Here is a 72,089-nt window from a genome sequence, read left to right on the forward strand (position 1 = left end):
CATATTCAAGGGAATGCACACATTTCAGATTTGCCACACTTTTTGATTACAATCATCATCAGCAAGTCACATGTGTTACATGACGTCAGAGAGATCACAACTCGACTAATATCAAGATACGAAATCTATCTTGTGTATATTATCAGTTCAATATCTGTATTTCTTGATTAACAATACCTCATCTTAAGTCACGTGATACATAACGATGGTGGTTCTTTATAATTACAGTTGGACGTACGGATTAAAATTTTACAAGACGAGTTAGAAGAATTATTGCAAGTCGACGTCGCAACACCGGACATTAACGACGAGTCTGATTCTGACATTGATGGACAAATTCGGACTTTACGTGAGAGTTCGTCGTCAGAATTACTGATCAATTTACCAGAAACGAACATCAATAATTACTACGAAATTGAACATCAATCAAACGAAAGTGAAGATCAATCAAACGAAAATGACATCGAAAAAGACGAATTGCAACCACTTTGCCTTAATTTTGAAGTTAGTGATGATGCCGTTGTGTCGCAGCCGGATGTTTATAAAATATCCCCAGCAGTATTTTCACCTATTCGTGTCAGAAAGGTAACATTTCATGATAGTGACGTCACCACACCACAATCGCCTAGACCAACCTCGCACTCATCGCGTGTACGTCACAGGGAACTGAAGAAAAATTGTGTAAAGAAACCAGCGACGTTGATATCGCATGAAGAACATGAACGGGAAATGAAGAGATTGCGAAACGAAATAATCCGATTGCAGGCACAGTTGTCTGAATTGGACTCACATAGAATGGTTTATTACGTATGAAGATCTCGTCACGTGACTCGTCACATGACTCGATTACCTGTATTTCATATTCATTAGACTTGTAGAACTGTAGAGATTTACATATAGGAACGACAATCATTAGGATTAAGATCACGTCACATGAGAAATGGCAATACAGTGTTACGTGTAAAAGACATCTCCCAGCACTTCCATGCATCAATGTGTCAATGTATGTGTTGAACATACATGCATACATAGATACATACATAGATACATACATACATACATACATACATACATAGGTACATAGATACATACATATATACATAGATACATAGATACATAGATACATACATACACACACACGTACGTACGTACGTACATACATACATACATACATACATACATACATACATACATACATACATACATACATATATGTATGTATGATATAACTTAAATAGCATTGATGTATGAATGAATATATATATATATATATATATATATATATATATATATGTGTGTGTGTGTGTGTGTGTGTGTGTGTGTGTGTATCTCCACGGATATATTACACCATTGGATAAGAAGCGGAGATGTACACTTGAAAACAGTGGAGAAATAGTCGAGTGATCAAGACCATGTGCTATACTATAATATTAAAACACAATTACTATACATACAGTACTTCATACATATGATGGTACATGAGTACAGATACGAGTGCCGTCCATTTTCGACAAGGTCGAAAAAGTTATCAAAAAAATGTTGGTGTTATCAAAACGACATATGGAACCCGTAATATTTCAAGATCTTACACAGCAATGTAGTCTCCGTAATAAATTGTGAATGTAAAAATACGCATCGCCTCATGCATATGTATGTCCGGTTCGTTCTCAGTCCCGCACCACAAGAGGGCGGAATCACACATGGTACATCTAGGAAGTGGAAAGGTAGATTTTACGAGCCTAAAAGTTTGTGTCATTAGGGAGTGTCCATTTTAAGTGGAGGGCAGAGGAATTATTAAGGGAGTTATGAATTTTCCTCAAGACGAAAGGGGCTCCCAAAAATGTTCATGTTTTATGAGAGGCATGGAAAACCCCTTCAACTTTCATGAAGCTAGGCTTCACTATTCCCATCACTAGATGTTCTATATTTCAGTATTCACTCTTAGCTGATCAAGTAAATAAGTGAGGTGGCGGTGCATTCGTGCTGTCTAAATTATAAAGGTAAACATGAAATACTGTCTGGGTTTACAAATTTGTTTAACAGATTAACGAAGTGTCCGTGAGCATAATGAAAATTGACACAAGTGTTGTAGCAAATACGATTGTATGACATGAAATACTTGATAAGAATTTGTCGTTTCTTACCCCATGACATCAGCTTAGAATATGGTTTAGTAATTGCATAAAAATGGTTTCAGAAGACAACTTTCTTTGTAATTTCATGTATCATACAGTTGGAGGGGAACGCTCCTCCCATACCCCCACAGTTGCTAGGCAGCTGCCACTGTCGCATACATGATCCGACTGATTATACATTTTTCCAGCTCTCACACACTTCTCTATCACTGATGGAAATCAACACGAAAATTGAAATAAACCCAACATCAACCAACCGACCGACCGACCGACCGACCGATCGATCGATCGATCGATCGATCGATCGATCGATCGATCAATCAATCAATCAATCAATCAATCAATCAATCAATCAATCAATCAATCAATCAATCAATCAATCAATCAATCAATCAATCAATCAATCAATCAATCAATCAATCAATCAATCAATCAATCAATCAATCAACCAACCAACCAACCAACCAACCAACCAACCAACCAACCAACCAACCAACCAACCAACCAACCAACCAACCAACCAACCAACCAACCAACCAATCAATCAACCAATCAATAGTCATTTGACGATATCGTCAACCTTGTTTACACGTAAACACGTTATCGTTTTAATGTGCAAACACCGGCAAAGGTATTTTTGGAATATTTGTAAATACCCAATAACACCATTATTTTGTATTATGATCATCCTTGAATAGCTAGAATATGAACTCACACGTGAGTAATAATTAGTTCTTATATCAAGACCAAGACCAAGGGTTCTTATTACTTACGAGTAACTTTTCGCCTGTTCGGGTCGACAGGCTTTGTCAAACAGTCCGTTGCTGGCTTTACCGCCAGGCCGCGGTATCAACTGTGAAGGAGAATCCTCCTCCTCTCCACGAAGTTAAAAAATCACTCTAGATCATGAGATGACTAAGCTAGTACGTAATATATAAATCGCCAAATCATGCCTCCCAAATACAGGCACGTGTACGTCCATGCGATGCTGTGACTTCCAATACGACCTAAAAAAAAGGCGACCTGCACAGTTTGCCTAAGTACTTACAGTTGATACATCAAATCATCACGTGCGATCGTCAAGTTATCTGTATAATCTGTGTAGGTTCTGTAAAGGTGACGCATGAAGTAGGCCAAGTACGTACGTAATTATACACATGTTACGACTACGTCACGTGAGATTCCAATGCGTAGACATGTCATCAAAGCTGAAGTACTGCAGTTGAGACTGACACAACAATAAATCTACAGTGAGGTATGTAGAAGTTGACGTGCACATGAATTTAAGTTGCACGGAGAAAATGAATTATGAAGAGCAATCGAAATGTTACCTCCAAACAAAGCAGCCATACTGCCGGGAAATGTTGACTAATTAAAATCAACGAAAGAATGAATTTCACAGAACACCTTGTTCATTAATAAATGGAAGCAGAGTGAACCCTTGAGTAGTTTAAGAAACGAAGATTTACTGAATCCTTCATCTTTTACCTGTCTAGTTCAGTTATTGTCGGGAAATGACTATTGACTCAGTTATTGTTTTTTTCGAAGGCCTTAGGGTATGAAATAGTTTTCTCCCAGGTATCAATAACTCGTGTTCAGAAACAATAACAACGTCGCGTGCTTGTTGTTGACAGCTAGACATATGTATCATATTAAACAAACAATAGTGTGGGTAAAGTTACAGATGTAAACATTGCACACGACATGGCTTGAAGAACTTTGTTTTGTCCAAATGTGAGGAAAGGATGATAGTGTACGAACTGACGGATGAATCTGAAGAAAAGTACTCAGTCACAAACATGAATAATCCACCAAAGCTTGCTAGATGTCCAAAATACAAAGGATCTCCGGCCAGAGTGCTTAAAACGGCCATCTTTAAGTTTTGATGGGATAATAGTATATCACGTGACACTGTCAGACGATCTGGTAATACCAATGATAGGTGTGACCTTAACAAAACAATTAAGGAGGTGTTATTTTTGACCACGTGGGTTGAATTTTGTCCTCAGTCTTGTACAGGCCGACTATATCCTGACTAATTTGGAAAAGAAGTCACGAGTTTGGTAATTTTACGAGAACACGAAATTTTTCGAAATACACTGTCTGGGGTACCACAAAACCTATCAAAATATTAACGCGTTCATGTTGTGCTTAATTCATCTCAAGGGTGTCAATATTTAAGACATTTAGTTTATTTATTTATTTATTTATTTATTTATTTATTTATTTATTTATTTATTTATTTGTTTAATCATTTATTCATTCATTCATTTTATTTACTTACATACTAACGGACTGACGTTATTACAGGGACATTCCTACAACGGTTTCTGGGATGTACGTTATACGAGATCTCTCGTGTACAAGAAACTTTCAACTTCATGTTTTCAATTGAATATGTTAGAACAATATATGACTTTGCGTTAAATTACAGAAGCACAACCTGGACTCTTCCAGCTCAGATCAATATCAGATCAAGGGTTGTCGGTGGCCGAGCGGTTAGCTCGTGCGCCTCTTACCCCTGCAGCCTGGGTTCGAACCCGCCTGGTATCGGCTAACATATTAAATTTACCACGCTGTAAGTAAGAAGAGTGTCGTTCAGTTTGACTCTACCGAACAACGTAGGTTTTCCCCGGGTACTCCAGTTTCCTCCTGCATTAACACTGAACTTTCCTCCTGTTATTGGGCAATGCCTGTTGGATGGTTAATAAATAAATAAATAAATAAATAAATAAAAAAAATAAAAAAATAAATATAGTGCTGTGAGGACGCTTCCAGTAGTGCGAGGACTTAGATCTTTGAAAGGTTATTTCCGGAACGCAAACAATTTTCAACTTTATTGGACCGGGACGTTCATCTGAACTAGTTCTTAGTATAATGTGACTGTCTAAGTTCATAAATTTAAGGTCATTTTGAACCAAGAAATAATTGTAGCTCGCCAAAGCTTTCGCCAGGTATCCACCATTACATGGCTTTGTCAGTGTTTTATGAAGTCATGGCGTATGTTAATTCCGATGCTCTGAAATCATTTGAGTTCTGTCAATGGTTAAGTATACTTTACAACAGACATCTCTTAATATACATAACAATAAGCCCAAAACTCAGCTCGGCCTCAATAATCTCACTTTTAAAATATTTAAACAAAACCCCTAAGGCCTTCACATTGAACTGACACATGCGTTAGTTGTCTTCCCAAGAAGTGCGAGAAGCGTTGACTTTGGTACCTGGCCGTTAGTTGACGTCATAATCATTAATAGGTGTCGATAGCAGAATGCAACGTCATGGTCATGCTGTTAACTAACACAGCATCGTGACATTACATCATCGTTGCTACAGTATATTATTTGTGGAACGTAGCTACATTTTGAAAACTCCTGATAAATGAATCGAAGGTTAACATTTCCTATATATTGATGGTTAATATAGGCAATAATCAAGGATAAAACATTCAGTTCTAAACCTAACCAACCATTCAAGGCATGCGACCTTTTATCTTCAATTACTCAGTTTTTGAAGATATGGTGTCGGGAAATTGATACGTAAGCGCAAACAGGTCCACAGATTGCACGTGAGATAGCCGGGGGAGATTATGACCAAATCTTACCTTGTATCATGTGGGTGATCGTGTTACGTAGCTTGGCCTATAATAGTTGACCCAAATGTTCTGAAGGTACAGTTTGACAGAGACCACGGTATAGTTCACATACAGTAAATCTGTTGACGAGACATATAGTTACATAGATGATGGCTTCGTTATCAAGCCGTACGCTTTCATCCATTCTGAATCGTCTCCCTCAGACCACTTGCTACGTTGTTCAGGTGCAACACTGTCATAGTCATAGTCATGGCCATGGCCAACAGCAACAAGGTGTTGGACGTCCTAGCGACAAGCACGCGTCAAAGTTTTCTACAGTGTTCGACAGAAGAGTACCTTCTTTACCACCAACAGTACACAAAGGAGTGACCGGACAACACATCCACACGAAAGGCCCAAAACTTAACCAACACCAAGACTTACTGTCAGCTTGGGAAATGGGTAAATGGAAAAGTAATTTCAGTGCTGCAGCATTGGTAAATTCAGCTCCCGCCCAGATACAACCTTACCTGAAACTTATGCGTGTTGACAAGCCAATTGGTAGGTAGAATTAAGATACCCTTGGTTTCATATATTCCTATAATAAATTGATTCATTGCAATTAATGACTTATCCCACTTCACATAATTTGTGAAAATTGTGATCTACAGTCGAAGAGGAAAGATTACTAGCTCATCATCACAGAACAAATAATTGTTACGAAAAGAAAAGATTGATAAGGAAAATCCATCAACGTGGGAATTTCCTTTTCTTGTGAAAATCTGGTCACTCGCAGATAAAACTATCGATTAGATTACTTTTATATAGATGATAAAACTTGCAATTGTACAAAAACACCCTAAGGTTGAAAAATGGTGTTAGAAATCATACTCAGAAGTCTTGACATTTTATCTATGTTTCCCAGGTACTTGGTTGTATTACTGGCCATTTGCATGGAGTATTGGGCTCGCAGGAGCTTCAGGTACAACACCAGATTTGTACCTGCTTGGTGTTTTTGGCGCCGCTGCTGTCATTATTCGAGGAGCTGGTTGTTGTATTAACGACATGTTGGACAGAGACTTCGATAAAAACGTAAGTGACTGGACGATGTTCCGCCAATTTGCCATTTTCATATTTGTTGGCTAGAGAATGTGTGGTGCGTATTCATCATCGAATGAGAGAGAGAGAGAGAGAGAGAGAGAGAGAGAGAGAGAGAGAGAGAGAGAGAGAGAGAGAGAGAGAGAGAGAGAGAGAGAGAGAGAGAGAGAGAGAGAGAGAGAGAGAGGGGGGGAGAGAGAGAGAGAGAGAGAGAGAGAGAGAGAGAGAGGGGGGGGAGGAGGGAGAGACAGACAGTCAGACAGACAGACAGACAGACAGACAGACAGACAGACAGACATACAGAGACAGAGACAGAGAGAGAGAACTTGTAAAGATAAAATGTCTTTGAAGCATTTCGCGTGAATATTTCCCAAGAAATAAGCTAAATCCCGTTGCTCACCACTGTTGCACTATTTCGCCAGGTTGAACGTTGTCGCACCCGTCCACTGGCAGCAGGGCATGTCAACATGATTCAGGCTGGTGCCTTCCTTGGTGTACAGACAGCTGCTGCCGCCGCCATATTAAGTAGTTTGAATGGTCTGAGGTAAGTAGCCATTACCATTTCTTCTTTTCTGTGACTCCGAGTTGTTAGCCTCCATGGCGGACTGGATGCGTTCTTGCGCTTGAGAGGTCGAATCCATACTACAGAGGCTTCACCAAATTGTAAATTCAATGTGTTACTGAATTTTAAGTACAGTATTTGAAGATACAGTCAAGTTAAAATTCGTATTTTGACAACTTTTCATTTTCTCAAATTTAGAGCAAGCCCAAGATATGTATATTTATCTCCATTTTTCCCCTTCTCAGTTTAGGGTTAGGAGCTGTCCATATGTTCTTCATTGCTACGTATCCATTAATGAAGAGGATAACTTATTGGCCACAGCTATATCTCGGTAAGACTAAATTATGATATGATTACCACGAAATTTGGATGATCTTTAATCTACGATTCTAGAATAATCGTATGCTTCATCACCTGTAAACTCTTTCAATACTCTTTAAAACATACTAATGTTCCAAACTTCACACATAATGTTAATAACGTATATACATGTACTCTTTATTTTACTCAGTATTTCTGAGTTTTCTAAATGTTGTTCTGTTGTTTTCTTTCTTTGATATTTCAAATCGTTTTTGATAACTCGACATCGTTAGCTAAGGTAATATCTCAAAGCTTACAGCCGGCAGTCGTCCGAATTACGCCCCACACACCTCGGGTCCCACGCTAGCCAGTAGCTAGGGACGCTTCCCAAAACGCCATCTCTGAGTTTTATGGAAATGTCCCCCCACCCCAAGAGAACGCGGACGTCAAGCAAACATGAGAAATTCAAAGCTACGGATAGAACTTGGGATAATGTATTTGTCAGCATGCATATATGACTTCACCCAGACATGTGTATCATACAATTTTTTCCACTTTACATTTTAATGGTTTTCTCTGACGAATTTATCCCATCTCTTTGTGTAGGTATGACATTTAATTGGGGAGCATTGATGGGATGGGCCGCTGTCCAGGGATCGATAGACTGGAGCGTTGTAATACCATTATATGCCTCTGGCATTGCATGGACTTTACTGTACGATACAATCTACGCACATCAGGTACGATTATCATTTTTTAAAATTATAAATTCAAACATATGTAAAATGTAGAAAATGTAACTTAAACGAGAACATAAAGGGTACTGGGGATGGAAATAGAGGATTGTACTTGGACACTTGTCTCCATGGCAATAGCGATTTATTCCTGTACATTTGATCTAGTTGCTTGATATTTCAGTTTTACTCCAGTCATTTGCATGTTGTTCTATTGCCCGTTAAAGCCTGTCCATGGTTTAGGAAGTGTCATGGGCTTTGATTATGGTCGATCGATATGAATAAAAAAAGGGAACAAATTGCAAATCTACGTCTTAGTGTTTGCCTTGAAGACAATCTTCGTAGAAAACGAAGCTGAAATGCAATCTTTACTTTCCTAGAAAATGGCATTTTCACTCATTGATAAGTCCTTGCGTGTAGAACTCCGAAATTCCACTGGATCTGGCAAACTCAGTTCTATAATTTTAACTTATGATGAGAACGTTCTACTGCATCTTGAACAATGAGGAGAAAGTATCCTACAATGATATTATACTATTTTTGGGAAGTCATAGAAACTGAAATTTGTGTAATACTGGAGTGTTTTGTTGTTGCCTTTGCAGGATAAGAAGGATGACATTAAGATCGGCATCAAATCAACGGCTCTTAGGCTCGCCGACAACACCAAACTTGCACTGAGTGGTTTTTCTGGAGCGATGGTGGCAGGTCTGGTCGTGTCTGGAATAGCTAATGAACAAACATGGCCTTACTACCTCACCGTTGCCGCAACAACGGCACATCTTGCAAGACAGGTGAGCAAGCCGATAACCCTCGGCGCCATCATAAAATTTAGGGAAGGCTTTGGCATATTCAGCATAGTGTGTGAACTCAACTTAGTGAATACTGGACAAAAACTTTAGTGTAATTTCTACTGTCATTATTGCAGGTTTTGCTACCATTACTTCAGCACGTCGTAGCAAATTATTCATACTACGGCTACACCGACTTGGCCAATCAGAGGCCTTGATTTCAGTTGGTTATATGGAGCCATAACCCGCTCTTTCTTAGGGGTGTGACCTGTATTACGCTCAGCACTCAATTTGCATGCAACAAATTACACAAAATTTTGAAAAAGATCCGTTTGAGCCAATCACGCTGTAGTATAAGTAAGATAGACAACTCGTTCGGTAGGGTTATGTGCCAAAAACTCGGGGGCTATGTCCCCTCGTTTATTGGCTCATAACCCTCCCGAATTTGTTGACTAAGCTTATCTATTTACATAACAACGTCTGCTTTTTGGCACATTGGATTAAAATGTAGCAATTGTGCTTCCATTTTAGTCATACCAGATGATAATATGTAGCAATATGAGCACCTTTTTGTCGAGCCAGACGATAAATTGTAACAATGTTACAATATACAATAAAATATAACAATGTTGCAGCTAGGTATTTGTAGCGCCAGACAACGATTTTTTTTCTACTTAAGTGGCTCGTATTGCATTATTAAATTAAACCCGAAACGAAATAAAAAGGTTACCGCATGACATTATATTAACTCGACTTTTTTTCCTTTCAGATTTACACAGTAGACTTGGATAACCCAAAAGACTGTTGGGATAAATTCGACTCCAATAAATATCTCGGCTTACTTATATTCCTGGGCATTGTGGCCGGAACTTACTTCAAGAGTCCCAAAGACGACAAGACAAAAGACAACCATTGAACATTTACAAATGTAATTTCTGGACAGAGAACCAATTATTTGGTCAAGTGATAGGCGATAAAAGACTGAACACGCCTCGTAGTGTTATCAGTCGCCCATCACGTGTACATCTATCTTAGAACTGAGTGGGAGGATGTATGGGTTAGTTAAGCTTATCGATCCTTATCCGGTTACTCATAGTCAATAACACTCTAATCATGGAGGTATAATCACCTATTATACTGCCATGCTCTTATCAAGACACTAAGATAAGCGATTATGATTATGAATTTATGCAACCTGACAAATGTATATATAAAGAGTTTGCTATCTCATCGTTACGATTGAAACTTCACCCCGAGCTTCAATAGTCCAGTGCATGACTGGGGTTCGTGAGCGTATGTTGAGGTTCAATACAGAGGCGAAATAAGGTGTTCAGTCCACTAGACAATCTGGTTCAAATTAAGGAACTTCTTTTTCATTTACCACATATGTTTAGAGTCGTGTTTTTTTTGTAAATCTGTAAATAGTTATATTAAGTCTAGAGCTCAAACTGCTTCATATATAAACCTACTTATTAACATTCACTTAACATCATTGATATGTGTACGACTGAATCGTTAATATGATAATAATGACACAAGGGATTACAATAAATATGGTGCTAACCTACGTTGGAACACTTAAATAGTCATAGCTTTGAATTTATAATAAAATGTGTAACCATTGCGTTGCAAATACATCTATCTGTCTGAATAAATACATGTGAATGAGTGTGTGTGTATGTGTGTATGTGTGTATGTATGTATGTATGTATGTATGTATGTATGTATGTATGTCTGTCTGTCTGTCTGTCTGTCTGTCTGTCTGTCTGTCTGTCTGTCTGTCTGTCTGTCTGCCTGCCTGCCTGCCTGCCTGCCTGCCTGCCTGCCTGCATGCATGCATGCATGCATGCATGCATGCATGCATGCATGTATGTATGTATGTATGTATGTATGTATGTATGTATGTGCGTACGTATGGGTGTGTACATGTATGTATGCATACATGTATGTTAAAATAAGCTGATCATGAGAACCATGGGAGGTGGCATCGCTTAGAGATCTGCAGCACGTGGGATAGGTGTCTGGTTGATAGTGCAATACATGTACAGTTAACCAAAGTGGTACCAGGTTTGTCAAAACCTTTTTCCGACCATTAGCAATATATATCATGACTTGTGAGGTACTCGTCAGGATTGTACATGTACTGATAGAATAGGACTTGGCAGAAATAGCATCAATCAATCGCATTTGGACAAAATATGGATAAAATACAACAAATAAATTTTATTGTGTGAAAAATACTTCATTTAATGATTTAAAAGGAAATTCCGTTCTCAAAGCAGTTCAGAATAGTTATATCTGTCTGTTTAAGAAACTTTTAACAGTAATATAAGATGTAATATATGTGGAATATACTTAGTATATGGAATTGTCAATAACGAAATAATCGCTTTCTGAGTTAAATATTCAACCACGTTTCTTTATTTTACATCACGCTCTGAGACGAAACAGAACTTCGGGGTTTTCGTTTCTATTTTTCCTTGACCCAAATCTGATATACAATCTAAACCAGTTAATTACATGAGACCGGAAGTCGTCTGACACGACAAAAAATCTTCATAACGTTGTTACATTTTATAGTCTGGCTCAACAAAATGTTAGAAGCACTGCTAAAATTTCACCATCCAACGAACAGAACATTTTACAAAACATTGCTACATTTTTTGTTTGTGTGAGCTAACTTTATGTGCCCCACATGTGGAAACTATGATACATTCTTTTGTTGAGCCAGACGATAAAATGTAGCAATGTTAGGGAATGTTTTGTGACGCCAGACGATAAAATGTAGCAATGTTAGTGAATGTTTTGTGACGCCACTGAGACGATAAAATATAGCAATGTTAGTGAATGTTTTGTGACGCCAGACGATAAAATGTAGCAATGTTAGTGAATGTTTTGTGACGCCAGACGATAAAATGTAGCAGTGTTATTGAATGTTTTGTGACGCCAGTTCTGTTGCAGGTCTATTGGTTTCGCTACACTGTGGACACACAGAAGTTTCAAGTGAAGAAATCTCTCAACTTTGACCCCGAAGACTTCTCTTCTCTCCAAATGTCAGACATATACGTCATAAAATATAGAAAAACATTATTTGCACAAAATATATTAAACTTGTAAAAATTACAAAAAATACCAGTTTCGCGTCTGCTTGCAGCTGAACAATTCAATACTGAAATCTAAAAATAGTATGGTTTAAATAACTTCTCAAAATAGTCTCAAGGATCGCTTTATTCAAGAACTTGCAGAGTATTCGTCTCTTTTTATTTCATTTAAAATAATTGAATTTGTATGGCTTGAAATGTGAACGGTTATCGTCTTTTCAGAAAGGCTCAGTAAAATGGAACTGCAAATTGCTGATACAGCATTCTGATCATAATGTTACATTGGCGGCGGTGGTAGGACCTGATGATGGTGGTGTTGGTGGTGGTAGGCAGCTGTCTCACTGGATTGTATTTCAGCAAACATCGCTATTTTCAAATCAGCATATGAAACAAGGACGTTCTGTTCATCTCGTGACATCAAACAGACTTTTTTTCTGGAATGACAGGATCCAGCTGTAACGATGTAAATTATATTATTTGTATTTGTCTCTTATTGTATTTACGTACAGAACTCTGGACAGCGTCTGTTGTTCCAGGAAGGGTTAGCCTCTGCTTAGGGGTGGATGCTCGACCTGGCGAACGTTTTTTCCATAGAGACTGAAAACTCGGTAATTTCAAATTCATCATTTTTTGCCATGCTTCATTATTAGCATCCGTTAGGGAAATCGAAGAAAAATTACCATATCACGTGTTTACGTTCGCGGTTATTCGTAACAAGGACACATGTCTGAATATGCTTAACTGGGCGATATTTGGTTATCTTAATCAACATAATATAGACATCATGTCACTTAATTAATCAACCATGATTTTCTTGAAAAATACTAAGTTGAATTATCGAGTTGACGACAATGCTTCAAAGGTCGGCCATCCAATCTATTAAACGGAAGCTATGAAAATACTTCACATGGAAAACGACTAACAGCATATTTTTTTTTTACAAATAGAATTTTGGTGAGAGAAGGGTGGGAATCGTGTGATAACTAACATTTAGGGACGTAGCCAGAACAATTGCTAAATCTCACCTTATTCATACACCAGGCAGTGTAAACCATGTCAATCCAAACAGATCCAGTTGTAGATAGTTGATGAAGTAATTAAATAATGCTCACCAGTCTGCATCCACACCAGACCAATCCTAAAACTGTAGAGTAGAGTGTAAATTAGAAATACAAAAGTATCATATATAAAAAACACAACCTTAATGCGGAACAGTCGTCTGCTTGACTCAGAGTTGCACGCTACAAATGCTCTAAAGTACAATCATACAAAATTATGTTTCTCAGCAGAAAGTTAAACAATTTATGAATATCTTTTCCCCAAGTGACCTCTGGCACCAGATAAATAAGCCAAATTGAACACAATGTTCAGAATCGGGTAAGGTCAAGAGTAAAGTGAAAATACACTTCATCGGACATTACTGAACTATGAAAAGGGACCAGTGCATCATTGGCTCTTAAATGGCGTACGCTTGCAACCCAAACAACTGTATGATGTATCGCATGCACAAACATAGGTGTATTTAGAGTTACTGTACATTCTGGTGCATCAATAACGAAGTGTATTCATCAAATTCGATGGATTTACTTTGAAATGCTGAAAATCTGTATGCACACGTCAAGAAATGAATCGGTGGTGTAATATATCTAAATGTTTCATTTCGTTTCGTTTTGTAAACGCTATACCTTAAAACCATAGCAACGTTTCCTGAATACCATATAAACTGTACATTCACCACAACCTTGTGAGCATGTGCAGATCTTCACACGTAATAAACCATTCTATGTGAGTCCAATTCAGACAACTGTGCCTGCAATCGGATTATTTCGTTTCGCAATCTCTTCATTTCCCGTTCATGTTCTTCATACGATATCAACGTCGCTGGTTTCTTCACACAGTTTTTCTTCAGTTCCCTGTGACGTACGTGCGATGAGTGCGAGGCTGGTTTAGGTGATTGTGGTGTGGTGACGTCACTGTCATGAAAACTTGCGCTTCTGACTCGAAATACAGATGGCGATATTTTGTAAATATCCGGTTGCGATGTAACGGCACCATCACTGATTTCAAAATCCAGGCAAAGTGGTTGCATTTCACCCATTCTAATTTCGTTTGATCGATTTTCAATTTGGTTTGACTGATCTTCATTTTCGTTTGATTGATGTTCAATTTCATAGTAATTATTGATGTTCGTTTCTGGTAAATTGATCAGTAATTCTGACGACGAACTCTCACGTAAAGTCCGAATTTGTACATCAATGTCAGAATCAGACTCGTCGTTAGTGTCCGGTGTTGCGACATCGACTTGCAATAATTCTTCTAACTCGTCTTGTAAAATTTTAATCCGTACGTCCAACTGTATATGAAAAAACCCACTATTACCACAATTTACTTGATATAGAGATAGTCAGCACACAATACTGTAAAATAAACGCATTTTACAAAGTAATAACATGTTGAAATCAAAATGTATATTTCAAACAACAGGTGTGCAAAAAGTGTTGCGTACAATGGTTTTGCTACTTGTATCATCCATAGAAGTTTGGATGGAGTTGAAAAATGCACACACAGCCTGCAAACTCAGTAAATTCAATTTAGTTTATCATTAATTTTAATTTTTTCATTATCTACAACCAACATTAAAAATCAGACTAAAATTAGCATATAATTATATATTATATAATTATATATTGACATTCCATGATATTTGTACGAAGGTCACATTTCCGTCACATCTAGGTAATTTGACAAAATCAGCATAGTATAGGCATCACGTGACTGAGTGAACCAATCAGCTTCTACACATAGTATTCATGAAATATATCACTTGCTAGGTGAGTTATCCAGCCTGCTACGGTGGCTATGCTAATTGGATATATGACTGCAAATACCAGAGATTTTTACTTTTGTCATTTTCCATACTCAGAAGTTTCAATTACCTGCGATAATTCTTTCTTAAATGCCCTATTATGTACTTCCGCTCTGAATAATTTTTCTTTGAAATCTTGGTGTTCGCTGACAAGAAATCGACAGGTGCGATCTCTGACCTCTAACCCGGCTGCCGAAGTTGTGATGAGGTCACCAGCAGTTGTTCCACTTTTCCTTATTGCATAGATCTTCAAAATGATAAACATGGAGAAAATGTGGATTACTTTCCTGTATTTGAGTAATTGACTTATACATATTCCTTAATTGTGGATATATCTACAGTATTTTGATACATTCAATACGCCGACAATCACCTAAATTCTTTTGGAACTCATCTGAAAAGATAACCATGATATTAGGGTTAGGGGTTTTGGGGTGAAGTGTTAGGTAAGTGACAGTATAGCAGTTTGTTATCATTTGGAAGGGTTCACCATATATCATTTCTCATGCGGTTTGCTGCAAACAAGAATGTGTGTGTAAAACATCTGCCAAATCTCTTAGTCTAATTGCAGTGATATCGTCTAGTTGTATTAACGTTTTCCACAGAATATCTCTGCCTGATGATTAAATTACCAACTATATAGTTGCAGTAGCGTTCATATAACCAAAAGTAATCGTACCTTTGGTAAAAATAACAGGCATAACGTATTTGTCGTAGTTATCAAGATAAAAGACGACACAATCAGGAATGTTTTTGTTTCATGTTGACCAGTACCAATAACGTTAGATACGATGACAGTGATTATACTAAGGACCATGACGTTATATACACTCATGCCGATGTATTGAGAGTCGTTTAAGGCTTCAATCTTCACTTTTCTTGTCTCCCAAGCCAGAAATACTCCGAATAACAGCAGTAGGCCTTTATACGCATACAGTATACCAAGCCATACTTCTAAACGTTCACAGGTACATTGTTCTATTGTGGGTATGTATACAGTGTCTTCTTCGTCTATCAACTGTGAAAAAAATACACGAAAAAACAAACATTAGATGAAATCTGGAAATTGCAAAAAAAAAAATTGTAGTTCGCAAACTCGTTTATATAGTCGAGTACTTGGTACATTCTGGACAGGACACAATTAAGTATTTAAAATTTATACCTAAACAGGTAAAATATTGAATTAATTCACACTTGGACTTGATCTTGCAACTGTTGACTGACAATTTCTCTTGTGGAAATCATGTTGTCTCTGCGAATCTTACTTTCTACTATCACAACAAAGTGAATACTGAAAGTTAAAAGTTAAAATGTCCACATTACATGTATATTATATTGACATTATAAACTTTGCTCTTGGAAACTTGATCTATAACAGTTTCAACATCTATTCATCATACTTTCAACTCCATCGAAATGAGACCTTCGTATCTTCTGTGAACTTTGAGATTAAACTCACTCTTTGTGGTAGAATTCGGTGCTGTAAATGTAATGGATCAACACATATCCAGATAATGATGAGAATGACGTCTATCGTAAATAAGGATAACACCATGAGGAATAAACGTGATTCCTGTAACATCTGTGTAAAAAGATGAAGATTATGATTCGTTTAGAAGATATTACGTCACAACAATTACTGAGTCAACGTACACCTGGATAGTAGAATAGTGCAAAGACTCATGCAGAGTTTCGCAAATGTTCAATAACAGTACAATTTCACCACTGCTTAACATGGTGTAAGTAAAAAGCGTGTCTCGTTACCATAACTTGCCCTAAAATATAATTTTATATATTGTGTCATGACAAACAACATCTGACATTGTAAAGACCTTAACTACCCTTTTGAATGAACTTGCGTGGAGGAAGGGTTTCAGATCTTAAAAGGGGTTGCATTTACAACCAGAATTACTGAATGGTTAATTAGAAAACTGCGTTTACCTTTGTGCGTAGAACAACACTGTTGGCATGTGTAAAGATTTGATAGACACGATAGGTCTTGATGAATAGTGAACCAAAGGCTAGAGAGAAGCCAGCAGAAAAGAGGAATGCACGAACCTAGGATAAAAAGATGACCGTAAGTTATAAGAAACCTTGAACTACCTTTTCCCCTCCAAGTCTGCATCGTTGTATACTTAAGAAATTGCGAACAAGAACAATATTAATAAGATCAACGACAACAACAACAACAACAACAACAACAACAATAACAATAACTACTACTACTACTACTACCATATACTACTACTACTACTACTACTACTACTACTACTACTACTACTACTACTACTATAATAATAACAACAACTCACACCACTCACAAACACAAACACAAACACAAACACAAACACAAACACAAACACAAACACAAACACAAACACAAACACAAACACAAACACACGATTTCATATTAGCTATATTTCTTTATGCTTAAGACCCCAGGAAAGGTATTTTCACTAACACTGCATCATACATCCACTCTTATATACATTGGCAAATCTGTCTTAGAAGATGCCTGCTGTACACTGAGGCGAGGAATTCTGTGAAACAAAGACAAAGCTAGGAGCTCCTAATCTCTATAACCCTTGGCCAAACAATATTCAGACTATAGTGTCTTAGCATCACGAATAGTTGCTTACAACAACCTCTCGGTATTACTTAAACATATCTTCTTGTTTTTACTTACTGTGCATATAATTGATAGGACTGTAACATTTCTGACAACGGTTGAGTTGATTCCAAGTAGAATTAGACAAAGATATACCAATATACTACCAATGATGACCAGGTTATTGAGATTGGGACTAGATAACTTAATATACCTGTATAAGAAAAAAAATGAATAACTTAATAACCGCCATAATAATAATAATATGATTATGAGACACGGACACTAAACACTACACTATATTTTCTATGCATCGAATAATACAGTATTTTTTCACTATACATAAAGTCGCCCAGTAACTGTTGCTAAGTGACCATGTAACATTGTATATTGTCTTGTTTGTCTATCATTTTGTCCATAATTTTCAAACAAAAGAAATAGTTTGTTACTTGTAAACAACACAACAAATTAAGCTGACCCCCCCCCCCCGTGTTATGACCGTAAGTTAGTCTTTTATTAGTTCAAAAGAAAGCTATTTTACTTACTTTGTCTTTCTGTATCGACAATTAAACATTAAGAACAACAAAGCCATGGCAATACCGGCTAGAGACAACAAAGCGATGGAAATAAACGCTATTTTGTTGATATGTACCATTTCATGAATAATCATCGACTGATCATAGGGCACCTTGCCACCTTAAAGAGATGAGTAAGTATAAATGTAGTCATGATACATTAAAAAACCAAAATGAATTCAAAAATCAACAAAGTGGATTCAAATATACAATTCTAAAAATCAGAAGTACATTCTTAAAATCATGAGTGAATTCAAATATACATTTCTATAAATTCTAAGTCAAGTCAAACATGAAATCATGACAGTTACAATGAAGTACACTAGTGTCTCTGATCTCAATGATGCATAAAGTACATTTTCAATATATTGTAATAGATTTTGATCATTTTGTTTATTTGGGTCATATATACCTTTCCACTGTATAGGAACACAGTTTGTGTTGAAGCTTAAATTATCATTCTGTGGATCGTAGATCGCGATACGTTTCAGTCTTCCACCTACAACAGATGGAAAGAATACATAACTGTACGTACGTTACAACAGTGTAATTCATTCTGTTAATAAAGACGAATATGTTATCATTTCGTAGGATGTCATGAGCTTATGTTCTTTGTTTATGTAATCATAGAGGTTGTCAATGTCTATCGAGGAAACGCCACACTCAGCTTGCTGGCTCTGTGAATTTCGATACCTTCTACTGTATAAAGAACTCACCCTGATTTTGCTCGAATACCGTGATGCTTTTTCTGTCTGGTCCAGTGAACGACACCATTCCCTGTACAAAATATAAAACAGAGAAATTGTACTGAAGATGCAAGATAAGCTTAAGAGAGGTCTTCACAAAACTTGAGGAATAATACTATAACGAAACATACATAAGTGTGAGATCATAAATTCGAACAATAGATAATAGATAATCTATGCTGAACTTGATCCAAATAGCAAATTTCAAACAAACTAATATCATATCTATGGCAGATTTCACTGATTGCTTCTATTGGCGTGTCCTCGAATGATTTTGGCAGATTATGTTTCATATTCTGATGTTGTCTTGTATCGGTGCTACTATTGTTTTCAAAGATTTCTGATTTTGAAATTGAAAACGATGCGTTATAAACTATATTATGCTTGTGTAGGTATAATACTATTCCTCAATATTGTTCTTCATTCAGCGGGAATATGCCAGTGACCTAAGGGGCCGGTTTTGTCATTCTTGTCGTAGACTCGAAAACCCCTTAGCCTACCACTATTTTTCTCGGCTGAGCGAAGAAAATACTGGAGAATATTATTTAAGTATTTGCAAAACATACTTACTGATAGTCCTGTAAATTTGATAGTAGATAGAATGTCCTTGATCGTGTTCTGAAGTGGGGCATTGTAGTACTCCAGGTTTGTCAGCGAAAAATTCGTCCCAGTTATGCTGTGATTTACGAAGTGGTTGTAGGTATAGTTGTGATTTCCCAACAAGTCTTGCATAACTAACGCTATTGTCCACACTGCATCGTATGTTTGTGGTGTATAGGTTGTGACGTCACCACCTCTTTCTTGTAGCTCATCTCTAAAGTCTTCAATTGTCTGCACAAATAAAGCACACGATATATAAGCTAAGGATAACTACGCAGCTTGTGCGAGAAAAATGTATTCTCTCTTGTTAGAGAAATTATACCACTTCGAATTACTACAGATAAAGAATCAAGAAAAGTAAAAATTTGCAGAACACGCAAACAAACTAACGTAAATAAAAATATACATTTTAGGGGATTAGCTCATTCGTTCGTTTTGAAATACCAAACAAAGCACTTGATGATGCAATCTTATAAATTTAACATTCGGTTTCAGGAATGTATTTTCAAATTTCAGGGAATTCGCAATCAACATTTGATTAATTACAACAGATGGGACACGGTTTGGTGTAGAATAATGATCTCACTGGTATCTGTCTGATCATTTGGATTTTAGAGTTTTGTTTAGTTTTAATGAGTCTACAAGGCCTTAATTGTAGGGATAAAACGTTCTTAAAGAGCGTCCTCTTAATTTCATAATTAAGTTAGAAATATATTGTTTACACGTCTTTAACAGCGCCCTCTATCATGAGTGAACAAGACTGACTGTTTGCAGTCAAACTCAATTAGATTATCAAAAGCATGTTGTGTATATTAGTTAAAACCGTAGTACTCATTAAGCTTTTTCTGTTACTCTGTTCCCGAAAACTTAACAAAAACCCATTCTCAGTTCAAATCAAAAGAAAAAAAATAAGGGATCACCATACAAACTTTCTTACAATAAAGGTTAAATTGATATCAAAATTAAGATATTTTAGAATCCAATATGGCTGCCGCTGACTGTGTTAAATATACGGGGAATGAAAAGATTGTTGAATTCCTTAAAAACAAGATGATGAACCTCAAAATCTCTTTTATAATTTCAAAAGGACCAGAACAAGCTTTCATATGGCAAAGTTTAGAGAGATTTTAAGAACTGTGATTCTAAAGGAAATTTGTCCCCGAGGTCCATTCTATAATCCCTTAAGACAGGATTACCAGAAAATTCTTACCAATCCAGAAATGCTTGGTTCGCTGTACAAGTCTCTGTTCAGAGACTCTACAGCAATATACCCCTCAACAGCTTCTTCTAACTCGTCTAACGAACAGTCTGTGTCATTCTCAGATAACCACCAATAAGGCCTGTACCATCCTACTATTATCCACACGTATTTACTTCCATATATACCCGCTTTGTAGGCCTGGAAAGAAAAAGGATTAATTCTAATTACTAATCCTTATCCTCACTCTATTGGTTTATTGATAATTACATGAATAGGTGGATTATCTTTACGTTATAGTCTGAAGCCACGGTAATAACCATAAAAAACATACAGCTTTTGAAAGACAGGAATTATAGCAGATATCTAAGCATACATTACAAACAGGGCTATACCTAATTTGGTACGGCATTACTTATAGTCTTTCAAGAGGTTCACTGGTTGGTTAACAATCACGGGAAAATAACATTTGTTGCTTGTTTTGTTAATGATTGTGATCAGAAAGTATAGTTATGCACGCTTCCCAATAGGTGGATCCCTTCTGAGCGATTTACATCATCCCTTTGGAACTAGTGAAGACAGGTGTACTAAGTGAGTTGTGTTGTATTTTGCATAATATGAACAAACCACATGGTGTGACAGCAAATGGCCTATCTGTAATTATGCTAAAGATATCATGTATTTTCATTTAATGAGTTTAGGAAAGATCTAATAAACGATTTGTGTGGACACGGTATAGCATTACGAAAACACAATTCAAAGGTGTTGACTGATATCACGTACCTGACAGAAGACTTGCCTTGCTTCCTTTTCTTTAAAACTGCCTATTATAATCCTGGCATCATCTTCCTACAATATCAAATTCACAATTTCATAGCGTTAGTGATTCCAGACTACAATGGCAAAACATAAGGAAAAAGGATTGCTGGTAAAACACTTTGAGAGGGTTTTCTGAAATATTTATTACATAGTGTGACGGATAATGGCTACACACATTATCATACTTATTGTTTTAAAAGAGTTCGACAAAAAAGTATGTAGATTTATTGACATCTTACGAAAAATGCAAGACCGTGTATGAAAAATCATAAAGCCTGTCTACTGTTGTCAGTTGTAGCAATATTCTTGTCGTCAGTGGTATGGTTTTGCCACCCTATGAGGCTGCACTGATGACTTAGGCCCGCAAGACACGACGTATGGGGCGGTCTACATTGCAATAACATGATTTGAAAATTCTAATTATTGCAGTTGTCTCCAGTTTCATCAAAATCGCACTTTTAATTAAACCGACACATTTGAATTCATAAGAACGAAATGTGGGTGTAATAACCTATAATTAATTAGATTGCATTTAATAATTAAATCAACACTTTTTAATTCCTTAAAATAAATGCTGGATGGAACACCTGATAATTTGATTTATTCTTATCTTTTTAATTAAATCGAAGCTTATAAATTATCTATCGGATGATTAAATTCCATTTTTAATTAAATCGATGCTTTTTGATTTATGAGAATAATTGTGGATGGTGACAGCAATTGCAAATAGCGAAGACTAGATATTTATACATTATTCCCCAATATTTTTCTTAGTTAAGCTGGGGAAAATACGAGTGACCTAAGGCGGCCTTGTCACTACAAGTCGCCAGACGAGCAGTGACAAACCCTTCGATCACGACTCGATTTTCTGACTGAATGAAGAAAAAATATTGTGAAATAATATACCTAATTAGACCTCCTCAAGTATAATGTAAGAAAAATCGGGAAAAATAATGGGGATTTAGAACGTTAAAATTGACTCGTATTTTGAGCACCACAAAACCAGTGACGTAGACATGGATTGTCGTGACGTAACGACCAGGTATATACTCCATATGTCATGTTCCAAGACAATAACTTGGCTTGAGTATGGTATGATATATTACATATTATATATGTAACAGTGATTACTTGCACCAGTGCCCGAGCATATTTGTGGTATTTATACTTGTAGTGTTTTCTGCTGCACTTTCACCCACTACGGTCTTGAAAGTACAACCGCAGAGGACACTGCAAGCGCTCTTGCAACTACCCCGAGTATGCCACGTGGGACTGTCATTCATCCATTTAAACGTGGCATAACGATTTAGCACTACAAGTATCAGCCATCATCGCGAGTCGAGTCGACCCTAGAGGGTGCCCTTCTTTGGTTTTTGAATACTAGTATGACTGCCTTTAGGAGAACCTCAGTGTGTAGACTGCTTGGCATTGGTGAAAGTAAGCTCTCTAAATAGTGCCCTCTAGTAACATATCTACTGTAAAAACAATGAATCTTAGTTTCACCTTCGCTCTAGCTCTCTTATTATATATTCGTAACTTCACTTTTAGATTTTAGAAACGTTTTGATGTGTGATGCGAGGTTAGTATGAACTCTCAGCTGTCCCAAATCAATACTTAGAACAATGTTTGCATTTCGCGAATAGTATGCTTCTGAGATGACAACATTAAATTTCATTAAAGAGATCAACAGTGTCAACTAATGACTAATTACAGGCATAATTCAATATTGTTTGCATTGAATTAAGGCAACAACACTCTTCAGTTTGTTCATTTATGTTGCTGATGATTTTATCATCCCATCATTTGAGCATTGTGATTATGAGAATTTAAAGTTAAAATAAAATTATGGATTCAAAAGAGCAAGCTGAAGGGAGAAAGCTAGGCCTAGACAAGAAGCTTCCATCTGCTCCGTGGCTACTTCTAAAATGGTCCAAAGTTAACCATGAACATTGTGTGTCGTATGAGTTATTCCCCTAAAGTTCGAGGATCTTGGTACCTGATGTAAAAGTGGTAAGAGTTTGTGGAGAGAATGAGATCTGTTTAGAGAATTAACATTAACATTAGAGGTCGACGTGAGATAGTGACCAGTAGTAAATAACACATCGATCTCTTTTGTTACATAATTATTTTAGGTACTGTTTAAATAAACAAGGTGCAATGTTTATCGGTGAAATGTATAAAGAGCTACATATCAATTCTTACAAACATGGATATAAAAGAATATTTGTATCCCAAGATATATTGACAGTGTCCACATTTCTATGCTTGACATTCACTGCTAAGGACCTATCACACACTATATGTTCATGAAATTATATTCGCGGAAAAAAAAGATATGTTTTTTTTATATAAAACATTAACATTCCATCGAAATTGAATTATGGGATCTAAGTATTGCTATTGTACAGAATAAAATTATCACGTCTTATCCTTTTGCGAATTCACGTGACATTCCATCGAATTGAATAATAGAGTCTAAGTAATGATGCAGTGTCACAAAGTAGAAATAGCAGCCGTCATCTTGTTTGACACATTTCACGAGCAATTAGAATGTAATCTGGGCTTAAAGATTGACAGTGCGTTGCTGATTAAAATACAAACACTCAGCACTTAATTTGCAATCACAGTGAAGTAATCAGCACTTAAGAATTTGTAATCTCGTTATGGTTTATTAACTGGTTATTGGAAAAAAAATTAACCACGTCACTGCATTACAACGACCACGAATTGCATTGAATTTCGATTGAATTGCATGCTTAAGCACTGTCAAGGAATTGACAAAAGCAGATCTGGCTGTCTCGAGTGTCCTTAAAAGTACAAGTTAGGTTGAATTATATGTATCAAGTTAATCACATTGTACTCCTCGACATAGTGCTATTCTTGTTCTCAGAGTGATGACATTGTCACGTGTTAATGATAACCACTTGTCAGTAATTTGAACTGACAGAGTGTGTTTTTGAACGTTTGACCTATAAGAGAGTCCTCACGGAGCACTTGATTTGATTTCAAACGGCAAGAGGACTTTAAATAGCTATGAAATTGGGGATTTCATTAAAAGTAACTTTGTGGTTTCCGATCACTTTCTACACATAGGTGTTCTATCAAATCAAGTCTGATATACAATCTCTTGGCTCTTATTGAATATCTACGTCACAAATAGTAATATAAAAAACAACTTAAAGACACTGCCTCGATGTAGAATATGGAATGTCACTTGGTTGTTGTAGCATAGTTGTTGAAACTTGTAAAGCGCATTGAGATATTTTTTATGGAATGCACTAAATAAGAGTCATAGATAAGATTAGATTAGATTAGATTAGATTAGATTAGATTATAATATTTTTGATGATGCAACAGATGACAGTTTTTCAGTGCACAGTTGGAACTGAAGTTGCTGATGAAAAAGGAATTTCTCCAAATACCCAACTCGTAGTAGTAGAACATCCCTAGCATGATGTATATTAATACGCTTCCCTCAACTACTAGCTAGGTTTTTCGTAGCGTGGGACCAAATGACGCGTGTTCGTCAATCGGATGACTGCACAGGTCTTTCGATTATAATGGAATACCTTTGGCCGAAAAATCGTGCTATCCGTGGTGTAAAGGTAAAATAATCTTGGCTAAAGTATAAATCGTGTTTTGAGAAACGGGTATGATGTTACCATACTAAAGGAATACACTTATACCAACCTTTAGTTTCTGGATTTGTGAAACTGGATTGTCGACGAATCCTTCAGCTGTTATTATGCTAATGTTGGAATAGTTCTCAAAGTAATCCATCATACTACTGGTAGCCTAGATAAAAAGCGAAATCACATTAAATGAAGAGAATCACATAATGAAACCCAGAGACAATGTGTATCCTTTCAATGAGGTAGACTACGCCTCGATTGGGACTACGGCAGAAACTCAAAGTTTACAAAATTGAAGTCTAAAATTTACCATACGAAAGTTTGTTCCTGGGCCTTTTTTAAATAAATAAAGCTTCTCCTTGCTTTCAACGAAATCAACAAATCTTTCATTTTCCAAAACAGTTAACACAGTATAGAATTCGGCAACCATATTAGTTTCTAACACCGCTTGATTCCGAGATCATTTTGACCTGGATATATTTTTATTAAATGGTATGGTGGCCTTGATTTTTTTTCTTCAAACTGAGAATAGGTGCAAGTTTCCTATCAAAAAAAGGTAACAGCATAAGTGTGCTATTTTTTATATATATCCGAGGTGCATTCTATTACCTTACTATAACATTTAAATTTGTTGATTAATATTACGGAAAACCATGCAATGGGGAATGCATGTGAGCAGGTGTCATTTTGTCATGTCAAATTATGTTCTATGACAATAAACTCTCCTTTCCCAGCTAAACGTGTCTACACTTTATACACTAAAAGTGTAAAATTGCGAAAACGATATATTTACAGGTCTACATCATCTTCAAAATCTTCAAAGTGTGGGAATGGGTTTTACTGGCTAAAGATCAACGAAAAAAACTGCCTGTCTTTGGGAGTGTCGTAAGCTTAAGTCTCCAACCTACGGCCAATGACTTACAAAATACCGGCCATGGCGAACTCTCTTTAAACTCATAAAGTGCCAGACGGGAGGAATTATTGTAAATCATGATAATTTCGGATTAAGTACAAAGAAGCTGCCATTTATTAAATGCAGTGAAGTAGTGAAATTATATTTAATTCTGTATAATTCAATTTTAATTACTTCCTTTCAGTCCGAGGGCTATAACGTTTCTAGCTTGTCGTAAAACATTTTAAACTTATATGATTTATTGATAATCTAATTTTCTGGAAATTCTCGAATTATAATTTATTTTTCTTACACTGATGTCTCAGAATGTATATAGTCGTCTGAGCTGGCATACGTCAAATAACCACATTTACTGTCTGCGTGTATCTGCGCATATATCTGTGCACATGTGCATTTCGTTTGGTTTTCGACGACTGCCATCTCCTTAGATCATAATAATTCCTCTTCGTGACATTGTACGAATACAAATTCAAGTTCAATGTGCATGTACTGAAAACAGGAGTGTTGGCTAGCCTAGAGACTTGGCGTTATGGTCATGATGGCGTTCAAACATCAAGAGAGATTTCCGCCCGTGCGTATGCAAATGAGCGCAGAACATTCCCTAAGTTCTATCGAATAGTAGCATCTCAGTAGGTGTTACTATGAAAGCAGGCCCGTTGCCCGTCCTTTTACCCCAAGCCCGATGCCCCTCGGCGTTTTGCCCTCGGCCCCTTTTAGTTTTACTCGATACAATTTCTCAATTATCTCACTACATATTTTTTGAATCTTGCATAAATAATAAATGCTACCGCATAATAAAGGACGAAATACGTTTTGAAAAATATATACAAATGTCAGATTTATTGCGCATTACAAATGACTCGTTACCACAAATTGTAAAAACGACTACAGTGTGTATTGAGAGTGTCATTACCTGAAGGATGTGAGGTGTTCACAAACAAAAAGGATAACAAAATGAGTTTGCACATTGTCCCTTGGTTAAAGGAACTGCCGTTTTCGGTGCGGCGTTCTATCTAATTGGTTTCGGATCGTTTGACGAGAATAGAGGGTTGTATCGGCATGAAAGGCGATATGTCGGCAAAATTACAACAACTGTTTGAAAACAATTACAAGTATAAAATATACATAATGTAATGGCTTCTCTTAGCAATACTAACTGCCATATAATAAGTGTCAACTCTCGGAATAAAAATGACGACACCTTTTTGCGACAATTTCACCTAATTTGTTCACCACCACCTCACGAATAATCTTTGAAGTTCGACAACATAACAGTACTAGATTCAGTAACAACAAAGAATTATACATGATTCCGATTGCAACCGTTAGTATGTCTGCGAGAGCAATCTATGGATGTATTTGTAATTCTAATGTACATTCATGATCAATCCAAGATTTGGACTATGTTGAAATGTAATGGGTGAGGGGGCAAAAGGCCGGGGGGGGGGGGCAAAATGACCAGGGGGCAACGAGTCTAGAACCATTACTACATGTACGGAATTCGTAATACTTCCAGTGTTTTGTGTTTCTGGGCCCCATTGATATGAAAATTGTAACAACCGCCAGGATTCAAAGATTTACCACTATTATCTCATATATATTTATATTTGTTTGATTCTTGCATTGGATACATTGTTTCAAGAAGGGACTGATAGGTTTTGGAGAAGGAATTTGTGTTATAAATAATGTCCCCTTCTCAGCTATTGTTTAAAGCTGCTAATTTCTGAGTAATTTATCAAGAAACGTTCTTTTTAAAATGACGACTATGTCGCTTTTAAGACTTGATACAATCCGGGAAGAGAACGTCAAATGTGGACAACTACGTGACACTCACCAAAGAGAAGAGTTCTTCATCTTGAAATAGTACGGCGACTTTTTTCCAACGGAAGTGACGTAAGAATGCTGTCCTTGCTGCATTATGGGCCGAATCTGGAGCCACAGTGCGATAGAAAGTTGGATATAGTTCTTCATTAGTAAGGGCTACTGACGTAGAGGCATACGACATCTGGAAAAGAATGTTTAGAATGATTGCATCAATAATTTATAAATACTCATTGGTATTATACATTTGTTCATTTTCATTATTTTCGGTTCTCTTTTGAAATAATTTTCTCTCATGAGTTAATATTGAGTACCCATGCTTCTTCTACTCTAACATCAAGGTAAATGACCAAGTGATTTAGCTAAGCAATAAATACAAAAGCCTCCTTATAATCTCGAATGAATTCTACTTAATACATTTTATTTCAAAAGATTAATTTTAATAACGTTGTAAAAGGGTATACATAAATCCTTCTCATTATTTTCTCTGAGCTAAATTACCACTAGAGTTATCATTTATTTCGCCTATTTCCCTCATTTTCTACATATCCCCCTACACTCTACAATATGTTTTATGGTATTCTGCTGTATATAAGGTACGTAACCTAAAGTTTACTCCCTACCATGACTAAGTTCCAATACGGTACGATCTGTGCAATATGTTTGGATACTTCAGAGCATGCCGCGCCAAGCAGCATCACCATAACTGGTTTCCTATACAGTTGATCAAAAAGTACGTCGGCACCAACTCCAGGGTCGCACTATAATAGAAAAATTAAAATAGAATAAATATACGGAGTTTCAGTATGTCATTCACACTTGGAGATTGTTTATGATAAAACATCACACGGTTTGTTACAAAGAAACGGAAATTGTATTCACGCACAAAGAAATACTCATTTATGTTTGTGACAACGTAATAATGAAACAAGTGTGGAGTTTCATTTAATTTGTCATGATCACTTTAACAACAATTTCATTGTAACACCTTATTTCAATTAAGGTAGCTGTATGAAAATGTACTGTGCTGTAGTATACTAATCTTCCCTTTATGGAATGTATATGTTTTACTGTATACTTTATAAAGCTCCTTTCCAATCGTCAAAGATAAGGACATATCACGATCGTATTGCAATATTCCTAGGATATCTAGTTTGACGTCTTTCATAAGAGGATCACGTCAACATTACATTTTTCATACGAATGACGCTTGAAATCACATTTGACATTAAAAAACATATCTGATTTATTCAGATTGGTATGTATGTATGTATGTATGTATGTATGTATGTATGTATGTATGTATGTATGTATGTATGTATGTATGTGTGTGTGTATGTATGTATGTATGTATGTATGTATGTATGTATGTATGTATCTGTCTATCTATCTATCTATCTATCTATCTATCTATCTATCTATCTATCTATCTATCTATCTATCTATCTATCTACTATGTATGTATGTATGTATGTATGTATGTATGTATGTATGTATGTATGCGTGTGTGTTGTCCTTTCAAATTACTCTCTATGAAATTAACTAAGTCTGTTTCACTTATTCACCAATATCAATATTCATAAACACCCGAATGAAGAATTAATATCTCCACAAAAAAGCGAGAAGAGTTCGAAAAATGATGCTTTCTTAAACGGTTGCAGAGTTCATGGTTATGAGCAAACTTACCGTAACATGTGCCACAGTAACAACAATGCATGATGGATTTATGAGAAAGTTTAGTCTTATTTTTTTTTAAAGGGTACTTAATATACAACTGCAAATTTTTAAGAAATAGAAATTTCAATATAAAGGTCAAGGTTAGGTTGAATATATAATAACAACAGTATATTGTTCCTGATGTCCCTGTATGATTGTATTCCTGACATAGCGCAAATGGATTTTAGATGGAATAAGGCTGTTATTTAATTGAAAAAATAATCTGAATAGCTTCAACGTTCAAAATCTAGTCTGGAGTTAAACACTGACAGAATCGATTTTTCAAATTTCTTAAACTGAAAGATTATAGTTCGCAGCAGGTGGTTCAAATCAACAATCGAAAATGCTATTACATAGGTTTAAGGAAACACAATATGTTATAACGCATCAATTTGTTTAAAGATTCCTAAGAGATGACAGCCCGAGGTCATTTTCTGATAAGACATGCCAATTATTCATCTCATCGGGAGAATAAAGCAAATAGAATTACTTAATCTCCCAATATATTAACAACTATAATTCATCGAGGCAAGGAAATTAAAGTATTTTTCTTTTCAACCCCTGACAGACACGATGCATGATGTTTGTTCTTAAGATTGAATGCTCAGTGATACATAAAGGGCGATTACACCCGATTTCCAAAAATAATCATAATGAGGTTATATAATATCTGTCCCTCTCCTTAATAATGTTTTGAATTAATATCTGAGCTCATGATATCTGAGTAAGACAACTTTTTACTATGTTCGGACCAAACTATTGAACACGGCGGATTGATTGCTTCAACTGATAATTATTGAAAAAATGACCGAATTACAGGAAAGGTCCTTAAGTGGTAGAAAGCGTGATACGATATAAAACTAATAACAGCATAAACTAGAATGTACAATTGGAGGTAATCTCATAGAAGTACTCTTTCAACACATACCACCGCCATTATCATAACATCACCATCCTCATCACAACCACCAGCACCATTACAGCACCAGTACCACCACCACAGACAATAACAACAACAACGTAAACGACAACAATACTCTTTCTTCCAACTCTGTATTAATACATTCAAGCACTCACATCAAGATTTCGATATAGTATCTTGCTGATTTGTTAGTTTGTTTTTGTTGTGTGTGTGTGTGTGTGTGTGTGTGTTTGTTTGTTTGTTTGTATTGTTTGTTTGTTTGTCTATTTGTTTGCCTAATACACTATTTTTGTAAAAGTAAGTTCTAAAAGTGGTATGCGTAGGTAACACGAAGGTAGCATTAATATATCGTATACAGGGTAGTAATACATATTAGAGATCGTCGTTTATGAAGCCAGTTACAATAAAACAGAGTTGATGTAAAAACTGGCACACATGAGACTATTAGATGTCGCTTCTCCCATTGTCTCCTATCTAATAACTGGGTTTGCACACACACACACACACACACACACTATTGATCTGAATATATATGACGTAATGGTTAGTATGACGCAGTAGGCAGGTTAATGGACTGAGCACACTCTGTTCACTTAAAGGTAAATATGAGGATTATAAGGAATTAGGTGTTAAAACAGAACACAGAAAATTTTGACCCAGAACAAGTGAATGATCCTAGAGATCATCCTATGTAATCTTTATGGCTCCACTGATAACATAACAATAATGCGCGAACCCAAAATTGAATCCCCGCCCTTTAATATTTATCTGATGGTAGACACGTAAACTAGGCAGCAGTGATATTATTAAAATAAAACTAATATCAGGGAAAGTTTTGCCTTTTGATTGTGTTCTGTTCTGCTGTCTATTTTTATGATTGATATTTATTTATGATGTTGACGTACTTGTGGCCAGACATTCACATTTTCGCATCGTTGGATAAAACAGGCATTTACACAGCTAATTTTCGTCACCTAAAATGGAAGCTAATCACACCCAGGTCTCAAATGATATCATGTGCATATTCTTGAAAGTGAGTACACTGACTTGATATTCGTGTGTAAACAGTACAAACTATCAGTTTGGGTGCAAATAATATAATTGGATACTGATACGGTGTGATTAATAGATAATAATACATTTTGCTGCAAGTACACCATTAATCAGAGAGATAATAGAGGGACTCTGTCATGAACATTATAATGCAGATTTAGTAATGTAGATTAGGTTTAGCAACTTAGATCTCAAAACTGAACGGCTTATGTGTGTTGACACACTTTTACAAATCCCTAAACGAAAATAACTGCATCACGCTACTCTGAGACTGGCAACAGTGATGCGCTCTGTTCCATTCAACACCACCTGCTACCACTTCTGAAGGGTCTTCGTGACTCGTGGAAAAAAACCGCATCGTTCTGTGAAGTATTGTCCACACTTCTAGCATTGAACGAACACGTTTTCAATGAGCATACATGACACGCTCGACGTAGGCAAAGTGTTGGTACGGATAAGTAATTTCGATATTAATCTGTTTTGTGCATTAGTCTGATCCAGCTTATAATAGGATAATGGGTGTAGCTGACAGCAGCGTCGTTGAGTTTCGAGTCGATCGATTGATGACATTAAAATGGGAAGATGAGGAGGTGCATAAATTTAAGTGTCCGCTTGGTATGCATGCACAACTACGTTTGCAGCCCGATTACTATGTGGTTTGACGTCGGTAGAGGTGACAAGAGAAAGACATTTCTCTGTTAATGTGGCCGGGCAGCATAACACCCTAGTTCTTGAGTAAACATGTTTCTACTAAAGTGATAATCGAAACAGGTTCGTGTGGTCACAGCGATAGCTTTGCAAGATACCAAAATACGATAGCTAGGTTTATACCGTGAATTGCATGTGGCACAAGAACGGTTAAACAACGTGAACATTCAAAGATCCTAAAATGTCCACTGACCCCGTGTTTACTTTCTTGTCTTACAGATATATGCTTACTATAGTATATGGATAAGGCGTCAAAATAGTGTGATAAATCTTTCATTAAAAAGCGATAGTTTTTTGCAGTATTTTCTCGATATTCTCGGTTGCATTGACGACAATGTATGTGATTAACATATCTCGTTTGTTCATGGTGGATAATGTCTTCTATATTACCAAATAAGTACATAACACTTGTGTATAAGAGCGAATTCAAGATGCATACTTGTTTATATTAGTGACATATTCCACCTCGTGTTCCTGTCTGATTAGAAGACGAAAGCACCAAGACGAAAACACATAGATTATAATATACACCAGATTTCGATTACAGACACCGCGTGATTACACGTAAAATATATGTAATCATAGTAATCGATGTGTTTTACAGATAAGGGGAATCAGAGCCATCAGGAGGTCTGCAGAAATCTAGATGTGGCTTTACTTGAATTAATGGTCGGATAAATCAAAGAGATCTTTTATCTCACGTTGACGTAGAGTAAGAAGGGATATAATGCATACAGAAATTGTGTCATTTTTTCCCTATAAACACTGCCCTGGGTATTTAAATTACTCTATGATCGCAAACGTTAAAGTTTTATATTCGAGCCATGAATATAGTCTGTGTGTACATATCAGTCACTATTGATCAGTTCAAAGAAATAATGTGGATAATAACACTACATTTCGACAATGTTTATTACAGTAACTGATGACTACACAAATGGGGGTAATTTACACCTGACTTTAGCTATAACTATAAACTATGTGAAATTGCTATAATCAAATTAGTTGTTTATTAGTACCACGAGAGTAACAAAGTGGTCTTAGGACAACCATACATCAACAGTCTAGACAGATCTAGGTATTAAAAGTGAAACTTAAAGTGTTTTCTTTGAATTGCTAACTAAATTAAAACAGCTGCTCCATTTAAAACCTGTTCGTTTGATACCCAAAGGACAAGGGAGTGTGTTCTAACAAAAGTATATCTGAGCTCACTCAATATATTGGACCACTGCTAGGGCCCTCGACTTCTACCACTTATGAATACGGAAAAAGGCGATGAAAATACTATCATCGGAACTGACCCAATATATGCAAATGAGCAAATAAAAATGTAGAAATCAATTTCAATCAGCTTTTAAGATTTCTTGTATCTTGTTATTGTTAGTATGTTTGTGGAATACAGTAAAGCCGTAAGATTATTATTTTAGGAATTTAAATTTTTATAACCTATAATCAACATTTACAGTAGTCTTTCTGATGGAAACGACATCTGAAGTACCGTCACGCTATCGGCGGCTTTGTTTTCCCGCCTTTAGAGAACCGTCGGTTATTTTGTCCAGCGCGGTTCGTCGTCTGACGACAGAAACCATTTAAATATTTGACATTGACAAATAAGGGCGAAAAAACTTTCCAACCTACATCAAATACAATTCTGAAAGCATCGCAGTGTAAACAGAAATGAAAAAAATGTTTGCTTTGGCTAGCAGTCGATTTCATTCTTATTAACTTTCTGTCAACGCTATGAATAATATAGCACCAACCAATAATTTGTTAAAGCGCGGTAAAAAGAAAATCGTCGTTCGCTGATATGGCAATAATGGCATGGCCACAAAACTATCGAAATCTTCCGATACAAACTAGCCTAGAGATAATCAAATCAGTTGGCACAGCGGTACGTTTTGCTACACTTTCAATGCAAAAAACAAATTAATAGCCTCCGTAGGAGGTTGGGTGGTTGACCAGACACATGACGACATTTGGCAAGTCGACCGTCAAGCTTCCTATGGAGACGAACAACGATAGTGGTATTGGAAACAAAATGGAACAAGTTTCAGTTATGAAGAGTAGCTTCTTTTTAAGTTTGGTTTTACCGAAATGTTCACAGCAAACTAAGCAACCGAGGTAAACGTTAAACACAAATATGAATCAACAGAAATTATCTCCAAACTTGGGACTTTTCCTGATCCGTTTGAGGTGATAACAGCTATTTGAGAGTTACCATCTTGTTTTCAAGCAAATTAACAACCTTTTTTCATGGTGTTAACGAATTATTCGGCGGCCATATTGGATTCTAAAATATTTGGTGGCCATGTTGGATTCTAAATTATTCGGTGGCCATACTTGGTTTTAAAATGGCTTTATTTTGATAACATTTTGACTTCTATTTCAAAATTTTGTGCGACGACCCCCAGATTCGTTTTCTCGATTTCAACTGAGAATGGGTTTGGGTAACAAAGTTATACTAGAATTTGTTATAAATGAGAAAAGAAAAGTGACACGTGTAGGAATTGTCCCCTAAACGCTAGTCAGAGTGCTCTAACCAGCTGAGCTAACGTGCCAACTGGTAAATAACGTGAATTTATCCTGATGTGTACCTTCTTTCCTCGAGGCAGAGGTGAGAAACCAACTCTTGTTATAAACCTTTAACCTAAGGATCTAAATAGATTCACAGGTCTCCCTGCCTATATGGGTGGCCAACTTAGGAATCGGTTATTAAAGCAATGCTAGGCTTTTTGAAAGTGTTTTGGTTACTTTGCTGTAAATGAAAGAAACTCACCAAAGTAATACCAAAAGTTTAAACATTTGGGTTCCCAAGGTGCATATTACCTCAAGTCGGATTTTCGTAAGTTCAGAAATGACGTGTATACATGCTATATGTTAGAATAAAATATAGGTTCCTTTTACATCAGGTTTGACTTTAGTATAACTGGTTGGCAAAAACGGAATCAATATTTCGAGCATCATTCGCGTATTAGTAAATGGAGTGAAGTGAAAATCTCGAAATTTCTAACAAAGATACTTTTTCTTTTGGGCAATAATTACTTCGGGACTTACACAGGCTACTGTATGTATTCAAAGAGTGTAGTGTAATCAAATGACACTATATAATTTGGTAAAAAAAAAGGTCACAGGTTTACCAAGATACACCTAAAGACGATGAGGGAGACTAGCAGTAATATGGTTGATATATTATCCAATTCAATGACTGTAGACACAAAGGAAATAACACATGAAAAAGGTGACAAAATAGCGAGGCAATATGTTTGGACGAGTGGTCCTATATAATTATATCCCGAGGCATTCTATAGTTCAGTCTCAAAACGTGGGCTTTTAATATTCCTAGTGATAAGGCCGCCAGCAAACAAATATTTCTCTATTAAACTAATGTAGTTCTGTACAACTCTTTCTCTCCGCTACACACTGAAGTACCGGCACGTGTTGTATGGAACACATTCTGTTACATAAACAGAGTAACCATTCGTTCGTCTTATCTGTCTGGCGGCAATTTTGGAACTCCATTATGTTTACGATGAAGGAGAATTTTGACTAGTGAATAGTCCTGCAATGTATTGCCGCCTTGTTATCCTTACCAACACATCTGCTGACAACAGACCGTGGACAAACGGAACCTGTTACAAACAGAAAGTAAACAACTGATATGGATTATTAACACTTGGCTCAGCATGTCGGCAGAGCATCGACTTGTATTGCATTCCATCATTTGATAAGAACAGTTTTTCGCCCACATTACACAATAGATTACATTAATTGACAACAAAGTTCCAGTTCCCATGGTATTTCATGTAAACGTAAAGAGACCATAAAACTGTTCTCATCATACCATGGTCTGTAATACAGGTCTCTGCTGTTCACACAATGCTGAACCAAGTGTTATTAATCCAATTCAGTTGTTTACTTTCCCTATTTGTCACATGCTCCGTTCGTCCACGGTCTGATGTCAGCAGTTGTATATGTACCGTGTAGTTTAATACACAATGAAATATTTCAAGTTTTTTAAAATAATGCTTTAATAAACATTTTCCACTATATATAGAAACCTAACATCGCATGGCACTGAAAAGATAGTTATACATTTGTGTTTTCCACAGTTGGAAAAAGACAATAAATCCTAGTCATGATAACACATCTCCACTGTTATATCTGATGATGATAAAATCTATAACAGGCAGAATGCATTCATTATTGAAAATGGATAGTACCAAAAAGGCGAAAATACTGTGCAAATACAATTTGAAACTCTATAATGGTCACATACTACGAACTCTTCTGAGAAATATTCTCTGCTAATTAGGCACTGTGCAATCACCATTAACTAGAGTACTGTAAACTGAATAGATAAGGCATATAATCATTCCAATCTGCTCTCTGAAGAAATTACTTCCATTGATTTTTTTGCTCTAATCCTCACAACTGAAATAGAGAATGTTTCTACAAAGAGCATATCTTTGTGGTAATAAACATACAAAGTACCACTTTATCCTGATGTTGGCATAACCTACACCGTCCTATTGGCAAACACGAATACATGGATTTGGCTCTTAAAGTCAACGCAAAGTCACTGTCAATATTGGCGATGTGATGTGTGTATGGCATGTTGGCATTACGGTCATGGACATAGTCACATACTGAATATATGGTATTTGAACGACTATTAAGGCATGACATATTGAATGTACGATATTGTAATGACTGTACGCGGAAAGTACAATATTTGGACCATCATGGTTGTGTCACATGTGCTATATTTGAGCGAACATAGATACGTCACATATTGAATGGGTCCTTGCCAAGGGATATAAAGTGAGCAGTGTGGGAAAGCGCGGCGATATATAAAAACTAAACATTATTATTATTATTACGATATTTAAACTCGTTTAATAAGCATTAAGACGAATCCTGAACCTCGGACCACTCTATTTTGGTCTGAGCATTAACACAGTTTCATCACGGTATTGTACTTCACAAAGAAAATTGACGTTGGACTTTGTCGGAAAGCGAGTGTTGGAAATCGAGTGTTGTAAAATCACTTACGACTTGGCAGTGTTGATTTAATAATTCAAGGAATTTAGTGGTGTGCAAGAATGAACAATGTAATATGAGAAGGCGGTTAATGCATATCGTTACTCAAAAAAGACGTAGGGATTTCATTTAGAAAGGACTTGCGTACATAGATTATTTATAGATTATTTATAAAATCAACGGGAAATGTATCAATAGAACAGGTTAAGTACGAACAATACAAATACTAATTGTCACCGAGATATCGATTTCGTGCTGCGTTTTCTTCTGCTTCAATAACGCTGTTAAGACTATTGAGTAACATCACAATCATTCAATCTAGAAATTAAACTAATTTTAAAAATTCATACGCATTCAACGAGAATATATTTTTCTTATAATTGCTGTCGTGACTGAACATGTACTTCTTTCAATGAACAGAAAGAAAAAGCAAGGGAAAATGAACGGGATTTGAAAAAAAAATACCAGTCGGAAATATTCCTAACGAAACTATAAATAGGAAATTGAAAAATCGATCGTGTGGATTTTACTGTTAGTCTTGTAATTCTTACCTATGTTGCCCTAGTGTTTGTGAATTTATAAATTTATATTCAGGTGATGTAAATTGCTGTATACTGACTTTTAAACTGTGAATTTTACTTACGTCGACTGTGCGTACGTTTACACGCAGCATGGCGAAGGTCAAATGCAACTTTATCGAAGCCATCAAACATGATGAGATGAGCGTACACTCGTTGGAAAACGATTTGGTTTTATCGTCAAATGCAATCAAATGTAAAATCCAACAATGTTAGCCATGCTCTGCTTACACAGTGTACCAATTATGAGATCTACTTTATAAACACAGCTGCTAGTACGACTTTTTTCCCCATATAGTCTTCGGCCTTATACTAAATCGAGACTTCCTTTTAGCGCCTGAATGAATAAGATTGTATTGACAATGGATGTCACTACGCTTTTTGGAGTTAAGTGCGTGATGCCCTGTACTTTGTATATGGTCCACTGCCTAATAACTGTAAACACAGTTTGAAAATTACCTTGACAACTCTCCCTGGAAGCAAGTGTTACTACTTTTTCAGTCACTTTCTCGCTAGATTTAAGTTGATGATGATTTGATTTTTCTGTAGATATCTTGCAGAGGCACATATTTGTTGAAAAATAAATATTTCAATCTTGATACTATTTGATAAGGTATTCATACATAATGTGTTCATAATTAATAAATTTATGATGTTTGTGTTTTTCCATAATTGTGTAGAAGTTCAAGTGCTGAATGGATTTGCTGTTTAATTAATTATATCCACCCACTTTCATTAAGCATGTAGGTGACACCTGCTATGTGTTTGCATAATTGCATTACGTAGCAGATCTTAATAATCTTCCCGTCAAATATGACTAATTTCTGCCCCAGGTACATTTTCTCGGTTTTAACATTTTGCAGTTGAATTTTAAGTAAAAGTTAGACTTATAGATCCAAAAATTTGACTTGAATAACATTTGTTTTAAATCGAAATGATTAACGAGCTTTTTTGTCTGTCGGCAATGTGGAAAAACTGAAAAAAAGGATTACATATTTCGAAGAACTTTCGACTTCCTTCCTACATGATGTTTTTCGATGAAGGAAACGATTTTTTTTTCACTTGGACTCTAGAATCTCGAAATTATTCATCGAACGGTAGTAATTAGCCTAAATTGCTTAAACGATGCAGTAATGTGATGTACTTTATATAAATTATAAGGACTAAAATCTCTGCAGGGTGAATCACACTTTTGTTCAGTCCGCATCCGAAGCAAACACGATTCACCCTTTCTATTAACTAGTAAAGCTTAAAATGCAATGAAACATACGCTTTTCATTGCAGTGTCTCTGGAGAGGCGCACGCCATGCTGGTTGGCTATACATGTATGGATACAGTGAAGCATTTTTCTGTTTTCTGTTCTGTTGTAAATTCAGCTGAATACCTATGGGTATTATGAAAATTCCGCTTACAGTAGTAATAGTGTACTGCAGTTTGAAGCCTGATTATTGAAGCTACTTGCAAGGCTCCAAAATGTCAGTCAGCCAAAATGTACAATGTATCAAAGACAACTTATTCACTAAGATTTGCTCCATTAGCTATTAGTGATGAGCATTCTATTGTGATACGTAAGTAGCTTTTTGTAAAAAAAAATAATGATAAAATCTAAAATCAAGAGTAAATGTGGGGTCAAGGTTATTTTCTGCATGCCCCTAACACTATAAGACAATATTTAGCACGATTCTGAAATTTATCAACAGTGGCTGCGATATGTGTTGCATTGTGTGTTTTACGGATATCGGTTTAGTTAAAGTAATACATTAATAACCTAATAGAATCATCCATACAGTGTCACAATTATCATTTATCAAGGCCCCTATACTATCCACGAGAATACCCGATACCTTCCGTTGGTCGTGTGTGATAGTTCCGTGGTGGCAAATTCCCTAAACCAAACCTTAAATTGTATTCTAACATAATAACAGTTGGTTAAAACCCTTATTGTTATGCATGGGAGAGACGTTGCTTATTTTCGTCTTATCCATAAATACTTGCATTCCCTAATACCTATTCTCCCTTCCTTCTTGCAATGTGTACCAGGACTGTATGCAATAGAAGATTTAATGGGGAAAAAACCACAATTAGGAGAAAGTATATGTTAAATCATAGACCCCACACGTGTAGGATCTATGTTCAAATGCTATTATTTGAGTGAGATCTTGACATGTTTAGGCAAGGAGAACGGATTGCTTTATTTGCGTGAAAGGTCACAGGCCCAGAGAGAATATTAAAACATATTAAAGGGAAATACAGAGAAATGGTGAAAAACGTGTTTTCTAGATCTGCTCCTCAGGCAAGGAATAAATGCAATGCCGTTGTGATGTGTGCACCCGTTGCGATGTTAGGTTTGTCTTTGTAATGTACGCATTCCCAATTTTAAATCACGCTCCTCTTTTATATTACATCTACACCAGCAAAACAGCGACAACATATTGAGCTTACCCAAGTACTCTCTACAAACCAAATACCTGCATCACTGCGTACGTTGCAAAAACCCAATTTCGAGGGTATAAAGTGACCTGACAAACTAGATCAGACGGGGGTAATTGCTGTAGCCCTCATGCCGACTATGCTACCCCTAGGCCAGAACAAAACATCGTAATGGCTAGTCCCTGAAAATAAAAAATGCATAAAACAATGTCGGATTGTAATTTTTTCAACTTTACAGTTTACGTGACCCGAATAACTAACATTAGTCATATAACTGCTGTACCAGATTATGTTTTGCATCTCACTATAATTCCCCAGGAGAAGATCAGGGAAATGAAATGGAGATGGACAGGGCACTTAGCAAGACAACAGGTGGGCCAAGAGACTCGCCGAATGACAACCAAGGACTGGGAAAAGAAGACAAAAAAGGATATGGAGAGATGAAATAACCACAAACATGAATACGGCAACATGGAGTAGAATGGCAAGAGACAGACGAGAATGGAAATTGCTGTAAGACGAGGGCTTCCCCCAACGTTGGGTGAACATAGCCTCAACTAACTAACTAACTAACTAACTAACTAACTAACTAACTAACTAACTAACTAACTAAAAATTCCCAAAAGATCGACACGTTACATGGTAAAATCAATAAAAAACAATACTTTTTGCGGTTCCAGTGTGAAATTTATTATATTAAAAATGGCATGCATTCCGTCGGGTAGAAACATATTTAGCTAGTGCACATAGATACAATTGAGGTAGGTTTTATAATTAAACGGTCTTTTTAAGAGTACAACTTTGACAGCTTGTAATTCGTTGCTTCCCAGTAATTCATCTGGAGTATTTACCTCTACGTCACTTTGTTCCAGAGACTGTCACTTACTATTAAACATATTTAACCGCAAATAACCTATCATTGTCGTCACTGACAATCTGGTCGAATTAAAACATGTTCAGTTCGATGCTTTGAAATTTCCTCACTCGGATTTGACACATCTGTCCTTTGTGATATGAAAATCCACATCAAAGGCTAGCTATTACGTTGTTAGATGGATCTCGTCAATAGCTGCAGTGTATTATATACGCTATATCAATATTCGTCATTCAACACTGATTTATTTTCTGCATTCCATGTTGTACCTTTAGGTCTGTAAGTCCTCCTACGTCAGCTTTGAAAATCGTACTTTAGAGAACAATACGCATATACAAACGGAAAAAGTGTACACCACTTTATGACCTGGGGTTATTTCCTGTCAACATAGTGTATATACGATGTAAGAGAGTCGTGTACTGCTTTTCTCACTCCGAAGTTCAATTTGCGTCAGACTAGTTCTGAGTGTAAAATTGCAACACCTTGCAGCTGAAATCGGAAAATATTTTCCGGCGGGAAATGTCTTATTTTTTTGTCCGATTTCGGAACTTTGAGGAGAGAGAAGGCGACATATCAAAAAGACTCAATCGTTTTTTTTTCATAATACCTCCATCAATAGTCGACCTTGGCCCTTATGTTATATTCAGTTACATCAAGTACTATGTGTTCCATTACGTTCGATCAATATAACAACACAATAACTTAACCTGATCCCTATGTCCAAATCTAATTCACATCACTTTTCCAATTTACCAGACTTCAGCTTATCGTTGTCAAAGAAACGACACGCTGAAAATCCACACACGAAAGTAATGCTTACGTCACATTCGTTCATTGCCTCATATCTTTCAAACCAAGTTAATTCAAAATTTCAAATATTGCATGAAAATTATATATTAAGAGAACTTCAGATCCGACTCAAATAGATGTGTCTCTGCGATCAACAGGCAATTACTTGATCGTGGCATGACAACTAAATTTTCAAAAACTTATCAGTTGACAAATTAATATAATCTTTTTAAATGTTGTAAAATGTCGATATATAATATGAACTAATGAGCCTGGTTACATAAACAACATTCACTACTATGATACAATGGAAATCAGTTAAGTAGAAACGTCGCCTGTCTGGACAAATATATTAACATTGCTACATTTTATTGTTTGGCTCAACAAATCTCTTATTAACATTACTTACTCTTATCATCTGGCTCCGCAAATATCTTATTAAGATTGCAACATCTTATCATCTGGCATGACAAAAATTGAAGTTACAATTTCTACATTTTTAATACATTGACATGCCTGAAAAGGAATACGTTGTTACAATGTATCTTATTTGGCAACACTCTGCTGAGATAATGGTAGGCCTCGCAAAACAATGTAGCAATGTTGGTAAGAATTTGTTACATGTGCATAGTGACAGTAAGATTTTTTCGAGCCAGACAAGCTGTTAATTTCCATTATATGACAATATCTGCCGACATATGAAATTCCTTCATCATTTCGTAGCATTTCATATTTCTATTTAACATTCCATTGATATCCTACTATATTTAATGAAAGTTAAATTTAAAAAAAATGCTATCTTTGTTTATGAAATGAATTATACAAACATAATGGATAATACATTGACTGTAATATCAACTATTAACGTATAATAGTAATATTAGCGGTATTTGTAATATTAATGTTTCCGAAAAAAACATTTGCATATGTTTGTTATTTCTATTACTATCACATGAGACGACATTTTAGTGCGAGATTCCATGTTTTGAAATTTAGGAAATACTGCACATGATAGTGACGTTGAAATCGATAATCGAGTGAAGCAATCGATACTGGTCACGTGTACCCATTATGACGTAAGAACGTTTTTGTGACATATTCTGTAGTGATATTGTATACTAGGGGATAGACCCGAAGGAAACATTTTTTTATTTCTCGAGATAAATTTATCTTAAATCGCCGACAGCACCCATCCACTAGCAAACAGTGAGAACTAAGAAGTACGCGTCACTGAAGTTAAAAGAACGGATCGGATAACAGCAAAAAAACCACAACAGGGTTTACATTTCCATGAAACACTTCCGTTTTCTATTTGACATTATGTATTTGTTGTCGCGTTTTTAGACTTAAAATAACCCGTTTCCGGTGAGATAAATAAATTAAACTAGAACGGTAATTTTCATCCGAAGTTCAATGAACCTAGGATGAACGAATGTGATAAAAACTCCTTTTAATAGATACCATGGAAGCCACATCTCATCATCTGGTGCGAAAAACTCTTACGAAAATTACTACATTGTATTGTCCAGTTCAACAAATAGCTTATTAACATTGCCTAAATCATATCGTCTGGTTGACAGAAAAAATTGATTAATATTGCTACATCTTATTGCTTGGTACGATAAAAATGATTACAATTGTTACATTTTAATCCATCGCTATGGATGAAGAAAATGTACAATGTATATGATTTGGCGACAAAAGTAGCTGATGAAAAGAAAATATAGCAATAGTAATAAGATTTTGTAACGCCAGACGGTGTTAGGAACATTGACTTGGAGGTAGACGATGAAATGTAGCAATTTTTGTAAGATCTTTGTCGGGGCAGATGATAAAATGCAGCTATATCTGTAAGATTATGTTGACCCAGAGATGATTAATTTCAACTGTATGGTTTCCATTATGGAAGTCTTCACATCGAATCAATTTTGCGTGATTTAGGCCTACATAACTTTTATCGGATACTTCCTTTTATTGATTAGCGGAAGTTTGTTTTCCTTTATCCCCAGGGTGATATGAACATCTTTAGTTTGTTCTCCACCTTTCAACATATTCAAACATTCTATCACACAAGACATACAGTTGATGAGTGCTTATCTCTTGTGCCCCATGTACGCTAGATTCACGTTCAGTCCACTGGTTTCGCTGATTATTATTAAGAAGTAACTGCCACTATGAGTTCAGAAAATGTCCCTGCAATACACTTTTATGGCGTACTCTCGATAATTACATAATACTCAAAACTATTCATTGTGGTAGAGTTGGGCAATAACGTGAGCGTAAGACGACATTCTGGACAATAAAAACTGATGACATGTCATGAGCTACTGCATAAGTTTGCACGTTTTGTTATCATTGGGGTCTTAAAGTGACACAATCTGCAACTTTACAATTTTTTTATGGTTACTAAGTTTCATATTGTATATATTCAGTTCTAACAGCAAAACAATGTCATGTTGAATTATTACGCACATCTTGAATTATATTCTAGAGAAATGACTGACATAATTTGTTGGTAACTAATAAATTCGAAAAGCAAATTACACAGTCTCAGTAATGGATTCTCTTTGCGCGTATTAATCACGTCTGTCATTTCGTCTTGCCGAATAAAAACCTTACCAACAATGCTATATTTATCGTCTGGCTTTATAAAATGTTAAATTTTATGTTCTGACTAACAAAAACTCTTATTAACATTGCTAAATTCTGATTTTTGTTGCCTCAGACGATAAAATGTAGCACTTTTGAAAGGATTGTAGGATTTTTGTTGCGTCAGACGATACAGTGTAGCACTTATATGGCAGGATTGTAGGATTATTGTTGAGCCAAACGATAAAATGTAGCACTTTTGGCAGGATTTTTGTTGAGCCAGACGATAAAATGTAGCACTTATATGGCAGGATAGTAAGATTATTGTTGAGCCAGACTATAAAGTGTAGCAGTGTTAGGGGATTGTTGTGCAGCCAGACGACGTTTTGTTTCAGGTTTCGTGGTTTTAATGGCTGTGCTTGTGCAACGACTACTGTGTATTTAGAGTAACCATTAACAATTTTACGGATATCAAAGCTTACTCTCAAGTACATACACAGTATGTATTTGCATCCATTCTTTGCACATTATTAAGTGAATTTATACGAGCTTTCGTTGCAACACGTCGAGGGGATCAACTTATTCTTTCTCTGTAAAAGTACCGAAGTTACCGGAGTGAAATCTTTACTATGACTACTGGCATATTAAGTTGTGAATTTATTGTATAAGAAGAAAGGTTATGACTTTGAAGTTCGAACAAAGAATGATAAACTTAAAAGTCTGACTATATCTTTACATGTTATTTATGCATACACATCCTAAAAATAAAGTGTTTCAAATATGTTTATTGATGGACTAATTAGCGATCAGAATTATGTCATTAGTTTTATAGTTCAATAACTTTCAACTAATTATTTAAATGAGTTATTCAGATTCATTAAAAGGCCAATGATGTCAGCAAGATAATAATTGTATTTCGGTACTCTTCGGTACATTTGCCCCAGTAGAATCGTGCCCGTTTTAGTCATACATGTGCATTTCATTTTTTACCATGAACTTGAATTTGATCAGTGACAGCTTACCTGTGTATCGTTGTGGTACATGGTTAATTGGTATCCAGGCAACACGTTGAGATCATTGATGTGTTCTATCGCTAACTTTGCCGCCAGCAGTTCTGACTCTCCGCTTTTAGAGTTCAGAGGGAATAATCCTCCAATGTAGATCGTCTTGTTGGTGTCCATTCCAGATGCCATGGTCAAATTTACGGAAGAAATGTACATGTGTAGAAAGATTTGAAGAATTAGAAACCGTTGCGTTACACATCCCGTTCGTATCATCGACATCATGCTCCGGTAACCGACAAAGTGAAATGGAAATGCTTCCGATTACTCGATGTTACAACGGATAGTTGTACCCACTGCGCATGTCACGATTTCACTTCATATGTAAATTCCTGGCGTGTGTTTGTGTACGTTAACGTTTCACCTGCGAAAGAAAAAATTGTGAAGTGGCATTTTTACTGAGGGGTCAAATAAGAAATCTGGATTCCAAGTCATGCATGATATCCCCGGGTTAAACTGACTGATGGATTCCTTTAATCGCTTAGGTTCATCATTAACATTCATGTATTGGGGGAAATCATATTCAAGGGCAGTTTAGAAGCTAAATACATTTAACCTCAGATATTATCTTACATAAGACTTTTACATCGTGAATCTGTCAAAGATTATAAAAAATACAATGTTATGACGTAAGAGACACCCAAATTAATTATGCTATGAATGCTATAATGGGTATGTCCTGAGGCTAAAAGATGGATAGTACAACTTCAGGTATGTGTAAGTCTGAAGGTTGCCTATTTCAACAACGATCATAGTTTTGTGTAAAGTTCAGTCTATTCAACATCATTGCAACTGAACCAATCGTTTCACTTGACTATGCTGCTCAGTATAAGTAGCACTGACAATATTTTGTAAACATGCATCAGTGATATTGTATAATAATCTATGTGGTTTTTGCGGACATAGATTGTACGGCGGAAGGGTCCGACTTTTATTAGGACCCGTAAGCCGTGCTACTGTGTGAGGTCCGCCAAGCCCATATCCGGACCGCAAAGTTTTTATCATATACCATGTAGTGGATCACATAGTCACATAAATTGGAAGTGAAATGCAATTTCATTCGCAAAATTGTGAAAATAGTGAAGAAATTAACAATTTGAAAGCTAAATCACCGAGTGAACAGATATCGACGGGCTCGTCAGTTGCCATATTTTGGCAAAGTGTGCTGGGGCGTGATGCGGAAAATTATTGCCCGGGTTCGATGCACTTGCTCTCCATTGAATTGCATTGGAAGTGATACTGGGTATATGTCAATATAATAATGTTGAGTACACATGTACTTTAGACAAAACCATGATCGTGGTTGTAATGCTACATAGTCATTTGGTGTCAGGTACAGCTAACACATTAACACATTCTGGAAGACTGTATGTAAAATATACAGATATAATCAAAGTCCATCATTTAACAGGTTGGGGTGGTTGCTTTACTTGATACATAACAGCATTTTTACAACTGACAGCAGAATTTTGCAATTTGAAATTGAGAGGAATCATACTAACTGACTTAATGTAAGCACCCCCCCCCCCCCACCAACACAACCTTGCTCTGTGCAGTGTTACAGTAAGGATGCTGTTATTTAGCAATCAAAGCAACTTGCGCTGCATGCCAAATCGTCGTCTTCTGGGGAACCTATCCTCTTTTAGCTGTACAATGGAAAGATACTTTGCTGATTTTCTCTCTCTCGATGATTTGACGCCAGCGTGGATGTGGAACACTCTATGACCTGACGGACGAATCGTCTGTAAGGCCACTACTAATACTTCCTGAGAGACTATACAGTTATGATTTATATCGTGACGTCATCAAGTTTTATTGAGTTGTAGACTTGTCTGTTTTTATTGCTTTGTTTCAGGTTATCCGACAGGTTAGTCATACACTTCACGCCTGTATATAATACAACACAGCTGTCACCGAGTAAGTGTACACACTTCATGTACTTTTTTATAACGTGTCTGCAATTCTGACGTACCATTCATACGCCTGGTGCATTTAATCTAATAACAGACAACCAACCAGACTCAATATTCTCTTTGTAATATAATTAGTGCCAACTCGTTTCAAAACATTGTGTCATTTATTATGTATTGAATGTTGGTTTTCAAAATATTATGTAATTAGTATAATCGTGTTAGTTTGCAATTATATTAACCCTTTTGACAAGCGAATTATAAGGCGTGTCCCTTGTTAGCATAAAACTGTGTCAATTCGCTGACTTTTACACTAAATTGTTATGCATTATATGTATTATGAATTCATAAACTATGAGGTCTCTCTACACGGTATGCAAGTATTGTACGGGTTAAATCATTTCAATTAATACATTTATTACTACCGGACCTTCTGGTCATTCAAAGCTCAGACAAATCTATAAGTCTGTTTGATTCACAGACAAGGAAAGAAGTGGTTTCATTTGAGGTTTGTTTTCATCAGATATGGTATAGTTATAATCTGGGTCTTGTCCCAAATACTAGTATACTCAGTCTTCATATCCCATCGAGTCGACCGCTGTTCATTGCATTTTCAGACCTATAGGGGGTTTTAGATTCGTTTCTCACTGGTCGATCACATTCATTGCAATATACTTGAATATACCACCAGTGGTCTGACATATAGTATCATGTCCAGTGCGAGAAGATCCTATTGGCCATTCCAGACTGCAAACAGGAAATTGATATACAGCGCCCTCGCTCAAATTGGCGGTATCATCACCTCATAGTACCGTTTCTTAGGAGCTTTGTCCCTTGTATTCTGTAGAAGTGTAGATATTGTTTTTTTTTGTATTTTTCAGACACCAGGGAAAGCAGCAGTGCTCTATGATTAACCGAGTAACATATACCCGAAAGGTACACACAGACAGGAAGTAGAGCGCCACCATGGCAAATTCTGGAATGGCCTATTGAAGTTTATCAACTGTTGTTTTTACGTGCTCCATGCTTAAAAAATATTACTCGTATAAATTTTCTCTTTGTCTTATAACCTGGAATGACTCCTTAATCCACCTACAGCCTTTAGTCCCATGCTGCTGCTCTAATCCGATAATCCCGATATGTATTCTTTTGTCTGTTGGCTTGTTCAAATGTAGCTGTACCTGCTACATGTTTGTTTTTTTGGTTTATGATCAGCAACAGGTTGTTTCCATCCTATTGTAAGACATGTATCCAGTTTCACCAACTTATATTATCTGTTTACAGACTATATTCATAGTTTAAAGTCTGACAAACGAAAATGAAATGGACTGTGAAATCTACACAGCTGTGACGTGACACTAAGTCAGAAAACTAATAATAGTTTTTATTGATATTCAGAATAAAAAAAATGTTATCTGTTGATAGTATTAGAAATATCCTTAAAAAGAAATCTCACATTTGAATGAGTAGTCACGGATATTCTACCTGCCTTTATAGCAATAATATGCTAAGGGGAGAACCATTTGATTTCTGGGGGTGGGGGTATGGTGGATTTTGAGAAAAAAAATTGTTTCCAGGTGAATCAAAAAAAAATTGATCCGGTAATGGCTTGAGAAAAAAAAATTGTCATAACAGACAGAAGTGAAAAAAAAAATTGTCACAATGCATCAGAAATGAGCAAATTTGGAAACCTTATTCTCATGTATTCTTTGGCGGCGCACCGCCATAGGCGGCGCAAATGTTTTTAATACAAGTATAAATTCCTGGGTTTTTTCAGCACTTATCATTAAAACATGCACTATATAGCTCTGCTTTAAACCCAAGTGCACACAAAGTTTTCCTTTCCTTTTCTGACCCAAGAAAACATATTTCAGGATTTTTGTTGCAATATCTCAATGACACAGTCAATATCTGAAGGGGACTATTTGGCTTCAGTAAATTAAGACAATTCAAAAAACAAGACAGGAGTCAATAAACTAGTGTCACATTACACATGCAAGATACTTTCTTCTGGTTCCTGGTACTACTATGATGGCTTAAGGAAAGCAATTCACAGGGGTCAGGAGTACAGCACTCCCCAGATAAGTCAGCTCCTCAGGGATATTTTACCAGTCATCTTTTGTACATACAAATTTAAGTAGCAGAAGTATGGTTGGTAGACAGACGTCTTTCATACTAACTGCTAATTCTTCTACTTGCACAGAACAAGTTATTTAGAGGTACAGTTGTGAACCATTGTGACGTGGTATAGGTATGAACAACGCATTACAAACTTAATGACTAATTAAAAAAAATTTGCACTGCTACTCCATTTGAAAAAAAAATTGATGCAGGACTGACAGTAGAAAAAAAATTGCTGTCACTCTGACTGGAAAAAAAATTGCTCCCATACCTACTTCCTCCATACCCCCCCCCCAGAAATCAAATGGTTCTCCCCTAAGCAGATGAAACATATCTGCCCACGTATGTGTAATGAAATAGATAGATAGATAGATGGATGGATGGATGGATGGATTGATGGATTGATGGCCGGACGGACGGACGAACGAGAGAGAGAGAGAGAGAGAGAGAGAGAGAGAGAGAGAGAGAGAGAGAGAGAGAGAGAGAGAGAGAGAGAGAGAGAGAGAGAGAGAGAGACAGACAGACAGACAGACAGACAGACAGACAGACAGACAGACAGACAGACAGAGACAGACAGAGACAGACAGAGACAGACAGACAGAGAGAGAGGGAGATATATATATATATATATATATATATATATATATACAGACAGACAGACAGACAGACAGACAGACAGACAGATAGGCTATAAGTTTTCATATTTATATAATATTATATATCAATTCATGCGATATCATAATTGAACTTATATAACGATTGAAGTGGTACCACTAATTATGTAGTCAGGTGATGCGACGTTTCTATGTGTATAATGTAAATCACCTGACCTAGAGGGTATTTTACGATATCATACTGACCACCTAACCAAGGGCATGGTAGTTTACGATATCATACTACCCCCCAAGGCTTTGTCATAAGGTTGAAACAGATAAACGTGCCTTGAATCAAATACAAAGATAGTTCACCTTCGCAACCATTTATCACTTTTCAAATTTTATATGATTAATATTTGCAATATGTCTATATAGAAGACGAGGGCAATCGTCTAACCACCTAAGTTACTCTTGATTTGTCGAGTTTTGTTATAATGCTGACATTTCAATGCAGACTTGAGCAAGACTCGAGTTACGTGTATTCGAAAATTGGCAATCACAGGCCAACATGAATCAGAAAGATTGGTAAGTTTGAACTTTTCTAGTTAGTTGGGGAGGCTTCCCACTTCTCCCCTCCACTGTGTGGTAAAGGTTCTGCTGTCTCATTCTTCTGCCCAGCTAAGGTCAACATCGCTCTGTATATTTCAAGAATTACACTCGTCTATCACATCCAAAAATGTTTTAGTTTTACTATCTATTTTGCATTCCACTTTAACCTTTACATGATAGGCAATCTTATTGAAGACTTTAATATCATTTTTCATCACCTTGTAAACAGGAGAAGGGTTGAGAGTTTAATAAACTAAAGTGGAAAATAATATTACAGAATGTGATAAATATGTCTGGGTAATGATTCAATCAATCATCAGATGGGCTATAAAGTAGACAATTTATTAACTACTAAAATGATGGCGTTCTTAATGCTTCCTGTCTTGGGACACATAATATCCAGATAAAACGTCCAAAACATAATAAATTTACTATTAGGGCAAACTTATCATTAATAATTTAATAATTAGTACCAGGAACTTATACACCAAAGCAGTGATGCACAATTAATGACAATCCAATTATTTTTTACGCAAACAGTTTTTTTTTATCTGACAAAAACAAACGCATATAATAGGAAGTCTTGTCAACAAACGTAGAAGTGTATGTCGATTATTTGGTTGTTATCTTTAAGACGGCAAAAACATGATGCTGTTTTACGTTTCATGTGAGTAACGTTAGAGAGAGAGAAAGAGAGAGAGAGAGAGAGAGAGAGAGAGAGAGAGAGAGAGAGAGAGAGAGAGAGAGAGAGAGACTACTTTTGATATTCATTTTGAGAGGGCATGACAGTGAATGTTTAAGTTTTAACGTTAAACAAATAATATGTTTCGACATCTTTATAGTAACCATATCGCTACAAAATAGCCGTAAATCTACTCTCTCTTTCGAGTTATGCTCTTTTTTCTATTCCAATGCTATACTTTCTTATTACACATTGCTCAAACTTGACAATTGAATCTGTGGATTTTTGTCAATTGCCTCGCGTGACACAAAAAAAAACCCACTTAAGACAAAAGATTGGTTAATTTAAGTTTGTGATGATGCTGACACATCGAGATATCTCGTCAGTCAGTATTGAACAACGTCAAAACCTCAACTATGTTATAGTAATAATTGAATTAACGACAGTGACATGAACCTGAAGGGCGAAGGGTCAATTAAGATAGCGACGGATGTGGACATGTTATTAGAGGAAAATAGAAATAACAAGCGTTGCTTCAGGGAAGTCTGGGCTAAGCCACTTGTACTTTGATAGCGTGAGGAACAAAGTGGTGGGGAAGTAAAAGTAAAAGTAATCACCTGTGATGCATGGCGACAAGTATGACGCAACGAGTGTTCTCGATGAAGAGTACAGAGATCATCGCCATAACATAGACTGTGATCAGAACTTTAAAGCCAACATCACCTACACATTCACGCACACACATTACATGGCATTCATGATCTGATAATCAAAGTACAGGTTACTTGCATTGGTGCGCACGCATACTAATAGTATTTGCATTTATAGAATGCTTGCCTATATGCAAATGAGCGTGCGCGATCGTTTCATATGTTCATACGAAGTTTGTACTTTATATATATATATATATATATATATATATATATATATATATATATATATATATATATATATATATATATATATATATATATATATATATTGAGATGTTACCGATGGTGTGCGTAAACACTAAGTATTGCAGTGTTGTAAAACATTTTAGCAAACCTTAGATTTTCTCCTACATGTAAATCACCTCCAAGACCATCGTGAGGCAATTATAAAGTGACTCATATCTGATAATGTGAAGTAAATGACAAGGACAGGTAATCGTCATTTAATTTTGACAAGTTCGTTTTGGATGAAATTACAAATTGGCCATCAGCTTGTATAACTATGATAACGGCCACACAGTTCCTAGTAGTGAATACAAATGAGATGATTTCGATCGAAAATTTCCAATTTCTTAATTTCATGTTATTTAGTATTTCTGTCATGCTCTCTACAACGTTGTCTTGGTCACGGTGTGCTTTTCATCTTATTCCACTATCTCATATCTTTTCTCTCATTTTTTTGCAGGTTTTTTTTGCGTTGTTTTTTTGCGTTTTGGGATCGAGGACAAATTAACATTCAGCACCTGTTCGTTAGCTGAATTCCGTTACTATCGGAAAAAATTGACATCGGGTCTGCTTTGTCTCTTTGCGAACACAATTATAAACATTTGTGAATATTAAACGAAACAGACTTTGAAAATTCGTAAATCTAACTTCAAGTGTTCAATTTTAGTTAGTAGTCCTGTCATTCCGCTGCCATTCTCAAATGAGTGCTACGATTTAATAATGTTTGTCTTTTGCATTTTCCAAATTGTGCTCAAAGCGCCTTACAATCGAACTATTTCTGTGGCCCTCATCAAATGTGCTATCCAGATAACTTCCTCTTTGAAATGTACATATTTTTTTTCTTTTTTGTATCTGATGAATCGGGTGGGGGGGGGGGGGGGGGGGTCGGGGGCATACAATTCAAATTACCCAGGCATGGACTGATAACGACACACTGGTCCTTTATAATCCCTTATTTCTGTCACGTGGGGAGCATGCAATCCATTGCAGCTTCTGTAGGCGGAATGGATTAAAGCATTCACATTGCACCCTCTATCCTACCAGGTCCCTAATTATACAGTTGGGTTGACTTGCACGCAATCGTGGTTCAAATCTTACCTATGGACTTGATCCAATTTTGGAAACAAACGGCAGAGCCAAAATTGAACCCAACCCACAGATTCCAAGCTATAACGTTGTACAGGCCATGCAATATTTCATACTAGTGTTAATAGGAGAATACAATGTACGTAAACCTGACCTCGGCAGACAGACGACCAATTTTACCGCGTCTAGTCGCCAATTTTACGTCAATTTTGTTTATTCGGTTTTACGCTTCCGTATAATGAAATGATATAAAACGCAGTCAACTAAACGACAAATTTAAAGATAAAATCGGGTTTTTTAAGAGAGTAAGTGAACTCATAACAAAAGCTTTTACTTAGTGGTAATGCGTTTGAATTACAGATATTGGACCTTTTACTCCTATTTTGTCAGCTTTATTCTTTAAATGTGTCTAATTTCTATATAGTTTCGTCGAATGCTCGAAATATTGATTGTACCTACACGAACCAGAACATCACTGTCTACAAGTGTGTGGTTGCATATGCGCAGACAATATTACATTCTTTATTCTGCTCATCACCTGCACCACGGGCAATTCTTTGTATGTTCCTTGTACTACATACTAGTATATACTCTGGTGAAAATGTTGGGTTTCTTTTTTTTGGTATTTCATTCGATGTATTCAATGTCATGCAGTTTATCTTTTTAAAAAAAGTAAAGAAAAATCATATCATATCATGATGGTCAAATGCATGGTTAGAGTGGCTGGCTTACAATCTGCAGGTTGCCAGTTCAAGCCTCAAGCCTGCCATTTGTTTCTGATTGGCTGAAAGTCCTTTGACAAGATTTGAACCAGTGTGCCCCAATCAACCAAGCTGTATAATTGGGTACTTGGTAGGACAAAAGCTGCCATGTGAATGCTGTAATCCTATGCGTTTACTAAAGTAAGAAAAATTCACCTAACATATCATGTTCTCAGATGTGGACACCATAAGAACTTTGAAATGTAACAAGCATACTCTTCACCGTCTTTTGAATATCAAGTATTCTCATTTGACTTTCATTACTGTGAAATGTCGTTCTCGGTTCCATTCACAAATGTATGTGAACACGAGAGTTCATGTGTAAATAACTGGTGTATGCCTTGCTAATAATGCAAGAGGCTGTTTGAGTACGAAAACGTCATTTTGCCGTCTCAAGACAATATGTCGCAATATCAAGTCGCTGTACTGAGACGTTATTTTGCTTTATCACTATGACATGTCACCATATCACCACGCTATACCACCATATCAAGACGTCGTGTCGCTGTATCATCACACCATCTCTCTGTATCACCGCGTCATGTCGCTGTATGAACACATCACGACAGATGATGAAATTAAACAAAATCCGGTTAACATAATATTCAAAAAACACAAGTCATGTACACCATGTGTGGTGCATATCTAAATTCATATTTTTTCGATACGATATATTTATTCATTTGATTCTTTTCATCACTTTCTTCATAAATGACATTTGGTGTATGCGATGAAGGGTTTAGAATCACTAATATACACGTGCGTTTATTGAAAAAAAAGACCTCCTCCCCGCCAAGAAACGTATTTGTGAAAACGTGAGTGGCTGTTTCCGACCTAGTAACGAGTACCATCGCAGTCAAGTATCACGAATTGATATCCATAGTCGATATTGTATTATATTAGGGAATTAAAGTGGACCCATTTCCAATTGTAATGTTACGAGAAATGATTATTTTCCTGTAATATCTCGGCATCGTCTTTCAAACGTGAGTCAAAGCTCATTTTTCGTGACGTCAGAAACCGAATCCTGTCGTTCACGTTTCTTTGTCGTTGATAACTTTGTCGTTGATTTTCATGATCCTTTCACAAATGTATGGTATGTATCCAATTTGTGCAACCTTTTTTCAATGATGAGAAGGCTATATTATGGCCACAACTCTCCACACCTGTATTAGCTACAGCAGCAGGTTTTTCATTATTCAAATGAGATGATAATTGCGAGAGGCAGCAGTTTCTGTATTCTATATCTTGTAAAATAGTTATAACGTATTGTCCAACTGTATGGCTGTATTGTTGTCAATATATAGAGGGAGATCTGTAGGTAGAGGGCGCTCTGTGATGTCGTACACGTCGCTTCTCCTTCTGAGTTACTGCTTCGCAAGTGTTCGCTTTGACCTTGTGAAATACGTTATTAAAGGTCCCAGGTTTGCATGAACTAGCTACGTGTACCGCAGACATGAGCCCTGTACAGGGTTATCAATTGAATAATCAGCCATTATTTATCAGCCAGCCGTCTGAGCCTCTACAATATAGAAGCCAGTGATAACAGTATAGCAGTCACTTGATGTTAATGTTCCATTTAGTTTTAATAACGTCCGTTTATTGTACACTCAAACTCGTTAACCCCAAAAAGAATAGACCTATTATAGATATATAATAGGTTTTTTTTTATCTTTTGATGGAAATTTCCTAGGAATTCAATTTCTCCTCAAACTAATCACTATCACGTGATATACGTATACTGTACGTAAGTAGAACATTTCATATTTAATCGTTTTTATTATTTTTATTGGAATTATACTTTTTGGAAACAATCAAATTTGATCCACTTATTGGAATATATGTTTAACTTCACATACATTATTTTTTTTTTAAAATGGACCGTTATTCGACTGAAGGTCATGATAGCAGGTATACATACAAAGGTTTACGTTATCTCAATATAAATATAACATCAAGGACTGGGACAGACAGACAGACAGACAGACAGACAGACAGACAGACAGGCAGGCAGACAGACAGACAGACAGACAGACAGACAGACAGATAGACAGACAGACAGACAGACAGACAGACAGACAGACAGACAGACTCATATGTAGGTAGGTAGGTAATTGGGTAGGTGGATGGGTGGGTGGATGGGTAGATGGAAGGATGGATGGTGGAGGGAGGGAGGGAGGAAGAGAGGAAGGGAGAGGGAGGAGGCAGATAGACAGTTGGGAGTGTGAACAGACAGACAGACAGACAGACAGACACAAACACACACACACACACGCGCGCGCGCGCACGCATACATGCATGCAGACAAATCAGACCTTGCTATGTCTGCATGTCTTCATGCATGAAGGCATGCAGACAGAGCAAGGTAGCACTAGGTTTATTTGCTTCACTTTTTCTGTATGTAGATACAACTGTGCATGTATTAAATAATAAATATAAAATAGGCTGTCTTGCGTGAATAGTGTAAATTGCTGTCTCGAGGAACTTTATGACAGCGTGCTTATACCGTCACGTAAGGTTCAAAAGGGTATCTCATTCGATAATAAAATACCCCACACACACGTTTATGAGGCGGCGGTAAAATACCACAACTATCGGAGTTTGAAATATTTTATCATCATTACAATATTTCTCATTTAAAATTGCCGGCCTTTAAACCCTCATGAAATCCACTAATGGCATCCACTTTCAGGGCTCTTTCTAACATATTCCGATTTTGTAAAGACCATATTTATGGTTCATCGACTTCCTTTAAAAAGGAGGTAGGAAGTGACACGTTTTCAATGGCCCCCCGGGGGTAAATTTTAAACGTTCAAACTGTCAGATATTATCATTTTCGGAAGAATTATGACATGATGACGAAAATATATCTGAAACTCGTCATATTCAGAAATTTGGGGAGTTCATCTCCCTCCTCTTTTATTTGTACTCTGTAGAAACATGGATCTTAGAAACTGAAAGTGATTCCAACAACTTCTTGTACAGTAACTTATTAAATGGCATCCACACACATAGTCACCGAAAGAAAGACAGACAGACAGACAGTCTGTCTGTCTGTCTCCCTTTAAAGCCATGATAAGTGAATAATCAGGAAAGTGATTACATGCCAGTTAAGGAAACCATCACATTTTGAAGGTGTTATAATATAGTCTATATTAAGACCATCAAGTCTTGATTTGTAATAAAATTATATGGTCGGAAGGAAGAAACGAAAGAAGTTAATAGGAAAGGATAATAGTCTTCCTATCAATACAGGAATAACATGAATCAGTACAGCTGGTCACTGAAGACCGTTCTTTGAATCTGTTATATTTGAATGTGATAAACATTATCACCTCGTGACGTGGAAATGGACTGTTCGCGGGTGAGTCATATTGGACAGGTGATTTTCTGAAAATGCCGTCTCGACTAACGTTTACAGTAATAGATATGTAACTTTAATGCATTCAAAGACAGAGCTTCAAAACGTTGCATCGTTTGTTTTCTGTGTTTCCGTGCTTTATGTATATTGTACTTCTTGCATTTATATTTATCGATGTTATAAACGTAAATTTGTTGAGTTCACATATTAATGTATACGAAACTGTAACATAGTTGTATCAGTACATTGAGTCAGTATGTTAATATATTTCCAAGTAGTGATTTCTTGGAGATTCGTGAAAGTCACTAACTCGAGAAATACGTCTACATCCCACTCCAACCCCGGAAGGTACTCACATAGAAAGGGTATATACAGTTGGTTTTGCGCGTTCCCCCCCCCCCCTCCTTTCGATTCATGTAGACGTTCAACTCTTGATTTTTTTTTGTTCATATGTAGAGGTTTGATCTCATTTTGGACAATGTAGTTTCGGAATTGCCAATTTTCACTTTTTTGGAAATTTTGACTCCCATTTCATTTTCTGGTTGACTGTAAACATTTAACCCCTAGTTTCTGGTTCAAATGTAGATTTTATTTTCTAGTTTTTATACTTTTATAGTGTTTGCGCTTGTAACATGAATACACGAGGGTACATTCCAAAAATTTGTTCCCACCTGTAGAATAGAAATAATGGACTCTCGTGTTAACTGTTTGAATATAAGCGGCACTACCAAAATTAGGATTCGATTGTTTGACATTTTGATACAAACAGCGACAAGAAAAAGAAATAATACCCCCCCCCTTTTTTTTTGGTACAATTTTATACATTCAGAAGTTTTAACCAGACTTGGACTTGTCCTTTTATTCGAACTCAAGTTATGCATTCGTTCACTTTTGTTTTCCAAATAAAAATTGTTTGGTTCCGGTTACTAGACCCCATCTAGTTTATCACGCCGACCCTAAACTTATTTTACGTATTCGAGAAAAATAATAATAAAATCGCGAAAATCGTGAAGTCTTGCACGGAATAGTGGATGTGGAAACTGACATCAACTTAAGAGGACAATATAAAACTATTCTTCCAAGCTGTAAAGGCTGTACATCTGATAGGAAGAAATAAACAACACAGAGACTATTTGGAAAGGAAAACCTGAACTAGACACTCACAAATGAAGAAAAAAATATAATAAAATAAAAAAATCTACCTATCCCACCTATTTTAAAATTGAATATAATCGGAACCACACAATTTGTTTACGCCTTATAGCAAACACCTCCCCCCCCCCACACACACACAATTCTAATATCTGCGTTCGTTATCAGCTAAGTGTAGTCAGCACATAAACAATGTGTATTTTCATCTCAAAATAGAACGTGGTCTTTTATTAAAAGTGTGATTTATATATTTTATCAAGTATACTCCACATCAGACTATACACGACATATGTTCGATGCATTTACCTTAGCAAATAAAGTTGAACTGCTTATAGTGAATCAACTCAAATATCTCAACCTTATGGTCAATTCACACACTTTTTGTTGCAAACATTGAGACACATTGTACAGAATGCTTTATTGATAACCATAACTCAAAATGACTAGGTGTGAATTAAGATTGGGGAAAAGGGCATAGCACATCCCATTATCGTTGGTCTAGGTTTGTGGGGGCGGGGGGTGCAATCAATTCGAAACGACAATAACCACGTGCAGCTGAGCGCTATCAACTACGTGTATTATGAAAAGTTTGGCAATGTTTGTATAACATAGTGACATATATTTTCTTTGCGATTTGAATTGGGATAGGGAATACACATTATATGATAATATGTACAGTAAATGACTGGAATCTCTCAAATGACATTGTCTGCTCTGAAGTATTCAAAGAACAAGTGCCAGAACACAATAACCCCTTTCACCATTACTAGTGATGTCCACATACGTACATATTCACAAACTTGGTGTGTGTGATACTTATTAGTTCGTAGTACAAATAAGTCCAACTACAGTGACATGGTACGATATACGTTTCAACACAGATGGACTTGAGTATTTCATAACTTGAGTTTGAATAAAAGGACTTATTAGTACTACCGAGTAAACAGAAACAGAAACAGATTACAAAAATTGCCATGGTGGTGCTCTACTTCCTGTCTGATGTGTGTACCTGGGGGTATACATGGTATAGGTTACTGCTGCTTTCCTCTATGTCTGAACAATACAAAAAACACCCCTGATTTACACTTCTACAGAATACCAAGGGACAAAGCTCTTAAGAAACGGTACTATGAGGTGATAATACCCCCAATTTGAGCGAGGGCGCTGTATTATCAATTTCCTGTTTGCAGTCTACAATGGCCTATTGAACTTTTGCTCCAAACACAAATTTAAAATTTTACCTGAAATGTTCAACCGCACACTTCAACATGTACACTTTACTTCTAATACTGTCCACAGAAGCTAGCTACCAGGTATCCAGTCACACAACGAAATACACTACTAGCTACACTGATTGTATTATAACTGGAGTACTATTTTGTCGATCAGACAACCAGAAATATATTCACTGGAAATTGATAAAATGCCAATAATTAGAAACTGTACATGTTCGATTCCATCCATAAGTAGTACAGTAATAGGTTGAAAACCGTGATCACTTTGGTGGTGCTGATTTTAGGGTTCAGACAAAAAGTCAAATCGATTGGATGTATGGTATAATATTATGCGTACAGTATGTTTACCCACAGGTGATTCAATACTGTTCAGGGTGTATGATATTACGAGTGAGTCATTATATTCAAGAGAAGAATTTCAAAAATCATTCCAGTTGTAGCTAATACAACTTTACAGGGCAATCTTTCAATCCCGGGTTATCGTATTAATCAGGATTACATAGGATAATATTTTCTTTAGCTGTAGATAATTTTTTTTTCAGATGTTCTCCCAAATACGACCGTTTTTCACATCTAGATTATTTGGATAGTTGTAACATTTCCATGTGACTGTGAGCAGTGAGCAATACAGACGATACTTCCAACTGATAAAAATAGAGAAAAAATACTTTAAAATCAAAGAGTTATGCTAGATTTATCCCATGTATGTTAACACACCGAGGAGTTAGTATTTGACGTCTTAAATGTAAGTTTTATATACATATAGCGCTTTCCCGCATACAGATTAAAACGCTTTACAACCATTACCCCTGGTACGGCCCTACAACAGAACAACATATTTTTGCCCATCCTAAACTGGGAGACATACAATCCAGTGCAGCCTCTATAAGATTATAGCATTAAACTCTATCCTACCAAGTCCCCGATCATACAACTGGGTTTAGTGAAGCTCAATCCTTGTCCATATCTTCTCCAAGGATTTTAACCATTATACAGCATCCAATTTAAATGGTAAGGTTCCGACAAATTACAAATTACAGGCTACCCTAACCATGTGACCACCTCGACTGTACATACATTGTGCCGGTGTTACTTATTCGGCGTATTGCTCATACATTCAGCATTGACAAACCAATATAGACCATTTTACATATTTTATTTTTATTTCGAGGACGTATCTTTTCTTTTTACTGAAATACGGATGAAAAGATTTTTAAAAAATAATTGAAATGATTCAGAGATAAGTAATACTGACTGAAGTATGTATTTTCCAACCAAACCTACCGCCACTCCAATTGATTCAAAACGAGCTCGAGTGGTGAAAATATTGCCTAGGCATAGATCTCCTTTTAATGCCAGCAACTATCAGAGCAACATTATTAACTTTATCACGTACAGTTACAGAACCAAATCTATTCTAGTGTTGACAAATCTACTGGGGAGCACGTTTTTGTTCTAAACATCATCCGTTTTATCTGTTTTCTGCTGTAAAGTGAATCTAATTTCCACGATTTAGCATTTAATGATCATATTTATTTTCATGAAATTAGCACAGTGCCTTCGGTAATTCCCAAATCTTGTGCCGATTCACGGGAAATTATTAGATTAGTATAAAAGCGTCAATCGTCTCTGGTTCTCTTTTATCACGACATAAATACTTTCAAGTAGCCTTCGTAAATGAGCTTAACTGCCGTAAATCCCGTGGCTAGGAAATATTTACTGCTTTGAATAGGATTATATATTGTTCCTGTAAAACGGCCAAAATCAAATCATGCGAGCCCAAGATAACAATATTACCGCAGCTGCTTATAAGTAGCTCTTTTCTTCATGGACACGAACGGGGGGAAATTATTTGCTCAATATCAGATTCTGAAATATTCGAATTCTACATTAGTCATAAGTTAGCGGGACCTTCGCACCGGCGTACGCGTATTTCGACTACGCCCTCGTCATAGAGGAGATGACATAGACGAAATCCATTTACACAAAGCTAGCGTAGTCACGAACGCATAACAAGAAAAGAAACCTCCACTTTTATAGTCCCATATTCTCTTTAGTTTTTTTTCTTCATATTTTAACATTAACTGTAAAAGATCCAACAACTGTAACAATGTATATCATAGAACTATTACATAATATCATGATTAATATGTTGGTGACAGGGATCAGATCATGGAGCACACCCGTATTTATAAGACGAACATCAATACAACTTTCGGTTTATATTCATAATTAAGAGTCACGAACACGCTCATTTCTAAGTTGCAGCATAGTTATGACCATAGACGACATAGAAACACATCTGTTCATATGTAACCCATCATCGTCTCCTGAAATATTACCATATTTGGTGATTAAGAATACAATTTCAACATGATACAGTCTCTTTTGTTTGGTGATTTCCATATTAAATGGAAAATCGACAGCTGCCCAACATGTCATGTCGATCATATTAAGATCTATATAGCTTTATGGCGACATTAATTTTTTTAGATTTGAACGTATCTGTTTCCTATGGATAGCGTAAAATCAATCATCTAGAGTCTGGCATTCTTTATACTGACCCATCTTTTAGATGATCTATGTGATCTAAGCATGTGAATGAATGAGTTACCGCCATTTCACATAATGACAGGTTGAATAAGTTTGTAATTGAATATGTACCACTAGAGACGTTGGACTGTGGAAAGTAGATGCTTCCATCAGTTTGCAATGAGCTCGCTCATCAGTCTCGCCCGTATGTTGTAGCCGTCCCCCATATTGCGGTGTCTAGTCCATGTCTGTCATACTGCCCAGTAAGTTTTGATGGAGGTTATATTTTCACCCCTTGTCTGTCTGTCTGTCTGTCTGTCTGTCTGTCTGTCTGTCTGTCTGTCTGTCTGTCTGTCTGTCTGTCTGTCTGTCTGTCTGTCTGTCTGCGCCTGTCTGTCTGTCTGTCTGTCTGTCTGTCTGACTGACTGACTGACTGACTGACTGACTGACTGGATGGAAATCAGATTCCGTATTTGACTTGAATTAAGTTTAGTGAAGCCATGACATTACTACATAAGCTATCGAGCTCTTACTCGAGGGCGCTCTTCTTGTTTGTTTTCTGTTGTCACTTCTTAGCTTCAGGGATATTCGCTCTACCGAGTACCTCTAGTTTTGATGCTTTACGCTCAAGAATGCGAATTTATCGTCATGCAATGAAATCATGGTGGTTAAAAATGGCGTCATGGTATCGCTTCAACGAACTTAGGGAGTTTAATGGTTATATATACAGGTTATAACCTACACTTTGATACAGAGAATTCAATTCAATTCAAAAGACACCGTTGCGGGCACTCTGCATAATAAAGTCATGCAAGGACTCACTAGAGAAATGAGTCACGAGCTTTTTACAAGTGAGTAAATATTTATTATTAATTGCTAATAATTCAGATGAATGTAAGCTGATATCATTTGTTTAATATTAATGTGTCAATAAATGTCATTAGTGAAACTTAAGATATACGACAATCTATGTGTTAATGCGATTAATTTCAAGTTGTTAGACAACAGTGAATTATAGATACGTTTCCGCTTTTAAAATGTTTGATATTTGTTTAAAATATCCCCACACTCAAATGCAATTGATCTGGCGTCTTAATACTCCCCAGGTGATTGAAAAGTGACGCTATGTAGTGTAGTCATTAATATACTTATACAACGAGTAACAATGCTACATCCGTTTATAGCATTCACATTACAACGAGTAACACTGAAGTAAAGCACTTTCTCTATGTGCTACATCCGTTTATAGCATTCACATTACAACGAGTAACACTGAAGTAAAGCACTTTCTCTATGTGCTACATCCGTTTATAGCATTCACATTACAACGAGTAACACTGAAGTAAAGCACTTTCTCTATGTGCTACATCCGTTTATAGCATTCACATTACAACGAGTAACACTGAAGTAAAGCACTTTCTCTATGTGCTACATCCGTTTATAGCATTCACATTACAACGAGTAACACTGAAGTAAAGCACTTTCTCTATGTGCTACATCCGTTTATAGCATTCACATTACAACGAGTAACACTGAAGTAAAGCACTTTCTCTATGTGCTACATCCGTTTATAGCATTCACATTACAACGAGTAACACTGAAGTAAAGCACTTTCTCTATGTGCTACATCCGTTTATAGCATTCACAATACAACGAGTAACACTGAAGTAAAGCACTTTCTCTATGTGCTACATCCGTTTATAGCATTCACATTACAACGAGTAACACTGAAGTAAAGCACTTTCTCTATGTGCTACATCCGTTTATAGCATTCACATTACAACGAGTAACACTGAAGTAAAGCACTTTCTCTATGTGCTACATCCGTTTATAGCATTCACATTACAACGAGTAACACTGAAGTAAAGCACTTTCTCTATGTGCTACATCCGTTTATAGCATTCACATTACAACGAGTAACACTGAAGTAAAGCACTTTCTCTATGTGCTACATCCGTTTATAGCATTCACATTACAACGAGTAACACTGAAGTAAAGCACTTTCTCTATGTGCTACATCCGTTTATAGCATTCACATTACAACGAGTAACACTGAAGTAAAGCACTTTCTCTATGTGCTACATCCGTTTATAGCATTCACATTACAACGAGTAACACTGAAGTAAAGCACTTTCTCTATGTGCTACATCCGTTTATAGCATTCACATTACAACGAGTGACACTGAAGTGAAGCACTTTCTCTATGTGCTACATCCGTTTATAGCATTCACATTACAACGAGTGACACTGAAGTGAAGCACTTTCTCTATGTGCTACATCCGTTTATAGCATTCACATTACAACGAGTGACACTGAAGTAAAGCACTTTCTCTATGTGCTACATCCGTTTATAGCATTCACATTACAACGAGTAACACTGAAGTAAAGCACTTTCTCTATGTGCTACATCCGTTTATAGCATTCACATTACAACGAGTAACACTGAAGTAAAGCACTTTCTCTATGTGCTACATCCGTTTATAGCATTCACATTACAACGAGTAACACTGAAGTAAAGCACTTTCTCTATGTGCTACATCCGTTTATAGCACTAATATTACAACGAGCAATACTGAAGTAAAGCACTTTCTCTATGTGCTACACCCATTTATAACATTCATATTACAACACGTAACACTGAAGTAAAGCACCTTCTCTATGTGCTACACGCGTTTTATAGCATTCATATCAAGTGTAAAAGTATACTAGGTTTATTTACAAGCCTAGCACGTGGCCTTTCTAATGTGGTCAATTAGCAAATGAAAAATTATACTTTTACACTTGATATGGATGCTATAAATGATTGTGGTACATACAGAAAACACTTTACTTTGGTGTTGTGGGTTGTATTTATGCACACCTATTTCACTACGGAAGCTATTTGGCAAACTGTTAGACCGCGTTGCAACATGTTAAACACTTTAAACCCATGAATGAAACTGTTCGCAGCTTGTTAATCATTTCTGTGGCACTGTCCCCACCTTGTCAACTGCTACAATGCAGCCAACATGTGCTGACCTACCTAACACTGTGTTTTACTGTGCCTATTCTGCACCTGTCATTCTGTAAAGTGTGTGTAATAGTCGCTCTTACCTTGGCTGGTCTCAGTACCTCTAATTGTGTACCTATCTATCCAACGACATGCTCTGTCACCATTTCACTACAAAGTGGCTTGCGCAGAAAGCAGGTCTCCATATAGAATTTGTTCATTGACATGACAATGCGTATGTGCACCAGGGTTAGTAACAGAGCTATAGGTGGGTAAAAACGGAAATAGTGTTCGAATTTGGACTGAAACTTTGTTACCGAACGAGTCCTTGCCATGTTAAAGGATTTCACACTGAACTTTAGGGGGAAAACATCGGATTATTTGGCCGAGATATGCGGGATGGGATTTCTACAGTGAATTTTGTCATTAACATGAAAGCCTCGGAGTTGGTGGTTTGAACACTTGGTTTTTGGCCTCGGAGACGTGAACATCTCTCACCTGGCTCCAGCTTAGAGTGGGGCCATGAGGCCGAACACGGGCTATTACGAAATAGAGTCTATATTCCAGTTTTACTCCATACTTCGTATCGTATGTTGTTTACCTTTACTACACCCATATATGGTGATCCGTTGTTATTACAGTAGCATAATTAGTATAGTTCGTCAAATTCAGCCTAAACTAACACTCAGCACAGGACCACATTCAGTTCATGTCTATTTTTTTTTTATATTTTAGACACAAAGATGAAACCCTGCCAACAATAAGTCGTTCTGTCGATTCCTAAAGATTTAAGATAAAAATCCTCCCTAAACCTAATTACTGTTTTTTTTGAAAAAAAATTTCAACCAGTGAAAAAAATTGGTTATTTTCTTTTAAGATCAAAATATTACGATTGGTTATGCAATAATAAGCATATAGTCCGGGTTGAAAACTAAACTGACAGACATCTCTATTCATCCCGGTGACTTTTTATAATGACGTCATGAAAGAGTGACGTAACTTGATGGATAATACCTTTCTGTTCAACAAATTGACAATTATAAAATACCACTAACAAGATGTAATAATTTTTCAAGCTCTTTATGTTCTGACGTTTAAATAGATCATACGTCTATCTCGCAACGATTGATTAGTAAATTAAATATACAATGGCCCCCGCAATGCTAATTAGAGTAATGACTTTCAATTAGGGGGGGGGGGTCTTCAGTGAATACTGTTGAGAGGGCTGGGGAATTAGGGGAGGGGATGGGTATATTGTGTCACGTAGCGATGGGATAACCAAAGCACAAAATACTGTGGAATTAGAAATACAAGGAGCAAATGTAAAACGTGACCTTCCCCTAATTTCATTTTCTAAAGTGTGGCCCTCCCCGTGAATCGATGTGTAATTTTTTTCAAAAACAGTCATTTGGTTTGGGGAGGATTTTTATCTAAAGTCTTTAGGAATCGACAGAAATTTAAAAAAAAAGTACTCCATTCGGACATGCGCATTAGACGATCATTTATGTGTTATTCGTTAATTCTGCCAGTCTAGTATTTTGTTTTTATCACCAGTTTCTCATTTTATACACGTTTTATATTGAATTTTATATTTACATATCAATGTCGTAAGTTATAAATATAAATATTCGGCTCACTTTTTCTACCATTGTACAATCGCGTTTTGAATACATGCATGCTTGAATATCACGACGTTATTAATACTGTGAACATACGACCAGCAGGAGCTGAACGTGTCTGTCACGAACACCAGAAATAGGAGTCGGTGTCAATTACATATATGGCTATCCCATGCGTCGTCAAACAAAGAACTAACAACTCATACTGTGTCTGTATTTATATTGCAATATATACCATGTTATCACTTACTGTTTGAGGAGCAGAATTCTCAATTGCGGCGGTTTGGAAGTTTGTTTTTAGATAATTATATATTGCGGCATGTTTTCCACGATTTGGTTGGCTTCAAAAACATATTTATCGCTATGAGTCTGCAGTTGTAAATTACACATCTCGTTTCAAAGCAAATAATTTCAGCAACAGATGTTTTCACGGAATAAACCGAATCGTGTTGATAATTACATTGTCATATCCATTTTACGCAACTAGTGTGCATGACAAAGTTTAGTGTTCCATGCATGATTTGTTTTAGTGTCATTCCCTATATATCGATCGTTGTTGCATGGTGTCCGTCGCATATTTGATTTACTGCGTAAACCATAGACAACGAAAAGCCGAGAAGGATAAAAACCGTAATCTATAAATCATCGCATGCACTTCAGTATTTTTTGTAGAACACGATCATAAATTGGTAACTGTTGCTGCTAGTTAGAGAGAGTAAAAAAACACTTGCCGAATGATCGTGCATATAAAGAGATGTTAGTCGGCTCGATGAATTGTTATTATGTTAATAAAAATCGGCCACGGCTGCACGTATGAACAGATATTTCAAATAGAATGTCAACCCAAAAACATTGTTTCTTAATTCTGGAAGCATACCTTGTAGTACAAAAAATATACAAGGTAAATTATTTACGGTCTGAGTTCGGAAGCACTTTAAGGAAATAGACTGATTGTATTACGGTATACATTATTGTAGATATAATGATTAAAAACCACTTTCAATTATTTCGTTACTGAGTTGCTATCCTATCTTTCAATCTTGACTAGATAAAGTCTGCAATTATGAATTAAATGCAAAACGTAAACAAACATATGCATGCAATGTGTTGATAGCCGCTTAGGTGATATTATAACTTCTTCCTGTCCACACCCATTTCAGTTTGATTTATTCGGTCACGTGTCTATACGATCGAGTCTCCGGTGTCTCATAAGAATAGCAATTGCTGTAGTTAGATTGTTATCTCTCCGATGTAAACCGATCAATAAAAAAAACTTAATGAAAGAAATTCGTGGTTGTCAATTAAATTCAATAGAACATTATCAGCGACATGGACCATCGACGAGAAGGGTACAATTACAATTTTTTTAGCTGGGTTAATAAAAATGATGAATTGATCACGTGGGAGTACAAATGTATCCATATATCCAACAGTTCAAGCAAAGGGGCAATATTCATTATGTGTATTGTATAACAGAAGGCAGTAAGGCCTAAAAAATGATTGTTTTGTTCCGGTTACTCGACCCCCACCTAGCTTTTCACTACCGACCCTAAACTTTTTTTTACATATTCGAGAAAGAAAATCTCTCAAAAATTGTGAAATCTCACGAGAAATAGTGGATACTTAAACTGACATTGCTACATTTTATCATCTGGAAGGACAAAAATATAGCTAAAATTGCTACATTTTATAGTCTGGCTCTCACAAATCTGACTGATATTGCTACGTTTTATTGTTTGTCGTGATAACAGTCTTTAACATTGCTACATTGCTACCATTTAGGCGGCCGTACTTATTTCATCGGTTTCTCATGACCCGACCGACACCCTCTACTGCAGAATTAGGAGGGGAAAAATCACAATATCACCGACCGACCGACCGACCGACCCATCATTTGGTGTTACAATAAGATGTTACTTTGAGAAACTTTAGCAAATCGTAGCCAAATACAGCAGAAGCTATTACAAGTGTAATGTTGTTACACTGTATATAATATGGCGCAAAACTGCCAATTTAATACAGCCCACTTCATGTTAGTGTTCACTGGCTCTGTTTGATACGACCACACCAATAAGAAACACCACATGCTACACTTTAAGATAGCAACATTGAATGAATACAGGTTCTTGCGACATTTTGTCTACTTGGGATAAACGAACCTGCCACAACCATGCAGACATCAACTGTAAACATCAAAACATTGGCACCGCATCTCTGCGTAAATGGTTTATTTCATTTAGACAAAATGTAGCTAGAAATTGCGATCTTGCCAGAAGTAGCTCCATCAACGAAAACATTGTAAATGTAGCTATGTTCTTACTTTGTAAGACGTTTGCATGACAGACGATGAAATGTAGCAGTGTTAGCTAGATTTTTTGGTGAGTAAAATATAGCTGTATAAATGCTAATTTTAAGATTACGATTTCTGACTTGAAGGCGGAGCTCTGTTCTGTTTCAGCCCTTCTGGCTTCTATTTTTACATAAACTACTGAAGTTTCGACGTTCTGTTTGTAGCTCCAGTATTGCTGGCGCAACACACGAAGCGCTCGTCCCTTCATGGTTCGAACGTTATAAACTGACGAGCATCTAAAATGATTTCGCATTCTTGTGACGTGCGATTCAATCCCACTTCGGTTGAATATGGTAGATAAGTAATTATTCAAAAGTCCGATGAGAAAATTGCCGTAAATCATAGCTGTAAGAGTCATAAAATAATAATGAAAAATATTTGTATGATTCTAGGCTCATCAATAAAATGTCACTATTTTAAAATAACAACTGTAATTTCGAAAACACGAGTTTATGTCCTTAGAGAGATACTATGTGCTCCGAAAAATGTATATCGGCAATATAATTTATATCTAATATATAATTGTAAACGTACTCAATAAGTATAGTGATGTTCAGGTGTGTCTGTGCCTGTCTATCTATCTGTCTGTCTGTCTGGCTGGCTGGCTGTCTGTCTGTCTGTCTGTCTGTCTGGCTGTCTGTCTGTCTGTCTGCCTGCCTGCCTGCCTGCAAAGAACCCAAGATTTAATATTGTCGTACATAGATCTAAGAACTTTCAAAATGTTTCCATACAAGTTATAAGATATTAATCTATGCCACAGGCACTTGTGTGCTACACGGTCTAACGGTTTGGAAAAGTCAATGAAAATACAATACATACGACCCTTTTTCTGTGATAGATATTTTTGAACTGAAGATTGTAGTGTGAAAATATTGTCCATTGTGCTGTATCCCTTTCTAAAGCCACTCTACGCTTCATTGATTACGAGTGCTTCATCCGCCCAACTCACTAAACGATTATTAATAATTTTAGTGAAAATCTTGCTCATGGACGATAAAAGAGAAATCCCACGAAACTATATGTAAGTATAGATGTAGGTAAGTAGTTATATATTATCGCGTATATTACAGTATCGTCCATTAGTTTTATTTTATAGCAACCCTCTATTTCCTAGATGTACTTTAATATTGCATTAATGAAGGGTATACAAATCATATGCCCGTTAGGATGACGGTCCCAGCAGTTTAATAAACTAAAGTAGAAAATACTATTACAGAATATAATAAATATGTCAGGGTAATGAGTCAATCAGTCATCAGATGGACTGTGAATTAGTCAATTTATCAACTTCTAAAATGATAATGTTCTTAATGCTTTCTGTCTTGGGACACATAACATCCAGATAAATAGTCTAGAATGTCATACATTTATATAGGGCAAACTTGTCATTAATAATTTACATAGCCAACACTATCATTTCAGTGTGGTGTTATTAGTACCAGGAACTGACACACCAAAGAACTGATGCACAACTAACGAGGATGTAGTTATATGTACACAGTGTTGTTATCGCATGAAAACAAAACGCACACATTTCATGTTACCGTTCACACTAGCTCCGTTTTATACAACCACGCCGAAACCAGTAAGAAACTGCACATGCTACAATTAACAAGATTGGATGACTACAGTTTCTTGCAACATTTTGTCATGAATGACACGAACTAACGTGCCGCCATGAAGACATCAAAACCAGATTTAAACTGAATGCCTTCCGTAAGGGCAAAGTTTTTGAGATTCTCGTTCCTACAGACAATTGTTGGAATACAACAGAACATATACAGTAAGTTATTTGTTCTCATTGATTGCTGTTTGCCCCTTGCTGTAGCAATCTCCTGGCCAACTAGAACATGTAATGTGAAGCTTTATACAACGTTGTAGCATAGCACTCACCATAGAAGAATTGTTTCTGGTCAGCATGCAGCACTTAAATACCCCCCCCCCCTTCCCGCGTCAATTTTTTTTTCATGTTTGTCCAGCATAACATACATACATACATACATACATACATACATACATACATACATACATACATACATACATACATACATACATACATACAGACAGACAGACAGACAGACAGACAGACAGACAGACACAGACATGGACAGAGAGAGTGTGTGTGTGTGTGTGTGTCTGTCTGTCTGTCTGTCTCTGTCTGTCTGTCTGTCTGTCTGTCTGTCTGTCTGTCTGTCTTACATCGTATCATAGTTGACGTTGTGTCGATAAAAAGGTGGTCTGGGTATCTACTCAATCCAAATAAGGGAATGTTTTCACGTTAAACATTGCTTTTAACTTTTCCAATCACTGACAAGTTA

The 72,089-nt window shown here is 36.4% G+C and overlaps 3 protein-coding genes across 3 annotated transcripts in view; 2 read left to right on the top strand and 1 right to left on the bottom strand.

Moving 5' to 3' along the window:
* The window catches only part of LOC144439203 (gamma-aminobutyric acid type B receptor subunit 1-like), a 47,035-nt gene extending 46,222 nt beyond the window's left edge, over window positions 1–813 (top strand). Inside the window, exon 16 of the mRNA XM_078128474.1 lies at window positions 229–813. Coding sequence (XP_077984600.1) covers window positions 229–813 — 585 coding nt within the window. The remainder of the gene's footprint in view (window positions 1–228) is intronic.
* A 5,066-nt stretch (window positions 814–5,879) lies between these two features.
* LOC144439204 (4-hydroxybenzoate polyprenyltransferase, mitochondrial-like) lies at window positions 5,880–10,133 on the top strand. Its single transcript, XM_078128475.1, has 7 exons — window positions 5,880–6,270; window positions 6,635–6,801; window positions 7,230–7,351; window positions 7,615–7,700; window positions 8,276–8,409; window positions 9,006–9,194; window positions 9,961–10,133. Exons 1-7 carry the CDS (start codon window positions 5,880–5,882, stop codon window positions 10,105–10,107), a joined length of 1,236 nt encoding a protein of 411 aa, XP_077984601.1. The 3' UTR covers window positions 10,108–10,133.
* Window positions 10,134–12,652: 2,519 nt separating this feature from the next.
* Window positions 12,653–45,962, bottom strand: LOC144439205 (gamma-aminobutyric acid type B receptor subunit 1-like). The gene is made up of 18 exons (XM_078128476.1): window positions 45,792–45,962; window positions 28,694–28,831; window positions 28,084–28,254; window positions 25,395–25,499; window positions 21,669–21,734; window positions 20,898–21,086; window positions 19,658–19,918; window positions 19,058–19,118; window positions 18,754–18,840; window positions 18,312–18,462; window positions 17,845–17,980; window positions 17,100–17,216; window positions 16,618–16,740; window positions 15,838–16,176; window positions 15,229–15,405; window positions 13,978–14,645; window positions 13,318–13,436; window positions 12,653–12,745 (listed from the first exon to the last, which is right to left on the bottom strand). Exons 1-16 carry the CDS (start codon window positions 45,960–45,962, stop codon window positions 14,055–14,057), a joined length of 2,883 nt encoding a protein of 960 aa, XP_077984602.1. The 3' UTR covers window positions 12,653–12,745; window positions 13,318–13,436; window positions 13,978–14,054.
* Between the last annotated feature and the right edge of the window lie 26,127 nt (window positions 45,963–72,089).

The sequence above is a fragment of the Glandiceps talaboti genome, chromosome 8, assembly GCF_964340395.1.
Source record: "Glandiceps talaboti chromosome 8, keGlaTala1.1, whole genome shotgun sequence".
Classification (NCBI taxonomy): Eukaryota; Metazoa; Hemichordata; class Enteropneusta; family Spengelidae; genus Glandiceps; species Glandiceps talaboti.

Excerpts from the sequence above, each read along its gene's own strand:
- LOC144439204 (XM_078128475.1), top strand. The coding sequence starts at position 5,880 with ATGGCTTCGTTATCAAGCCGTACGCTTTCATCCATTCTGAATCGTCTC. Across the intron at positions 7,701-8,275 it reads TTGGCCACAGCTATATCTCG|GTATGACATTTAATTGGGGA; the intron begins GTAAGACTAAAT and ends CTCTTTGTGTAG. Across the intron at positions 9,195-9,960 it reads CGGCACATCTTGCAAGACAG|ATTTACACAGTAGACTTGGA; the intron begins GTGAGCAAGCCG and ends TTTTCCTTTCAG.
- LOC144439205 (XM_078128476.1), bottom strand. The coding sequence starts at position 45,962 with ATGGCATCTGGAATGGACACCAACAAGACGATCTACATTGGAGGATTA. Across the intron at positions 19,119-19,657 it reads TCAAATTTACAGGACTATCA|GGAATGGTGTCGTTCACTGG; the intron begins GTAAGTATGTTT and ends TATTTTGTACAG. Across the intron at positions 18,841-19,057 it reads GGTATTCGAGCAAAATCAGG|GTGGAAGACTGAAACGTATC; the intron begins GTGAGTTCTTTA and ends CATCTGTTGTAG.